The sequence below is a fragment of the Diadema antillarum genome, unplaced genomic scaffold (genome assembly GCF_040938485.1).
Source record: "Diadema antillarum isolate AM-2024a unplaced genomic scaffold, OU_Dant_1.0 scf00000204, whole genome shotgun sequence".
Taxonomy (NCBI): domain Eukaryota; kingdom Metazoa; phylum Echinodermata; class Echinoidea; order Diadematoida; family Diadematidae; genus Diadema; species Diadema antillarum.
Window position 1 is genome coordinate 742,833 of NW_027271093.1, and position 72,089 is coordinate 814,921.

General features: G+C 38.1%; 2 protein-coding genes and 1 non-coding gene across 3 annotated transcripts; 1 reads left to right on the forward strand and 2 right to left on the reverse strand.

Moving 5' to 3' along the window:
• Positions 1-6,689: 6,689 nt before the first annotated feature.
• LOC139723984 (cytosolic non-specific dipeptidase-like) lies at positions 6,690-34,881 on the reverse strand. The gene is made up of 13 exons (XM_071635183.1): positions 34,797-34,881; positions 29,956-30,079; positions 26,222-26,392; positions 24,684-24,839; positions 23,512-23,592; positions 22,700-22,773; positions 21,282-21,356; positions 19,827-19,971; positions 15,915-16,014; positions 14,726-14,897; positions 12,940-13,025; positions 10,676-10,842; positions 6,690-8,749 (listed from the first exon to the last, which is right to left on the reverse strand). Exons 1-13 carry the CDS (start codon positions 34,826-34,828, stop codon positions 8,702-8,704), a joined length of 1,431 nt encoding a protein of 476 aa, XP_071491284.1. The 5' UTR covers positions 34,829-34,881; the 3' UTR covers positions 6,690-8,701.
• Trnas-aga (transfer RNA serine (anticodon AGA)) lies at positions 16,151-16,223 on the reverse strand. The gene has a single exon. It is a non-coding gene; the product is annotated as a tRNA-Ser (tRNA).
• Positions 34,882-35,354: 473 nt separating the features above from the next.
• LOC139723978 (KICSTOR complex protein ITFG2-like) lies at positions 35,355-56,624 on the forward strand. The gene is made up of 14 exons (XM_071635177.1): positions 35,355-35,450; positions 36,645-36,740; positions 37,357-37,398; positions 39,442-39,528; positions 44,817-44,934; positions 45,342-45,430; positions 46,918-46,980; positions 47,745-47,884; positions 50,234-50,328; positions 51,330-51,383; positions 52,417-52,505; positions 53,821-53,938; positions 55,042-55,212; positions 56,544-56,624. The coding sequence occupies exons 1-14, from the start codon at positions 35,355-35,357 to the stop codon at positions 56,615-56,617; spliced, it is 1,332 nt and encodes a 443-aa protein (XP_071491278.1). The 3' UTR covers positions 56,618-56,624.
• The last annotated feature ends 15,465 nt before the right edge of the window (positions 56,625-72,089 follow it).

Below are 72,089 nucleotides of genomic sequence, written 5' to 3' on the forward strand. Positions count from 1 at the left end.
TAAGCATTGAATTCCTCTTAGAATTATATCCAGGCCCCCTACCTTCATATTTCTTCTGGTAGAGGTTCGTCATTATGTAATACACACACGCATACACACACACTGAGAACTGAAGCCCCATCGCATACAAAACCCTATCATTCCCCATATGATTTACTTTATTCTAGTATACAGGGTTAGATGCACACTGTCAGTGAAGACAAAAAAAAAAAACAATAGAAAGGTTGCTCTAACAGGTGGGATGCCTCCTAATAGGTCTGTAGTGCATCATGACGATTTGAGACATCACATGGCTAGCGGGAAAAAGATTAGTAACATTCAAAATTATTATCCATGGTTCATTTCCTTCATATGGCATGTAGGCCTATAGATATACTGTATATCAGTATATCTTGCAATGTCCTTGTAATCCTCAGATGTTTGCACTTTTAGACGGGTTGTATAGAAGTAAGCGCATGCATCTCCTTTCATTCTAATCCAGACAGGTTTGGCGTGATCCCAGATCAATTCTTCCATGACGTACTGGTGCTGGTAAAAAGAAATGATTACACAAGGAAAACAAATCAGTTGGCTTTCCAATACAATGGACTTAACTGCTCCCATAGATTCTGAAAATGAATGGATAGCAAAGAAGTTGACTGAATCCATAAGCAAGTTCAAATTAAAAGGAATGACAGAATCCCTTCATCACATTAGCACTAAGGTGTCTTGCGTCAGTTTTTACTTACTTTGATGAATTTTCTGGAAATAATTCAAGTCTTTTTTGTTGTTGTTGCTTCTTTCTTATTCATCATCATTATCAAGCAGAGTTACGACCATTACTGTATCCTTTGTCTCTTGGGTGAAGATTTTCACATCTGTAATTTACACTTTCAGCAATATTTGCAATAAATCAATTTTTCATATTTATTTTAGCTAATGGATTGGATTCGGCAGTCGGGAGTACGTAATCCCCCCCCCCCCCCAACAAACAAACAAACAAACAAACAAAAGAACTTAAAGCATCTAAAATCTGCATTTTATAGAAACTCATGTACATGCCCTTTAAGTTCATAATATTCATTGATTTGGCTCTGCAATTTTGAGTAAATGTACTTACTTGATTTCCACTTTCCACATGGGTAGTATACAGTGATGTACTATCCCCAGTTGATTTACTCTGCTGACTGCACCATTCCTCGTTCTCTGCTAGCAGAGGTAATGTCTTGCAGAATTTAAACAGTTGTCAGGACATCATCGTCACCCACTTTGGTGCCATCGGCATCCCTTTCCAAGACATCCTAATGGGCTTTACATTCAAGTTTCACCACCTGTTGAGTTATGAAGAATTTACAGGGAATAAAACTGAATTTCACTCAAAATATAGTCAGTAACCCATCGTCATTCACATGAAAGATACTTCATAACTTCGTAAAATTAAAGATACAGTGAGTTGTAATACCCGTGAGTTTAGGGACCCTGTGGAAGAACAGACATATTTTGATAACTGAACAGGCAATCCCAGGTTTCTTCTGTACGTATATGCAATGTATATGAAATAAAAACAAACAAACAAACAAACCCGCTAGACCGAGTTTACCCATAACTACGGTACCGGTAATCTGTAGAGCGTAGGAATATTGTAACGTTAACAACACTAACACGTACACGTTACAGTTAGAGCGTTCCCCGTTCCAGTAACGTTAGATTTAGAAATAGAAAACTAAAACAAACGAGCAAAATCTCTCAGAGCGTAGCCTATTTCTACGCCTACTACAGTTTTACATTAAACGAGGGCAATTTTGCAATAAATCTTGTTATTCACCGACTTAGCAGACTTAGCAGACTTACCGCTTTCATGCAGGCCGGCCAGGCTAGAACTTTATCGCTTCGACGCCATCTTAGCTAGATCCGCTCCTTCAGCTTTATGCAGTACCGTACGACAGTACAGTCAGTGCAGTCGATCGAGTCGTAAGGACAGTGTATGTAGTGGACGATACCAAGCCTCTAACGAATGCGCACACTGTAGGCCTACGCACATCACGCTGCTAGGGCAGCGCCAGCCAGCCAATCAGACAGAACCATCCGTACAGGACGTACGCGCACATCTCCTTTCCCGCCAATTGTGCATTGATTATGGTCATAATTATGCATAGCACGAGTGTGCGCTAGAAGCGCACGCACAGGGCACCATGCGTGCGTTGTGGCCGCGGCCGTCATGTCGCATGCGCTGCTGACTTGTAGAGTACGAGTAGCACAGTGTTTATGTTAAACATGTGCGGTGTTTAGAGCGTGTTTACGAGGCGTTCTAAATGTAAACGCGTCTGTTTACCCTAACAGTAGAAGTGTTTAGGCCTAACCAACAAACATTTGGGTAATGCCCTAAACCATGAACGAAATTATTAACAAAGGCAACTCCCATTTTTTTTCTAGCAGTTAAAATATAGAACTGTACATGCGAAACCAAAATATAAATTTATTACAGTTGAATTACATATCTTTAGGTTATCCTTTTTCCTTATTGATTAGGCATTTCCATGAAAGGCCTAAAACATGAATTATTTCATAGTGCATCTTGATGTCGTAACTGTTTCCACTTTCTCGTGATAAGAGGAAACTGGAAATTGCAATTTAAACACCATTTCCAACACTTCTTCATATATATGGACATAGCCAGAATAAACACTCCAACTAAACACTCCAAGCTAAACACTTTAACTCTCAATACTTTACACGTGCTATACACACCGGGTGTTTAGATGTTAAACAAAGTGTTTAGATTTTTAACACTGTGTTTAGTTCATAAACATGTCGCATGTCGCATTTTTTACAGTGTGGTCCAGGAACATAAACCTTTCAGATTCAGAAGTCAATCCTTGTTACAACTTACCTGAATGTTAAAAGTATAGGTAATCCTTGACATGTATAAACCGATAACAAAATTCTCAAGGTACCAAAAGTATTAAATCTTTATGTGATAGTTTGATAGTCACAATATATTTAAAGTTTTCGGCATCAGTAATTGAAGTTACGGGAATTTCACTCAGCAATAACAGCATTGTTATAACAAAATACAACGTCACTTGCCGGTAAAATATTTCAGCAAATCTACGAGCGTTTGTTGTTCTTCATCTGCCTGCTTCAGATCATCGGCTCGCCGTTTATTTGATCTTTCTGCTTTGATTGAAGTGAATAAATTACTTGGGAAAGTCTCTCCCGGATGATGTTTTTTTCTTTATTCAATTTGATCTTTCGAGTAATGTGAAGGATATAATTTTACATTGATACATACATAACTTTGGTCTGGAATAGCAAATTTTCTACATCATATAATGATTAGGCGGTGACTGCATACATTTCTCTGATTTCATTTTGATACCGCATGACAAAGATACCCTATATAGATACATGCATAACCTTGGGCTGGAATGGCACATTTTCTACATCAAATAATGATCAGGCGGTGAATGCATACATTTCTATGATTTCATTTTGATACCGCATGACGAATATACCCTTATTATAGATACACATAACCTTGGTCTGGAATGGCGTATTTTCTACATCAAATAATGATCAGGCGGTGAATGCATACATTTCTATGATTTCATTTTGATACCGCATGACGAAGATACCCTTTTCATGTGGCGACGTGAATGTAATTGAAACGCACATTTTTTTTTTTAATTATTGCTATTAATTAATTACTTACTACTCTCATTATATAAACTTACATTGCTCTTATCGAGAAAAGGTTTCCGAGAGGTCATGTTGTCGTTTACCCTCTCTGCGTCAGGGACTTTGGAAAGTGTGTAAATTAGTGCACTCCCGTTATAACGAACACGGTTACAAATTCCGTTTTGACAACGAAGTAAAAGTTCATGCTGTAACGTTATCCACTCTTTGTTTTTCCATCGATATACAGTTGTAGTTGATGTGTTCGGTTATGACCAAATTTTGATAATACGAAAGAAAATTGCCGGACCCGAGGTCTTCGTTGTAACGGGAGTTCACTGTAACGTTATAGGTTTATCTTTGTCAGTCGGTACTAACGGTAAATGGTGTAAAACCAAACAGAAAGGTAAATATCAGCAAAAACAAAACAAAACAAAATGAAACAAAACAAAAATCGGCAAAAAAAGCATACCAAAAACCAGAAAATTAACCAGGACTTAATTGCAAGGTACAAATTCCCGTGTCCACTACGGAAGACTCGTTTAATTTCACTCTATTCATCACAAACATCGCGCGTATAACTGCACTCATAAGGGGAAATCCACACAACACCCTCTCTCTATATATACATATCTCAAATAAGTCATTATTACAATTTGACATATCCACCAGTACTTTTGTACTTTCAAGCATACTTATGCCTGCATGTTTTTGTATCTTTTTCTTTCTTTCTTTTCTTTTTCTTTTTTTTTTTTTTACATTTTGTGCATAAACATCGCTCGTAAACACAACTCAGAACACGTGGGAATTTAGCCTGGTAAATGAAAATACATATGTACACATTTACTGGGTAATGAACAGCTGCTCTTGTGACAAATGTCTTTTTTTCAGAGACAAAACTACAGAGATGACTAGTCTTGCGTCTCAAGAAGAATGTCAGTTATTCACAATGCCATAAGCACCTCTTTGGGTTCATAAAGTTTCAGATACACACGTTTTGTACAGACGTTTTTACACATAAATCAACCAAAAAATGTTGGGATTCTAATATCATCGGTCAATTTTTTTCTTTTTTTTTCAGACGAAAAATCAAACGGTTGGTTAGTCATTTTTGTTCATTTTCCATCTGAGAAGATGGCTGGATAGCCCATTTTCAGCTATGCAAAGCTGGTCTTCCATGTGGTCCAGTTGGAAGTGAGGCGGGACCGCGTCACCGGTTAAACACCCTGCTCTTTGCGATGAATGAATGACGCGGGACCTTTTACGTAGGGCCTACACACGTTGTGACTCTCTCACACACGGGACCTCCATTGTATGTCCTATCCTACGGACAGAGTGTTTGGCTCTTGCCAGAAGGGACGGTATGATTACACACAACATTGCTCAGTCCAGACTCGGATTCGAACCCGGGTCCTTGGGATCGTAAGGCAGACGCAGCCTCAGCCAACTCACCGCCCCTGCTTCTCAAGAGAATGGCAGTCATTTATAAAGTCACAGGCACCTCTTTGGGGATAATGGATCAGATACAGACGTTTTGCTACAAAAAAATGCTGGGATTCCAGTAGTGTATCATTGGTCATTTGAATAAATGTTATGGTCAAGCTTAGGAGCCACTGTGGCTACCAAAAATTGACCACAGCAGGAGTATCCCATGAGAGCTTGCTCATAAGCATTTATAAGAAATTGGAATTCTGCTAAGAAAGAGCAAAACTGTTTAACCCTCAAAAGACTGGGGTACTTTGGTGGCTGGAAAGACGGAGGGGGGGGGGGGGCCTAAAGGGCCCCTCTTGAGATCTCGGCTGTGGATCACGCAATCACCGTGAAAATTTGCACAATGGTAGTGTGCGATGTAATCTACAAGATCACATAATTAGATTTTTCAAAATAGTCTTCTTTTATTTTATATCAATTAATTATGCTAATTTATGCAAAAATCAGATTTTTTGCTACAAATCAGTAAATAAAGTTCCAAAAGTGCAAATTTTTGGTCCAAATACTCTTTGTGGCATTCTTAGCAAATGTACCTAAAAAAAAAAATTTGGTATCAAAATTAATTTCTTATGTATTTTACTGTTTTATGAATTTCTCATGTATTTCCTTGTTTTTTTACCTTTTGTTTTAGTCTTTTTTTAGCAAAATTTTATGTCAGACATTTTTGAAGAACAATACTGCTAAAACAAATTGATTTCAGCCATTGAGAGTAAAAATAAGCATATCTATATGAACCATGTGAAAAATATCAATTTGCATTCACTTTGTACACAAAATCACATTTTGGAGCCATTTTCAGTCTGATGTGCACGTACAAAAAGTTACATAACATCAGAACCATACCCCCGGGCGTCACAAATTTGGCGTCAAAATGTGCAGGAAACTCAAAAGAAAAAAATCATAGAGCGTCGTGGTGAAAGCAATGCTCGTTGCTGAGTAATTGCACAAAATGTTGAGCCCCCCCCCCCCCCCCCCACCCAGTCTTTTTAGGGTTAAGCAGAACAGTGAAAAATTATTCCCAATTGGATTAACATCAAGGAAGTTCATTTCATAAGAAATTGTGAAGTTTTGCTAAATTCCAGGACAAAAAATTCTCCTTAAACAGTCCTGTTATTATGCGAGAAATGATATCATATTATACACTTTTACAGCAGAGAAACTGTATCCTCATCAATTTTTATTTTCATACATTACATGGAAAATTGTGAGCTCATTTGAATGTAGGGCCCACATGTATACAACTATTTATACCAACAATTCAAGAAATCTTGTGCAAATAATTTGTGAAATTCAGAATTTTGTCACTTTCATAATGTTTATATGACTTTGATCAACTGTTGTGCTTATGAAATGTTACACTTCCAAATCAGATTTAATATCTAACTGGCCCAAATACAAGTACGTGTACATGTATTTGCCTTAATGGGCCACAATTAGTCCAAACAAATGAACAAACAAACAGACAAACAAACAAGCATGCAAAACACAATCAACACTGCAGAACACATCGAAATAGAAAACAAATGAATAATGTTTATTCATATATTCCTGATAACACATGCAGTGATATTTTATCATTATAATCTTTAATAGAAATTTTGCTTTAGTGGCAAAAAGTTTTCTATTTTTCTCAAAGGCAAACATGCCTCAGAATGCACAACGCTACAAAAAGTACTTTATATTCCTCTAAATTTGCCCAAGTCAGCGCATCTAGCTGTGGAAATGTCAAAATAATCATGCCAAAGAATAAAAGTGTCTTCCACCAATTTGAATGGATAAAGAAGAAAAAATGAGCTTTAATGCACACATCTACTTCTTTCCTGATGATAGGTGGACTTGCAGCCCCTTTGAAAGTTGAATTTCATCAACATTTCTCCTTCTTCTTCTTTGTAGTCAGATGTTTGCATTTTGTATAACAGACTGAGATGAACAATCCATTTGTTTAGTACAAGAGATTATAAACCATAATGAAATGGCATGAAAATAATATCTAAACAGTCCAGCTCCAATGCCTGTATCTTTCACCCTGATAAACTAAATAATAATGTTGCACGGAAAACTCCTGACCCCTGCTAGGACCGCAGGTTTTACTTGTTGAACACATAATGGATAGAATATCAGGTAAATCGCAATCTCATCACAATGCAAAAATCCTTCCTGCTTGATTTTTTTCCTAACATTGCAAAAGTTTGCTATGAGCAGTGTGTGAAAATGGGAGGTGAAAAGAAAATTACTTTTTTTTTAATCTCAAGATTCAACTGGTTACATTAGATCTGCACATTCGGATGCCCAGAGCCATGTTCGAGTCATTGTTGCTTTGCTTGCTTTTCACTTTTAAACTGTGACTATCTGTCCTGCACAGCATGTGTGAACACTTTTGTGAGTGAATGCGGCTACTGGGGAAGCACACGTACCCCTGTCATTACCACTGGAAAAACATTTTGTCCTAAATGTCAATCATATTTTGAGAAAGTGAGTTTAAAAGAGTTAATTGAAAGATAGAATGGCTGACATTTTTGACAAGTGATACAATGGGTTTTAGCAAAAATTTTTGAAAGTGGAGTAAAAATTCAGGCCCTGAAAGTATTATCATTTAAGTCTATGGTACAAAATTCCCTTCAGTGTTATCAAGAATTTCGTTACATCCAAGTAAAAATTCCGGTTCTAGAATTTACATCACTAAAGTCTATGGAACAATATTTCCTGCAGTTTTACCAAAATTTCATTATATCGAGAGAAAACTATTCCTCCTGAGAACTCCATTTTCCCAACAGTCGCCTGTACTACATAGGTTCACCTGTTTCACGAATGCCAAGTTCACTATCTAAGATTTCGCCTCCATAAAACTTGAAACCCAATGCATCCTTGTTTGTTATACAGACATCTGCATACACCTTTTGAACAAACATGTTTGGAGTAGCAGGGCGCGGAAAAAGAAGGATCATATTACTGACTAGTAACCAAAGTGAGCATTGTACAGCATTGATTTGAATCAAATGAGTTATTTGCATAACAACAGATGGTGGTCTTGTTACAAGACACGTGTATGAATTTTACATCAGAATTTCCACAGGGGCACTGTAACAAAATCATATCATTGATTGCTAACCACATAATGTCAAGTGCTCTATAAAGAAACTGACCTATCAGAAGCCCTTAATTTTGGAATGCAACAGTTACTGAAAGGTATATTAAGTATCTGCTTATCTGCTTCTGGGTCTGGGAGTTTGCACAGTCTTGTGGATTGATTTACATACCCAAACATTAGACAGATATAACAAATTGCTTTGTAGCAAATTCAGATAATCAATCATTTCTGTCAAAAGTGATACAATGAGTGATGATTCACAAAATTTATAGCTTCTTGTGAAACAAAGAAATGTAGTCTTTCTGGAAAGCAGATGTTCTACTAAACTCATGTGTCTTTCCTTATTCCTTCTGAAAAGTTTGGAAAAACACAACATGTTAAACAAAGTGTGGGAATAATCTCATCTACCAAACATCTGGCAGCTTCAGACTCTATGCATCTCTCTTTTAATTGGTGATCTCTTCTTGTTCAGTCCAGTTTGGCAACCTCTTCAAAGTAGGCTCCCAGAAGCTTGGTCTGCGAAATGGGATGAGACAAAAATTAGGATAAGGAAAGCTGGCCTCTCAAACACAGACACTCTAAATACTGTATTAAAGACCTGTTCATAACACTGGAGAATAAAATGTGAAATTAATTTATCCTACAAACACTGTACAACCATTTGTGTAAGCAACACAACTCTTGGTATCGCCAATGCGCAGAAAACTTCTGCGCACGCTGAAGAGCCCTGTCACAGATGCACTGTGGGATTCCTAGGTGCCACTGTTGCTTCCGATTGTCTCACACGCATCACAGTGCCCATACAATTCAATGGAGTTGAATATTAGTCTGCTGTCTCCCTTGTTACCCCTTTTTTCTTGACTATAATTCAGCTTTAACCCGTTGAGGACGGACTGATTTTGCTACAACACGCATTTCCCATAGACACCTGCCCGAGTATACTCGGGACTCGTCCTAAACGGGTTAAAAGAGGTGAAAGTTTCTCAATTTTACTGATTTGTGGTCATTAAAGTCATGGTTCACTACTGCCAGGCTTCAATGTGCTGGTCACATAAGGGAAAGTGAAGAAATCTTCAACAAAAAACATGCCAGGATAAAGACAGAATGTGACGTGATTACACATGCAGCCAAAACCAGGGCAAGTTTGTCCCCTGCACTATCTCATAATAAAGCATACATTGCTCTGCGCACAGCACCTAGGTATTGGCAACACCTAGAATTGTGTCACATTACATGACTCACTTGGTACCAGGAAGCTTTTGAAGAAAACTGCCACATTATTCAGAGATGCATTTAAACAATATTTACAACTAGACATGTTGCTATAGCAACTGGTAAGCCTTCACCGTTTTGCATTATTCTTTCAAAAGTTCTACAGAAAATCCTGAAAATGTGAGACGATGGTTTCACATGATTGGCAAATAACCACAATCTGCATACACCAATTTTCATGACAAAAATTTTAAATACATTTTCAAAACATAGACAAAAACAGTGACATTTTAGCATTTTCTCTGGACTTTTTACCCTATGGCCCAAATTTTTTCCTACATAATCATTGTCCAGTATACAAATTTTATTATGTGAATACATTTATGTCGCTTCTAAGGTACATCCCTGTATGGATAAAATAGTCTGTGAAATTTCCTAATTTAGAAGAAGAACTTTTGCATTTTAACCTGACCAATGACCCTTGACCTTTCGACTTTGTGACCCAAAGCCTTCTGAAATAGAATCATTGTCAGGCAGTATGTATATGTACCAAGTATACACAGACATCTAGAGCAAATTCCAAGATATGGAGAAATAAAGTGAAATCTATGCATTTTCCAATCTATTCATTCTCACTTGACCTTTGACCTTTACAACATGGCCTAAAACTTCATCTAAAGAATCTTTACCTGGCAATACATATATACGTTTCATGAAAATGCTTCAGGCATTGTAGACATACATTGTATGAGGGCAAAATGGTGAAATTATAATATTTGACCTTGATCTATCACCTTTGACCTTCAGCATGAGTGCCCATTAGTTGATAGGCACAGCTTTGCCCACTCATAGATACATACACACAGTTTCACTTGGATACCTCAAATGGTAATTATAAATAGTATACAATGACCAAAAAAATCTATTACGAACGGACGGACGGATGGATAACCCCAATACATAATGCCTCTGGTGACACTTTGTTGTGGAGGTATAAAAGTATGTTGCATATAAAATAATAAAAATAAATAAATAAATAAAATATGTGAATATAAAAACATGCAACAGAAAACTTGTGCCCCACGCTACATCCACAACATGTTTTTTTTTTTTGAAAACTGAAGTTTCGAGAAGTTTGACCACCAGTGTGGACGGACAAGCAAACTTTGCAAAGAACTCTCAAACTTAAACTTTGCATCCTTTTACCAGTGTCAATGCTGCTTTACTTACTCCTTGCAAATAATTTGAGAGATTGAATTTCTCGTTCTGGGAGTGTGCCCCGTCATCAGCTCCGCCCACCGGAAGGAGCATCACATTCTTCCCCGTGGCCCTCTGGAGGGTCAATGTGACAGGGATGCTACCGCCCTCTCTTGTCATGTCAGGCTCAACTCCGTGAACTGTGAAAAGAGAGCAGGTAATAACATTTGCAGTGCAGACAATATGGCCCGAATTGACAAAGGTGGTAAAATCTTGTCTATGGTTTAAACCATGGACAAAGACCATGGTGCGCCACGTGTCGCATGGAATGTTTTGTTATGAAATCAGTCATTTGTGACCCGCTACAACAAAATGATCCTAAAGTCGGGCGAGGTCGATTATTTGAAAATTGCATGACACAATTCCCTAATCTTTCTGCTTTAAATTGATATATAACACGTCTTATAAAAATAATCGGCTGCGGAGATATCGATGTTTAAAAGAGAGCATGTCAAGACGTCTGGGAAATCCTTGTTTCGAGAAAAGCGCCCTAAAAGTTCTCCTTGCGACGCAATCACAATCAAGAGACATGCAAGTCAGTATTCACCTCCGGACAATAGAAGTTAAGCCCTAGCAACCCCCAAAATGCTCATTCAAACACAGCGTCGGTGGTCTCCTCACCGACCAATCAGTGACCAGGATGTCAGGAGAAGCGGCTAGGCATAGCGCAACCCGCCCGCACGCACCAGTCGACTGGGCAGTGTGCGAGCTTCACGCTTCGGTCAGCGGCAAGCAGCAAACTGACCAATGAGATCACTCTGGTCGTTGTTAGGGGCGGAGCCTATGTGTGGCGCTCAATCCAAATGTTCGAACCAGTTTCTGCTTCGTTGAAACGCCAAAAAAACATGGCCCAGAAAAACATTATTTTTTGGTCTTTTCTTTCATCATTTTGCTTCAAAATTTCGACAGATGATAGAAGACATGTCAGACTCTAATAATATGTCAAATTCAGAAAATCGTAAGTTTTGACCAATTTTGATGCTCTAACTTCAAACTCGATTTTCACGGCTTCGACCTTGCGCGACTTTAGGACCATTTTGTTGTAGCGGGTCACATTTCGTCAACGAAATGATTACACGAGATGACTGATTTCGTAACAAACTATTCCATGCAACACTTGGCGCCCCATGGTCTTTGTCCACGGTTTACACCATGGATCATTGTGTGTTCCAACAATAGCCAATGCTTTAAAAGATAGCAGTGGAAGTTTTAAATATACAGTGGAAACTCGATATAAGGAGATGATCGGGATTGAGTCGTTTTCCTCATTATAGCCGATATCTCGTTATATCAGTAGGCATAAAGAAGGCATAACATAAAGACATTAATTTGCACATGTGGGACTACCCATCATCTTATTAATTGTAGATGTTTGAATTTGTAAATCTATATAGCTTGCGATTGTGTCAAGATCGTCTGTGGATGGGTATGTGGTTATGGTATCGGTGTGTGTTGTGTGTGGCCCGTGAAAAGCTTGAATATGGTCTGCACAATGCTGTGTGTGTGTGTGTGTGACACATTCTGTATGTACATTATGACTGCGTGTGTAAGAAGATGGGGAATTCCCTACACATGTAGAAAGCCAATCACCGCATCAGATTGCCTCACACTTGCTGAACGTCGATCATAATGATGTCATGTATACGGCCGTCCGGCCCACTACATTTTCTGCATTATCAGTGCGCGCACACACACACACATACACGTACAACATGCGGTGCTAGCTGTAGAGTGAACTGAAGAAAATATGTGTGTACAAGACAGTTTTTGGCACATCATCGAGCTTTACAATCTCGGAACATGATAGCACAGGTTAAGCTTTACCCGAAGACATTTTGCTTTACCTCGCTATAACAGGTTTGATTGGCTATGTTTTTCTTTGTTTGGAAATCACAAAATTTATCTCGTTATAGCAGTTATTTCGTTCTAGCCGATCTCGCTATAAGAGTAGCATTTTACATAGACTTGTGTGGAAGGAAGTTTGGGACCGGGAAAATTTCCTCGTAATAACCAATATCTCGTTATAGCAGTGTTTGTTATACCGAGTTTTCCCTGTATATACATATGCTTAATACAAGTTAACTAAAGATGGGGATGGAAATGGAGGCTCAGAAAATGCACAAGACAGCGAATAATGAATTAAGCTACAAACCGATATAAAACAAAAGAAAGTGAACTTTTAATAGCAGTTGTCGAGACTCTCTTTATATATGGCACTGGAAACTGGGTGATCTTACCTCGCTTTGTAGCCTTGATACCAGCCTGATAATGTGGATGACTGAAATCACTCAACCAGCTCTCCCCACCATGGTACAGATATGCTCTGAAACAAACAACGATGATAACCATAATCATGATAATATTACAGATTATGATGATACTGAAGACATCATTGAAGAAACTAGCTATCAAAATGAAAACAATGTATGTATTAAATAATATCTACATTCAGTACGTTCTGTGCTTTTATGCAGACAATGAAGTGTATTAACCCTAACTAGGCCGGGCTATTTAGGTAGTTGAAAGAGCCGGGGGGGACCTCCCAGGCCCCCCCTCCAGATCTCGGCCGTCGACCGCGCGATTGCAACGAAAATTCGCACACACATTGCCTATGATGTAATCTAAAATACCTTGAAGTTAATTTTTCAAAAAATTATCATTTATGCTAAATTATGCTAATTTATGCATAATGATGCATGAAATCAGACTATTTGGTATAAATCACAAAATAAAGCGCAAAACAGGCACATTTTTTGTATAAATATTCTTTTTAGTGTCCTTAGCAAATGTAATTTAAAAAAATTGTGACATCAGAAAAAATTCTTAAGTATTTCATTGTTTTTTGAATTTCTTATGAATTTCTTTTTTTGACTTTATGTTTTCCATTGTTTTTTCGATGAAATTTGTTCGCGACATCGCTCCGAACAAGAAAATATGTTATTCATTGATTTTAATCAATAAAACAACAAAATAATCATGCTTTTATGAAATTTGCCTGTAAGCACAGTTTGCATTGAAATTGTACACGAATTCACATTTTTGAGCAATTTTTGGTCTGACATGCATGTACATATTTATGCGTAACTTCGGAACCACGTGCCCGGGCATCGCAAATTTGGTGTCAAAAGATGCGGGAGACTCGAAAGAAAAAAGTCATGAAGCGTTGCGGCGATAGCTTTTTGCGATTGCGATACATCGCGCGGAACGTCGAGGGGGGGGGCCTCGGAGGCCCCCCCCCCGGCCTAGTTAGGGTTAAAGTCTATACAGGGTGACCTCATTTTAAAGAGGTCGGGGACCATTGAATGCGGTACCTTATTGTCGATGTCCTAAAAGAGAGAGCAGTTCAAAGGGTGTGTACAGTTCTGGTTGAGGTGAGGATTTAGCTTTAAACGTTTTGCGAGATATTCAGAAACCACTCTATGAGATGTCAAAGAGCATGCAACTCTAAGGGGTATCAAAAGCTCACTTGATGAAAATCGGTTTTGAAATGGCTGAGATATCCAAAAAACAAGGTGAAACAAAGAGATCCTAATAAAAGGCATGGCCTGTTGCCTTTTATTATTATCACTTTTTTGGATATTTCAGCTATTTGAAAACCAATTTTCATCAAATAAACGTTGAATCCTTCTTAAAATTACATGCTTTTTCATATGTCATAAGATGTTTCTTATTATCTCACTTAGGAATGTTCAAAACATGAATCCCCACCTCAACCAGTACTATACAGTCCCTTTAAATACAGTAACAATGAATCCAAACTACAGAAGTCACCTTCTTAAATAGTTACCTTGTTGTAAGTGAGCCCCTTATGATGGGATTTCATTGGATATCACTAATAATAGACATTGCATACTGCCTCTTGAGCAACCACTTCAAATAAATAATCCCCCAAAAAAGAAACACGAAACCAAAGCCCACAGCAGTGACCAACAAAATGTAAATAATATTCTCTTGGTATGTTCCTGTGAATTACTCTACACTTCCATCAGGGGTGGCAAATTGTGTACACAAACTATCCCTTACTTCATGGAATTCGGCGAGCCACGTTCCTTGTGGACCTTGTTCAGGTGCGCGACGACGAGCTTTGCGACCCCGTCGGGCGTCTGGCTCGGGACGATGCGGATGGAGAACTTTCCCGTGACCTTCCGCGGGATGACCGTCTTGGCCCCACCTTCACTGAATGCTCCCTGTATGCCTGCAACAGACCGAAAGACAACAACGCCGCTGCCGATAACCATGATGTCATTTATAGAGTGATGATGATGATGATGAAACAGCATTTATATACAAGTAGTGCCATTTATCTGTAGAAACATTCAAAGGGGCCCAGCTCCCAGAAAATACCACACATCATTCACAAAGTTGCTGGAAAATATAGGTCTTCAGTTCAGACTTGAAGGTATTGAAGCTGTTGCAATTCCGAAGCTGGACTGGTAGTCAGTTCCACAGACGTAGCGCGACAGAAGAGAAGGCTCTATCTTTGCAAAGCATGTGATTTTTAAGTACAGTAAAACCAGAAACATTCACAGCATGATACTTATGCAAATTGGAGCAGATGTCCTTTTTCGTGGCATGCAATTTATACGTGAATTGCCAAAATACATTGTGCAGACAGGAACTTTCACATGCATCTTGACCCCTAACGAAATTCATGAACGTTTCAGGCATGCTAAAATTTTGGATTTCAATGTATGCTGATTTGGGGTACATGAAGCCTAATGTGACAAATCATATTGGGAGACACAAGATTGAATGCTTATGTGCACCTTTTCCCTGCACTAGCATCAAGTAATGGCCCATGCCTACTTATCTCGGCTAGGGTTGGAACCAGGTGCATGTATACAATTGAAGCTAACAACAATACAGAATTAGGTCTCTAGATAAATTTTCACTTTGTTTGCACTAGGTTCTCTAGTTGAAAGTCTCTTGGTTTTTTGGCATTAAAGACATGTAGTTAATTTATCAGGTCTGGGCATTTGGGAAGTTCTTCTGGCTTGGAGAGCTCCCAGAAATTCACTATAAACCAGCTCAAATATATGTTCCCATACACTACAATATTGATGCTGTTACAACAACATCAACAATGTATGTGCTTATATTTCTTGTAAGAAGTCATGGACAAATCTTGTGAATACTTCGAACCTATGTAGTAAAGCGTGCAAAGTCTAGCCAGCCCACTGCATATAAAAATGTCACAAGTCAAGTATCTCACCGTGAATGGACAGCGATGGATAGCGCCATCTGTGTTGGAGAATCTTCGCCTTTGTGTCATGGAGGAGGCGCTTGGCCCCAATTTGCCCTTTGTATTCATCCTGCAAACAAAACGAATCAATTAGATTCAGTTGCAACTGATTGACAAATTGCCCTACATCGATGTAAATAAGCACTAAATTGATCAGTGTTTTAGAAGTAGCCATGATAAAAGAAATCATGGATGTACATTTGTACATACTCGAGCAGGATTCGAACCTACGACCTCCTGATCTCTGGACAGGTGTCATCTCCACTAGACCACCGAGTTTCCACCCGACAGCAAGTGTTGGTTCTAATCCTTATAGCATGCAATGGGTACTGCGTAAGTATGCAAATTCATGAAATTCTTTCGTCGAGGTGTTTTTATTGCAACTGATTGACAAATTGCCCTACATCGACGTAAATAAGCACTGAATTGATCAGTATTTTAGTAGTAGCCATGATAAAAAATCATGGGCATACGTACTCGAGCTGGATTCAAACCTACGACCTCCTGATCTCCTGACAGGCACCATCTACACTAGAGCACCGAGCCTTCGCCCGACAGCAAGTGTTGGTTCTAATCCTTATAGCATGCAGCGGGTACTGTAATATTGAAATTCATGAAATTCTTCCATCGAGATGTTCTCATTGCAACTGAATGATAAATAAATAATTATGTTCTCATTGCAACTGAATGATAAATAAATAATTATTTACGTCGAAGTAGGGCAATTTGTCACTCAGTTGCAATGAAAATATCTCGACGGAAGAATATCATGAATTTGCACATATTCAATTGATGCAATTACATTAACCCTAAAAAGACTGGGCTATTTTGGTAGCTCGAAAGACTGGGGGGGGGGGCCTAAAGGGCCCCCCCTTAAGATCTCGGCCGTGGATCGCGCGATCGCCGCGGAAATTTGCACAGTGGTAGTGTGCGATGTAATCTACAAGCTCGTATATTTAAATTTTCCGAAATAGTCTTCTTTTATTTTATTTTGATTAATTATGCTAATATATGCGAGAAATCAGACTCTTTGATCTAAATCAGCAAATAAAGCTCCAGAAGTGCTCATTTTTGGTCTAATTATTCTTTGTGGCATTCTTAGCAAATGTACGTGAAAAAAAAAATTCGGTATCAAAATTAATTTCTTATTTATTTTATTGTTTCATGAATTTCTTATGTATTTCTTTGTTTTTTCGACCTTTTGTTTTTGTTGTTTTTTTAAACAAAATTTGTGGCAGACACTTTTTGAAGCATAATACTCCTAAAACAAATTAATTTTAGCCATTGAGAGTAAAAATAAGCATATTTATATGAACCATTTGAAAAAACTCAATTTGCATTGACTTTGTACACAAAATCACATTTTTGAGCCATTTTCGGCGTCACGTGCATGTACAAAAAGTTATGTAACTTCAGAACCATACCCCCGGGCGTCACAAATTTGGTGTCAAAATGTGCGGGAAACTTGAAAGAAAAAAGTCATAGAGCATCGCGGCAAGAGCGTTGCGTGTTGCAGAGTAATCGCGCGAAATGTCGAGGGGGGGGGCCTTTTAGGCCCCCCCCCCCCCAGTCTTTTTAGGGTTAAATTCACAAAAGGAGCAGGAGTAATGATAGGAAGGACTGAAGTTACTAACAATCTGGTGCATCAAACTGAAATTTCATTAGGTTCCAACATCATTCTCAAAAACATATCATCAAAGTAGTGTCCTGTCTAATTGCCAACTCTGCATCACAGACAAATCCATCCCTAGTCCAAAGACATGTCAACTCTAATTGCATCAAAACTCCAGCTAACTTTGAATATAAACTACCACTGAAAACTGCCCCAGTATGCTGGTCGAACATACTGTATAAGCTGTTATTTTCATGAGTGTTTAATTATCGCCAATTTTTGCAAATCACTGTTGGACCGCCAATTTAACAATATGAGAAAATGTCCCCATATGCTAGGGCAAAAGTGCGCTTGCAGTAGCTTCGGTGTCAATTCACATAAAAATAAAGATCTCGCAAAAAAAATGTCTGTGACCTCCACATTCCCGAAAATAACAGCTTTTACAGAAGAGCATTAACAGATAGATCACACAACAATTTTGGCTTCAGTGCTTGTGCAAATGCCACATAATAATTACAAAAGCTGTCCATTTAGTTCCGTTTTCCTTGCTGAATTTTAGCTAGCATTTGGTTCTGATCACTCCAGTCTATGTAGGGAAACACTGCTAAATGTACGAGTTGACACTGATGAAAATAGTAAAGTCAAACAAATGAAACGATGAATTTTCTTAGACATTGAATAACAAAAAGTTATAGAGTTTTATATGCTCCACAAAACAGTAATATGAATCATATTTCCATATGGTCATGATGTCAACACCATAAAATTTTCCCACAAGTTTGTTCTTAAAAATGATATGGAAAATACTCTTTGGGGCTCAATATCATTTTGTAAAGTATTAATCCAAATGCGTAATCATTACAGCACTCAGTATTACCTTTGGTAAGTCATATCATGTATATACTTGTTTTACTTTTCAAAAATAAAGTAACTTAGGATTCATAGAGAAGAGTAATTGATATTCTGACAACAGTAACATTTTCCAGGCCGTGACCTGATTTTGCTTTTTCATGACATACACCATTTTTTTTTTTCTTGTACATACAGTCCGACCCCTCTTGTCCAGACATGTCGGGACTTGTGCTCATCCAGATAAAGGATGTGGCCGGATATGGGAGACTCAATGTTTAAAAAATGCAGATAGTTTGCTCAACGAACAACCGCCTGTGCAATGCCACTGATTTACTTAAAAGTTTTCTGTTCATGTTCTTGCCTTGATTTGGGGGTAGTGACTATCATGCATGCTATTTAGATGAAAATTTGATGTGAATGTACGTCAATTATGTTAGGAATAATATGTAATTCATACGAGTTTGTGTAGGAGTTTCGTTTGAGTTTGAAATCCCCCTTTTCCCTGTAATCATCGTGGCGAGATCGCGTCCGGATAATAGAGAGATCCGGATAAAGGGAGGTCAGATAAGAGATGTCGGGCTGTACATGCAACATGGTCTAGTCATCACACAAATGTATCTTTTCTTATCCTCATGAATAGTTTGTTTTACATTGTGATTGCACAGAGCAATAAAAAGGGAACTTTCACTAGAAATTTATGAGAGTGGGTGATGATCTCCTATTTGGCAAATAAACAGGGTAGTACATTTTGGAAGCTACAATCATCAAGCAATTGCTGATTCTGCAATCTATATATATCTAAATTTCTTACATTTCTGCACTGGCAGGCGCGCAACGCGCGGGCAATACAATCCAGCTCAATCGACAAACTGGCTGCTTCTTGTAGCGACCATGGTGAAATGGCTGACAACTATCCCCATTTTCACCTGTTAAATGTGGGAGAGTTGTTGAAATAGAACAAAGGAAATGACAGCTAAGACAGACAGGAACAGATCAAGTATGGGCTTTCTGCATTTCACAATTTTTTGTAAGGAAATGAAAGCCGATGTTGACAAAGCCCTAGATCTCCTTCTCTTGCAGTACTACGCTGAATCTCAGAATCAAGACAATAAAAACTTCAGCAAGAAAATAATGCAGACTTTGGGATGCAACATAAAAGGATATGAATGAGAAATATATAAAACAAATTTATGTACAATGGCATTCTTGGCTAAAGCATGCTTGGAGCATTCAGAAGCATTAACAGTAACTTTTCCCTGGAGTCAAGACCCAAATATAGTACAGGTCCTAAATTTGCCCATCGGGTAAGCTACCATTTATGACTCTTCATTAACTCAAAGTTTTTGTTAGACCCTTGAATGGTTTGTATATTTTGTATACTATTTTCTCAGTGAAAGCCAACAACGAAACAAACTCACGAGAGAAAAGTCAATCGGATCATAGAGGGCCTCCTCCTCTTCCGTGAGGGCGTCGACCGAGTCGTAGACTCCTGGTACAAGAATCTTTCCCTTGTTGTCCACGAGACTGTTCAGTAGCGCCACCAGGTCAACCATCGCCTCGTGCCTGATGACAGAATAGTTAAATAACAAACAACTAAAACAATGCTGCTGAGAATTGTGGGGGGAAAAAAATCACAAATACAAAATCCTTTTGTGTTCAGGATCGGGGCTGTAACTGGCTGTGCTACAGTTGACTCTCGTTATAACAAAGTCCTCAAAGCCGGCAGTTTTCTTTCGTTATATCGAAATTTTGTTATAACCTAACAAATAAACGATAAACAAACATAGAGTATTTAATGTTGCTGCTTGAATTTTTACTTTGTTGTAAACATAATTTCGTTTTAACTGTGTTCGTTATAACGGGAGTGCACTGTACTCATAATAATCAGTCATCTGAGTTCATGGATCCAAACTTGACCAATTGCAAGCATCAACAGCCAACCCAATCACACACAGCAGTATACCTCCATCTACCTGGAAGGCCATGGTATTACACACATCAGGGATTCAAACGACTGCATAAGCCCTGCTCACTGCCGAACACTTTCCAGAAATTTGTGCCAAGAGGCAAAGAAGCACACTATTAGGGGATAAGATATGATAGGGTGCAGATTTCTTATGAAGTGCATTGAGAAAATTTCACATCAAATTCAGGTGACTAACATTTTGTCTCTCCAACCAAAATCAGAAGCTGGTAATTTGTTTTATATCATGCATCTCTCCCCAAAATTATTGAACATATACATAGGTTAGATTAAGATCAAGTCTAGGTCAGAAGGCCAGATGTTAAGATCAACTCATTCATTTGTATATTCATAATGAAGTGTTCAAGTACTGTTTCTTTCTTTTTGAATTAGCAAAACTTCACAAATTCATAACTTCCCAAATTTTGTCTCATTTTGACAAAACTTTCATTGTTGTGCTAATATTTCACTCTTTTTCTGTCTAAATAACTTTTAACTGGTCCAGGACTGCCTCTAACATGAGCAAAGTGCAAAAGATTTCCCTGTTGTTTTTTGTGACATGACAATTGCTCCCGCCACAATTGATCTTGTCTTATTTTCTCCAAGGACTTACAGTTAGGGTTAGTGGTGTGATAGGGTTTTAGGTTTAGTTTGATGTGAGCAATAGGATCAGGGTTACGATTATATTTGTGAGTAGAATTCAAGTTTGGCTCTAAATAGCATGCAGATATTTAATGGTAGCAATTGTCGCAGGAGCAAATGTCATGGAACCGTTGTTTTTGTGTGTGTGTGTTGTTCTGTTTTTGTTTGTATTTTTGTTTGGGGGGGGGGGAGGGTGGGGGGGAAGGATAAATGGAAGGGTTGAGGATGTTGATTGTTTGACATGGCAGAGATCGCTGAGGTAACTTACACAGATCCTCCAAACACGCCCGAGTGCAGGTCCGCCTTGGCGCACTCTACCTCGATGAAGAAGTAACAGATACCCCTAAAAATCAGATGAGTTAGAACATGTCATTAACAAATTTCAGATTGATTTGTCCGGCAAAATAAGCTTCATATTCATCACACAACCCTTTTGCTGGCAGATGTGTCCGTTTCAGAATAGAGCCACCCTAATTTCAAGGAAACTGCATACCGTATTTAATAACAAAGGAACCCACACAGTCTGTTTATATAAGGAAATACAAAATTCAAACATTTCAGAAATTTCATACCTCGGATGTCCTATCACTTCAATCTCAATTTTGATTACTGAATGAACACATGTTAATTGAAGTCTCTACTTTTTTAAACAGGTATCTGGCCTAAAATCAGCAGTCTCATATTGGAAACTTTTAATTAATTTTTCATGCTGAATGGCTCAAAAACATATATTTTGCAGTTTCTTGAATTCACTCTGTGCAATTGCTACAATGCTCATTTGTCTTCATCCAACTACCAGAAAGGAAATAATTTAATTTCCCAGCTTGAAAACTTGGGTGTTGCCTGATCCATTCGAATGTATGGCCTGCACACAAATTACAGCACACACACACACATGCTCAAATGAATACTACTAGGATATACGCATCTTGTTCCAGACAGTCATCACTGATGAAACCAACAATTAAACCCAATAATGTGCAGAGAAAATTATGAAGATGTTCTAGAAGTTACAGATTTCCTGTGCGCCAGAAGAAATGTGAAATACGCACCAGTTATTAACTCTTCATGTGCCATGTTCGCACGCCCGACTCAGTCGACGGCGTGCCAACTTCGCATATTCTGCTCAAATACGCAAATCCGCCCAAACCGATCAATAGATCGCCAAATGCCACAACAAAATGAAAGTGTTTCTCGCGATTCCGTATCTCCCATATATGGCTTGCGTTTTATGTATTTATTGACAAGCTAGCGCTGTTACCTATTCCATTTGCGTGTAAAGTTTTTGTGACTTTTTTGTGTGCAAAAGTCATGCCTTTGCAGTAATGCAGCCACTGGTCATTTGAAAGAAAAAGACTCATAGATTTGTCATACAATTTACGTCAAAGCAAACGTTTTCTCTACAACTTTACTCACCACACGTCCAACTTAGCAAAAATCTACTTAAGTTACATAGATTTGAAAACAAATCATGAAGCATGACTGCAATGATGTCTCAGAATAATGTGGCACACAAGGGGTTTCTATACCATGGCACAGAAAGCGTTAAATGAACCATGAAAATGTCTATGTTTTATTTGCCAACTATTGCGGGTTTGGTGATGCCAGCTCACATTTTTAGGCGGAGCTCCCAAATATTCAGTTTCATATGCAAACCACCATTTTCCCTTCTTTTTCTTTAATTACCTCAATCCATATGTGATGCACGGCTTTGCTGTTCCCAGCCAGTAGTTGTCAGAAATGCAGACATAATCGACATCCTGTCAAAAAGGCACACTCAACACATAAATTCCAAGAAACCACATTCCTGTTGTTTCTTGTGGTATTTGACTTCTCATCATCACAATTTTTACTATTCTTTGCTGATGTTTTCTAGGGAAAAGTACAAACAAATAATCTTTCATGTGGACCTTTGTTCTCATATCAATAAATTGCTTTATATTCAGTTGCAAAATTTTTAGAAGTCTCTTTATGGCTAGATTTATATCTGATTCTCAAATTGGCAAAACATTTTTTGGAGATTTTAACATTTTGTATTTTGATCTCAACTGGGCAATCTTCCCTTTTATGCCTTTCTGATTCTGTGCAGATTTAAAGAATCCAAAGTGTTCCTACAATTTTTTCTGTATGACAAAATATGCGGTACAAAAAAAAAAAAAGTAAAAACCTAGAATTTCAAATTTGATGATGGCCAGATGAGAATTTCTGGAGCAAAGTTACCATAAAACCTTGATGGGCTAGCGAGTGTGCTATTCCACGCCATGCTCTTCTTTGTTTTCTATGCATCAAGACAGCAATGGCCCAGTCCTGTTAAAATCTCTGAAAATCGTTTAATTTGAGAAAAGGGGGAATTCTGAAATTTATGGGCCCTCCAGTTTGAAGACACCAAGTTTTGAAGGATGATAGATATAGACATGAGAAAGAGAAAAAAGAGAGGTATTCCAAAGACAATTTTCCCTTTTAACTGCTTTATCATGCCATGGAAGAATAGGTCCTACCTTGAAGAATGTGTCCTTCTGTGCTTCGATCAGGTCGTCAAGGCCTTCTGATCCACTTTCCTCCATCCCCTCAAAGCAGAACTGAGCAGAAAGCAAATTTTGACAAGTTATTTCATAATTTTAGCGAAAAGAATGTCTCCCATTCAAATTTCACAAAGACTATATGTGACCCTGCATCACAAAACCAACAAAAAGTTGCCCGACATAGATTTTTAGTTAAGAGCAGATTCTCAAAGAGCAGACTTTAAGTTTTAAAATGATGTATAACTCAATTCAATTGGACTCTCCTAACCTCCACTGTATCCTAATATTGGAAAGAAAGCACACACTTTGGAAAGTGTGAACTGAGAAAAGAGGCTCTGAATTACTGGATCTATTCAAGTGCTTTAATCTTTACCAAGCTGTGCCAGCTGTGCGATGAATGGAACAAAATAAACGATGTAAACCACTGGAGCAACAACAATGAAGGGATTATCAGATAAGCTGAAATTGAGCATGCCTTTTTAACCCATTCTGTAGACGATTAATGCCAACTTTCAAAGCAGTAGCATCATCCTTTCCAAAATTATTAGAGTGGAAAGTAAAGAGTATGGACAGGGTCTTTAAGAAATGAAAAGGGGACTCTGTGAGACACACCTAATCACACTATTCTACCAAAAAGTGTTAGAGAAAAACTGCTAAAAACACAATTTCCTGTTTGTTTTATGATCCCAAACTTAAGTATAATGTAGAGAAGACTTGCTCTTTCAGAAAATATGAAACACTCAAGGTGGGATGGGTTGACCCATTTCACCTATTTTCAGTCCCCATACAAAATCGATGCATGTGACTTTCTGTTGATTTTGTGATGCACGGTCACATAAAAAAGAAAGTAAAAAAAAATTGGCAACATTTTTGTTGTTTTGTGATGCATGACCACAATGGAAGTCTGCTCTCATTTTGCCCTGTGTAATGTTCCAAATGTGTTTAAGAAGCCTGCCTGGACCTCTCACACCATATAGTCATTGAGTGTGTCTGAAGAGTTAAATCACAGACCACTGCGAGGCTCTACACAACATATACAGCTACATGCATGTTGTACATGACTTCTACCTCTATCAGAACATTTGAGGCTAAACCTCTGGGTCATGAAAAAAAAAAGGCAAGATGCTTGGAAGCAAGGGTAGCACTACCTTGATGTTGATGGGGATTTCCCTCTTCAGGGCTTGGTACGCCTCAATCACGTTGATCCAGCACATCACCGGTCCCTTGTCATCCGTGGAGCCGCGTCCGTAGAGCTTGCCGTCGACCTCTGTGAGCACAAACGGATCTGTGTCCCAGCCATCTTCCTGGGTTTCAATGAACAATGATAATAATAATAATAATAATGATAATAATAATAATAATAATAATAATAATAATAATAATAATAATAACAATAATAATAATAATAATAATAATAATAATAACAATAATGATAATGATAATAACAATAACAATAAAAATAATAATAATAATGCATATATTTAGTGCATTTTCCAAAAATGTACATGTTCAAATGGATTATTGATATTAATGGATCAGGTGAGTTTTTAGATGTTTTTTGAAGGTGATGAGAGATTGCTGGTTGTGGAGAGTTTTGGATCTTTTAGTTGATTCCACAGTTTGGGAGCAGCAGATGAAAATGCTTTATCACCAAGTGTGGCCAGCATCTTGGAAGTTGGGTGATTCAGTGTGATACCTGGTATCAATGATCATTACTTCAATGGACCACTATATCACTGTTTGAGTGACAAAACCTCTCATCTCAAAAACGTCTACTGTAGGAGACAAAAAAAAAAAATAGCAGCCAAAGCACTTTAACAAATGGGATCGCCTCTTCTTTGACACACCAATTACGATGGTGGTTTCATTTTCGGAAATAGACAGCTAGGACTTTGACAGGACATTAATTTATTATCTGACAATTTTTATACCAAAAATGTGATTTTCATAGACATTTGAGACACAAGGTCTTTTCACCCCACCGACACGACAATAAGGGTCCATCAATCACACAATTCCTACCAGATGGAGCCAGTAGAAAGTTGTCTATGGGACACTGGTACAGGGACAACACATGTGTATTAAAGGTTGTGGTACCTATCAAAATGCTGTAATAAGAATGATGATAACAATAATGATGATAGTAATAATAATGAGAGCTTGCAGCTGATTATCAAATTGTGCAAAATGGAGAACACTATATATCATGATTGTAGACAGGCACCCAGACTTTGTCTAGACAATTTTTATCAGCCTTCAAATGGCAAATTGACAATAAACAGCATGCTTAAAGACAAAGAAGTCCAGAAGAAAGTTCCTAAAACACAACAATTTTTTCAAGTTCTGCAATTGACATTATCTGCATTCTTCTCAGCTCTTTATTGAAAAAAAAAACAGAAAAGAAAAGAAACTCTGTATCAGCAGCACTTTGTTCAAAAAGTTCAAGATACAATGCAATAATCATACATTATGGATAGAGTATTAGAAATGACAAGCGTGGAACAAGATTGATACCCCAAACCGGGAAAGCCAGTTGATTTGTCATATGAGAGGCAGAGAAAATGAAATGTAAAGTGCACCTTCATGGAAGAAGTACAAGGGCACATTTTATATGAATAGATTTTACACTTCATATGTGTTATGTCATGCCACCAAACAAGCACGTAGATGGATCGTGAATGTATACCCGCTTGGCTGGTTGAACATCAAGATGTCCATAGATGCAGACGGTCTTCTTGGCTGGGTCGTTGCCGAGGTAACCGAGGATGACATTAGGAAGGGGTATTTTGGTGTCATCTGATAAGGTCTGTGTACCAATGTCATGCAGCTCTGCTGTTGCCCCCAGTTTTCTCAGATCCTACGTGGGAAAACAAAATATAACAACATAAACAGCAGTTGCAACTGACTGACAAATTATTTTTATCAATGTAAATAAGCACAAAATTAATTCAGTATTTTCATAGTAGCTACGATAAAGAAAAAAATGGGCATATATACTCAGATTGGACTCAAATTACCATTCTCCAGATAATAATAGTACTTGACAGTTATTTATCCACTGGACTACTGACTAGCTTTCATCCGACAGTCAGTGTTGGTTCTACATGTTTGTAATTCTTGTAGCAGTGGGTATTGCATTATATCTATTCAGTACATTAACAAATGCTTGAGTCGAGTTGTTTTTGTCGCAGATGATTGAAAAATTGCCCTACATTGACATAAATAAGCAATGGATTGATCTGTGTTTTAGTGGTAGCCATGGTAAAAAATTATGGGCGTACACACTTGGATCGGACTCAAGCCAACAATCCCACCAGACTACCAAGCTTCGTTTGATATAGGGCAATTTTTCAATCAGTTGCAACAAAAATTTGAATAAAAGCAGAGGAGCTAAATTATTATGAGACAGCATCTACATTGTATTTGGCATGAGGAACACAGGTGTTCTTGCAGATTTCTCATCAGAAATAGAACATTTACAGAACATAGTGAACAGGTAAAAAAGAAGACTTATGATGCTGTGAGACACCATCAAGTGTATGGTGTAATTTATTTCTGTGGCGGAATCATTTATCACTGTATTAGTGTAACAATGAAATCTTGTGAAACTTTGCCTGATTTACAGACATACACCTGCATGATGCTTATTTGTACACCAAACAGTCTGAAATCAAGCTTTTGCCTGAAAACTGGCATCCCTGTAATCATTATAAATATTAAGTCTTGTTGATGACTATTTAAATCTTCTGATAATCATTTTATATTTGAAGTGCTGCCATAATCTCATCTTTATAGATCACTTCACAGTTAGTAATGATTCAACCCCAAATCTTTCATCGTCAAATCAAAGCAGTTGTACAGCTACATGTATGTAGATACAATGTACCACTCACTTGTGTAATCCAACTTGCTCTATGACATCAAGCTCCCTTAAATATTTCAAAAGTTCTTTCACTGCTACATAACGAAAACATTCAGGCACTGTCCATGACATTGCTCAGAAGAAAGTTGCTATGTGTGTTGTTACAACTCGAGGAGGAGATGGAGGTAATTAACAACACACATATCATTTCCATGACACTGAACAATACTCTGAAAGTGACATCATTACCCAACAATCAGAATGTACTGCTGACAAAAGCCTGACTATACTCCTTGAGCACCATGTGTGCAAAATTTTGCTTTCTCTAGAAGATCCTCACTGCATTGGTTTCTGGGAACCCATTCATGAATTACATCAATTTGCATTTTATAATATGCATATATGGGCAAGTCCAAGATAACACGCGCGTTACGTATGGGACATTCAGAGACTTTTATGACCTGAAAAATAGTGTTAATGGCCTTTGATCATATTGAACTTTATCATGGTGATTGATATCTAGGAGAAGTATAATCATGTAAAAAATGGAGAAAAATGACCATATATTCTAGAAGATGAAATATGTGCCGTTACGTATGGGACCAGAAAAATTTTGTTTTTTTTTAAACATTTTTTTCAACCTCAAAACTCTCTGAAAGTATTTCATTCTACAACTTGTAACTCACTGTGATGAAAGTCATAACACTCAAGATTACCACAGGTAAGTTTCATGTCATTAGGCAAAAAGCTCTAATTACAGGTTCTAATTAAAGACAGACATGACGTGTTACGAATGGGACAGTTACGTATGGGACACTTTGTCCCCCATTCATTTAGTGTGTGAAGAACCATGTTTTTGGGTATTTTGCATAATTATTGAAGTAAAATCAGTTGAAACTACTCAAATACTGATCCAGATTGTCAAGGAAAGAATATTCCCCAAATATTCATCATCATAGTCATATTCAATCATATCTTTATATTTTTATGACCAACCTGAGTATGCATGCCCTTTGTCCCCCATTCGTTTATTGTGTGGAGAACCATGTTTATGGGTATTTTGCAAAATAATTTTGCAAAATACCCATAAACAAATTTTTGCATAATTATTGAGGTGGAATCAGTTGAAATTACTCAAATACTGATCCAGATTGTCAAGGGAACAACATCCCCCAAATATTTACCATCATAATCATATTCAATCATATTCTGTATTTTTTATGACCAACCTGAGTATGTATGCCCTATTTTTATCAGGATAGTTACTACTAAAAAATTGAATAGTTTAAAGTGTTTACTTCCACTGGTGAGGGGCAGTTTGCCATTTAGTTTCAATAAAAAACAACTTGACACAAGAAATATTAAGTCTAATAGATAAGCAATACCTGCTGCGTGGAATTCCAGTAATCGAGTAGATGTACAATGTATGATGTCTGTCTAGCAGTCAGGTCATTGATTTGAGTCACACCTCAGTATGTATACCCATGAATTTTGTTGTGGCTGCCATTGAAAAAAAAAAATCACTTTATTTAATTTTTTTTAATATCACAACCATTTCAAATTGGATCTCCATCAAATTAACTTTGAATTCCTCTAGTCTTAGAATTGTATGCTCTGTAGTAATACATAATATTGGTTTCCAGTCATCTCATGAAATGTTGGAAACTGAATCCCCATTTCTACAAAAACTATACCATCCCTTTAATGCTGATTTTCATTGTGTATTTTGCCATCTTTCCCTCCCCCTTTCTGAAAATTGTTCAGTCAAGTACATGTATTGTTTCAAGTGTCTATAACTCTAAAAGTAGCTACAAAGTTGGGATGCTTTCTCCAGGATAATTGACCATTTGTGTACTGAGAGACCTTCCCAGCTAGCTACATGCATTCACATGCAATATATATGAGGATGTCCCTTACGTAACGCATTTGTCCCATACGTAACATTATTTCAATGCCTAATAAAGAATATTTCTTTTACTGTTTTTTCTTTTTTCTATGGTATTTAATTTCTCTAAACAATAAATTAGAACTTTCCAAAAGGGCATTCAAATAACCTTAGCAACTTCAGAAAAAACCTAAAAAAATGACCTCATTTTGTTACGTATGGGACATCTCATGATAGGACACGAGCTAATTTGCATAATCATTTGCATAATCCCTAAATTTTCATACCAAGTTAAACTATTTGATGAACTTCTTATGTCCACATATTAATCAAATATCATTTGCTTTCCTTTGAACAAATATGAATTTTTATAAACGTCCCATACGTAACGCTGTGTTTTACATTTATGCAAATGAAGCCCTTGAAATTTGCATAAATTTACATAATATCATTTTTTCCTCCATGGAAATCAAAACTTCAACTCATTAGCTTCAAAATGATACCAAATATGTCAATATTGAACAAAGATGAAATTTTGCCTTCTGAGGGGACCTTATCTTGGACTTGCCCCTATATAAAGTTTTAAGTCTCATAATCATAGTTATTCTCAAGTGACCGTTATCTGTTCATGCGCTAATGTAGAGAAACTTCAAACTGGCTTGTATGTACTCACAGCTGCAACTGTTTCTATCATCTTGGTGATTTCTCCCCTCTTATCTGGCCATGCTGACACGCTTTGGATTGCCACAGCATCAGACAGCCTCTTGACATAATGATCCTTGTTTTCATCCACATAGCTGTTGAAAAAAAAAAACAGCAAAAAATATCAATACAAACAAACTTCTTAGATTTTTTTTTAAAGGAAATGGGATTGAGAAACTTGATGTAGATAAATATTTTCAGAACCTGGGGCCAAAGCATGGAGCAGAGGAACCCTTGATCCAGAAAACTAGAAAAGCACTCCGAGGGTGAAGACCTCCAATAAAGCAGCTCATTTCCACCACTGATCTTGTTCTTCCATAGAGATCCGTGATTTCTACCCACAGGCATATATGCATGCTGAAAATCGCCTGATTTCCCAATACTAGTATACATTTATGTAGAACTTGTTGTTACGTCATTAATGCCAGCTGTGCAGCACGCCTCGCCCCTGACCTGAAACTGGAGCACGCACTTTAGTGCGCGTATGAAAACCTCAAAAATATGCACAGCTCTTGAACTCCAAAGTTCATTGACCCTACCTGCCAAAATATAGAAAATCCTTCATAAAATCCATGAACATTCTTGGATCACGACAAAAATGTAATCATTGATCTGTTACATCTATTGCATCATTCTCAACTTTCCTTACAAGTTTCATCCAAATCCATTCACAACTTTTATTTAGAGTCATTCTACACACAGACAAACAAACATAGAAAGCAACAAACCAATGCCAATGAAAACATACAATTGTAACCTTCTCCCTTGGAGGAGGTAATAATAATGCTACATCACATGTCTTTCTCCATTTGAATCCTTAAAGTAGCAATCGACACATTCCCCACTATAGGGCCTACAGCCAGCCCAAATCCAAGGATCCAAGTAATTATCCATTTAAGTATAATTTTATATAAAGTAAATACTAAATACCAAAATATCAAGGTTCATCGACTCCAAGCTTCCGATAATATGAAGAGTGACATACGTGTTGCTCTGTATCATACTATGGAATGCTGGCTGCATGATAACCTTTGAACTGGTTTGGAACTGTGTATGAAAGTGTCACACATCATGCACTCGAGAACAAAAGACAGGAAATTTCCAACTGTAGATCTATTCCTGTTTGTACCAAACGGAAATCTGTGCCAATACAACCTGTCACATGATACATTGATTGAGGCCATCTGGAACAATTTTCTTTCAGCCCCAAGAACGAATTTCACACTGTCATTACAGGTTGCAGTATCGTCCTATATAGGGACTCCTAATGACGGTTTCCCCTACCAGTAAAATAAATCACAGCTATTAGACAAAAAAGAATCAATTAATAAAGACATTAGAACAAAATAAAAGTTGATATTTTTCACTGAAAAAATAAAATGGCGCTCTATTTGAAATAATTTGCCCAAGCCTAGTAATTATAAAACCAAACTATCAAACAGTATGCATTAAGTAAAATAAACAAGATAATTATCATTATTGAAATATTTACTTTGAACAGAATGCCTCCATAAGAGGAGGGAGCTCATAATATCTGTCTAGTCTAGTACTTGGATTAGGGCCATCATAATAATAACTGTCTGGTATCTATAGTATTAAATTGGCCTGGGGTCCACTTGAAATCATTGCCACAGATCTCCATCTCAAGTACAACTTTGTAGACTAGGTACAAAATGTTGCAGAAGCCATCCCAGTGAGGGTATGGAACAAAATCAGGACTCCCATTAGGAGTATGGTTGGGTGTTTGGACACTTCAGTAAAGCCAGTGTCACGGCTTGGAGGGGTAGGCAAGAGGTCAGGCTCCACTGTACCGACACAACAAAGTGGTCAGAATTTTCTCCATGGTGCTTGGGAACAGTACGGGGAGGGATCTCCTGACTATCAGAGATGGCAGCCATTGTGGCAGCCATGAAAGATGAGATTGGAGGGGGGGGATGATTAATGAAGTGGAACAAGGAGAGGTGAATGAAGAGAGGAAGACAAGAAATGAAGGCACACTGGATGGAACACAATAAAAAAAAAGGTGATGGCAATAACTTGGAGCAGTAATTAGGAGCCTAGATGTTTTAAGAAATCTCCAGGCCACGCAATATGGCCGCCGCGATGGAAGATGTAGGACAATTAGTGTACAAAGAGAGCACCCCATGGGGAAGGTAGAATGAAATGGCTTATTGACAATTCATGTACATTAAAAAAATACTGCACAATTAGCATGAATGAACGTTGCATTGAATGTAATCTGTTTCCCACTGATATGTGGTGAAATGTATTCATTGTAGGATGAAGTACAGTGCCTACACATGTACCTGTGTGTGACAGTAATAAAACAGATCTAATACTGTAAAACGAGGAATTTTTGCGTGCATTTTAATTTCGCGAATTTCGCGAGCGCCAAGATTCGCGAAATTAAAATGCACGCGAAAGTTCTTGTCTACACTATATGCATTGAATGCCAGTGGCAGTTTGCGAATATTTCATGCCGCAAAAAAGGCCGTCGGCTCCAATTCGCGAAAAATTCATGCCGCGAATATATCATGTTTTACAGTAGCTACAAATTTTGCATCTAAATGCAGAGTGTACTTAAAATAAACATGCCTGCCAGGTATAAGGAAGGAAAAAGAAATAATAACATGTAGAATTCAAATACTGGGTACCGTGGTATACAGAGTAGTTATTAAATACAGTATGGAGAATAGACGTGCACACGATGACCAAGGAGATTTGTACTAGACGGAAAGTAGTGTGCACACTGCACAGCCAAGAGGCAAACAACTCATATGATCGATCGTGATGATGAATGCATTGCCCTTTGAGTCAGGATCCACAGACATGAATTTGGAAATAAATTCAGCAGCCATACGCATGTCATGAAGTGATCTTATGGTTGAGGTTGCATTGATGGAGATGGAAGGATAGGAAACAAGACAGGGACAGCTGCAAGGAAGAATAGATTGAGAATCAGGGGGATATTTCACACAGAATTGAAGTCAACTTAAAATTATGAATAGCTAATAGCTAACGGGTTAGGCCATTGGTTTCTCTCTTCTCAGGTTTATCTAATGCACGTTTTCAGAATCCACTTCAAATTGTTTATCACTTCACACACACACACACAAAAACAACCTTAAAATGTCCCTTGCTTTAATTATTTTGTTAATCAATGCCTGTATGAAAAAAAGTGTTCAAATTTTCATTCTAATAATTGTAATATTACAAAAGTTAGAATATCTTTTATTATATTCCACATACTAAGAATCTTGCTATAGGATTGGTCAAGAGCTGATCACGTGATAAAGCGTAGTTTTGCCCATCACATCACCTGAGAAGAACTAGGTCACTTGATAGTACACAGTGCAACGCACTTTCCCTTCAGTGTCGTGCAGTGCGCGCAGCAAATTCATTGTTTTGTCATCTATAAAGACAGCTGTTTGTTTTGCTGATCTCTGGCAGTCCATACAGTCTTAACGCGAGATGAGTACGCGCGAAATAAAAGTGCGTTGCACTGTGGACTATCATTTAACTAGGTCACTTGATAGTACACAGTGCGACGCACTTTCACTTCAGTGCCGAGCGGTGCGCGTAACAAATTCATTGTTTTGTCATCTACGCGCACACGTAGCCTAAGCCCTAAGGATACCTAAAGACAGCTAAAACGGTTTCAGATGTGGAATAAAATGGGAATTTCTTAGACCCTTGATGTGGAATATAAAGCAAATAATCAACTTTTAGTTTCAGGCAATGAGACAAACTATCACTTCCTCGGCGATCTGAATGTGTACGCTATCTTTCCTCAGCTGCGCTCCGGAAAGATAGCTACATCCAGATCGCCTCGGAAGTGATAGTTTGTCCCATCACCTTCACCAACGTTGATTATTTGCTTATTATTGAAGTCATACACTGTCACTGGCACTGGCTGCCTACAGGGATGCCAAGTTAAAAAAAAAATTATGAGTGAGATTTTCATGACTTGGCATCTCGGCATGCGAATGTGCGCGCGAGCGAGGGTGTGGGAGGGTTCCCCCCCCCCCCCCCCCGCCCCCCTGTGGCCTCCCACGGTAGGGAGCTTTCAATTTTTAGCTCTTAATGGTGCGATCAGGTGCATACTTAAGTGACTATTTTTTACTTATTTTGAAAGACAAAAGGGAAATATACCTTCAATTGCAACTAGTATTACTTTAATCTTTTGAGCTATGCTCATCATTATGGGCCCAAAGTTGCAGACTTCGCCCGATGCATGAGAAATATGGGTGTCATGCGTGAGATTGTGAGATGGCCCCTAAATGCTTGAGTCTAACACAGAATGCGTGAGACTTGGTAGCTCTGTGCCTACCGTAATTTTTAAGTTGGTGTTATTACTGTTAAACTTTAAGATTGACTTAAAATTTTAAATTCTTATAGGTCTAGACCTAGATAATCTTAATCTTAGTGAAACATTCCCCCCCCCCCCCCCCCCGGAGTGCTGACCGATTTCAGGATAATGCCGCTGTCCTTATACTCAGTACTAACGCTACTACTACTATGTAGTTAGTAAATCAGGATGCGTAACGTTAGCATGTCGGTAGTGCATAGTGGATGTGTGATGGAATAGCATACAATTACAATATCAATATGGAGGGTGCAGTGGCACGTGTGCAAGTACGGACTTGAGAGGAGATCGTAGGCCGCAGCGGCGGGGGGCGGACCCGCTGAGTGGAGGGTGTTAGTGTGAATAGTGGTGCGTAGCGAATCGTTGTTGTCCACTTAAAAATTGTAGCTCTCGTGTATTAAACTGCCAACCTTCTACTGAAACGGGTCCATGATATCGATACTCACGCAAACAAACGGTCCAAGAATTCGTCAGCCATATTTGGTTGGGTGCAACTTATGTTAGGTTAGGTCTCAGATTTGGCAGATGTACATGTACTGGATCCGGAATCAGTTTAGCCGAGAGAGAAAGGGCGTGCGTACAGCTAGAACGTACGTCAGGTGACTCCTTTCGTGTACGTGTGTGTTTGCCTGACCGTCTGTGTCACATGTCATGCACGGGGAGTGTGCTACAGGAACGTTTATGACAAGCCACTCTATATAACAGTCTAAATGAATAAATAAATATGCGACTCTTTTTTTTTTATGAACTCATAAATAGATCTGAAATCTATATACAGTTATATCAAATATTCACTATGTGTTGTCGTTGATAGAACAATTGAAGGTCTGTACGTAGATATAAGGATATGACAAGCGGCTGTATAGTTAAATTGTATATTTCTCTTGTTGCTTATCATAGAATAGATACTGAAGTTTGGGATTTCGCGAGTCTAATTATTTGCCACATAAAATACTGGTCTCTGCGCGCGTTTGCTGGCCGGAAATTAGTGACTGGTTGTCGAAATGAGGTCGGTTGTATTTGTCGAAAAAATTGAACTAGAATTCTCGGGCAATATATTTGCCAAGGCACTGGTTCTAGGAGATGTCGATAATGATTCGGTAAGTTAGTGATAATGCCCTCCTTTCTCTTGCAACTTCTACAAGTTCCCAGCTCGGGTCGGGTACTCCATCGGCCTGCAAGTGCACTGGTGACGGGGAACCTCTCGCCTGGGGATCGGGAAACTAATTGTTACCCCGATGGGCGCGATGGTTCCTTATCTTGTGAACCAGGGCATGGCTATCCTGGGTAGCCCCAAACCCAGGGTCTGTTTTATGTCTATGTGTGCGTGCCTGACCTAGCTAGGCCTATTCATTGACCGACCTAACCGGGGCCTCCGGGCACGTCATCAACTAGACAGAAAGATCCGTCTGTCTGGAGGACTCTCTTGTATTTTGCCATTATCGCTGTCCTCCGTGTATACGGAGGGGATCCGTGAAGCCAGACGCAGTCTCCGCGGAACATTCCCCGACGGACAGATACAGACCGATCTTTCGGTCAAGTCATCAACAGGCAGCCCCCAGCCCCCCCCCCCCCCCCCCCCACACACACACACACACAAACACACACACACACCTTTTTTCTTCTTCTTCTTCTTCTTCTTCTTCTTCTTCTTCTTCTTCTTCTTCTTCTTCTTTTGCACCATACAACTAAGGAATATCCTGGTGTTAACTCAACTTTGGGCCCTCTTTTTTTTTTTTACCCTGGCCTGGATCTGGAACTTGGAAGTGCGTAATTACATAAGTGGCACTAGGAAAAAATCGATAAAAACCTTAAAGTGTGTGAGCATGGTAAGGCCAAGGGCTTTGTTTTTGCTGTGATTTTTTTTTTTTTCATGTTTGTTTCTTTTTGTTGTTGTTATTTTTTTTTTTTTTTTTTTTTTTTTTTTTTTTTTTTTTTGCTTGTTAGCTGATGAAGCCTGGATGTGGCACCAGACAGAATTAAGTCTGAAGTGCCCCCCTACTTTGGAAAATGTGGTGCTATAAAGGCCATGAGTGTGATACTGGTAGATTGTATGCATGTCTGAAATTTGTTTCATTTCTGCACCTAAAGTTGGCCTTTGTTTGTTGTTGGTTTTTTTTTTTTGGAGGGGGGGGGGGGGTTAGATGAAATGTCAAATATAAACACAAATTAATCAATGAATTCTCAATTCTCAGTATTACTATTAAATTACAAGTAAAAGCTGTGCATGTATGATCTAAAGTGTGAATCAAATATTTTGTTGTGAGTTCATTCTTTTTTTTTTTGTATTTCAGCTGCATGAACTTCTTGTGGGGAGTGTGGATGGAGACTTGTGGGTATACAAAGGAGAATGCACAACACCTTTGGCAGTGGCGTCAAACCTGGGAATGGTATGTTGTTGAGCAAAATGAATCCTCCCCCCCCCTTTTTTTTTTTTTTGGTATATTTCACAAGATCTTGAGTAACTACTTTTATGAATATTCAAAAGAGAGAAAAAAATTGATTAGCTTGTTGTTTTATTTCACTTGGAAAAATGGTAATGACCAGGTCAAAAGAAATTGTCAAAATAAACATAATCAATGATATGAAGAAGGTGGTCTGAAAATGATTGACCCATATTAATACCAAAAAAAAAACAGAAATGGCATGGGTTAAACTTTTTTATGAAAGCTAGCTCTTCTAATTCACAGAAAACTACTGCAGTAGAAGTATCGAAATATTTTTATAAAGATCATTCTGCTTTGAAGAAATTGGAAGCACCTCAGTTTGTACGGTATTGAACAACATGAATTTGTCGGTTGACTGGTATGAATACAGATACATTTATTACAGTGTACATTTTCTTCAATCTGAGATCATTCATTTCTCTTGAATCCGTGGTAAAGATGTTTCTTTCAAATCTTCTCAAGTGATATGAAATTGATTCGCAATAATTATAATACCAAAATGAGTGAGACAGATGAACAAATTAATGTTGCTTTTGTCCTGTGATATTATTTTCCTCAGATTGTATGTACAGAGATTGCAGATGTCTGCAACATCAAAAAGGTGAGCTAAAGGATGAAGAAGGGCTCAAAATTCATCTTCATGCATTTTGATTTTGCTTGCAATATATTGGAAGGCTCTACCAAGGAACTCGATCCCTGACACGATTTGCCAATTTAATGAGTTGTTTCACTCTATTTTACCATCAAAAGTATAAAGTGATTGACGAGATCATATAGTACACAACTTTAATTCCCATAATGAATATGTAACATTTTGTAGCAGCTACAAATGTACGTGCCTGGAGATTGCAATATTAAACGGTGTACCTGCGTGCGGCCTCACAGTGAAGAAGAAACAGGACCCAGATTTTAAAAATTTAAGTCAAATGCTGAAAAAGGAAAATCTCGGCTTTAAAGGGGAAAGATAATTTGAGATGGATTGTTCATGGATAGAAACATATCACATAAGGAAGCTACATTTGACAAAAGTGGCTTTTGGGATTAAGTGTCTGTTCTGTTAATAAAGGCTACCGGTAGTTGCATTTCTATTTCCTGTGTGTGGAAATGACAAAGTGGGGTGGGGATTTAAAAGTCTAGGGCAAGCGCTGTGAAGGGATTATCAGATTAACCCCAGACTTGGTACGACGTAATTTGCAGTAACCAGTTGAGGATGGGCTGATTTTGCTACAACAATGCATATCCCATGGGCACTTCCCCGAGTATACCCAGAACTCGTCCTCAATGGGTTATTAAACAATATTTTGGTTTTGGTTTTAATTTATGTCAAATTCAGACTGTGGAATTACTGAAAAACTATTTTATCAGTTCTGGAGGGCTTTGATACTTTACTCTTTCACATTTGTACGTCATTGGTGGACAATGGAGAAAACCAAATTGAGATAGTTGGGAGTGGGTGTGTAGACATAGCAGAGACTCTAACCCAAAGTACCTTCTGATCTGGAGATTCTCCCGCCTGAAACCCCTAGCAAACGGGAGACTCCAAGTTGATGTGTGCGAAGCGCGAAGTTCCCAGGGTCCTAGATGCTCTTTGGTGCTATATAAGGCTTATATTTTGCAACATACAATAGCAATAAGTAAGAAATCCTTTCAAACGGGAGACACAGAGCCAGGGCGGGAGAAATTAAATCTCAAACGGGAGAACGGGAGATTTTGCAAAAATGGGTTTTCGGCGGGAGATCTCCCGTCGAAAACGGGAGAGTTGGAGTCTCTGACATAGGTATGCAGGGATGTGAGAGTTCAGAGTTTAATCTGATTTCTGATTTTTTTTTTTTTTTTTTTTGTATTGCTCAGCTCAAAACCCACTTTTCAGACTTTTTGGCAGGTCAAATGCACTGAAATGTTCACAGGTCATTGCACTTCAGACTTTTTAGAATTTTTTTTAAAGTTTGAGATTAAAGGGATGGTACAGCATTGGTGGAAAAGAGAATTGGGCTTTTAACTTTTTGCAAGATACCAGGAAAACACTTATGAAATAGTACAGAGCATGCCATTTGAAGAGGAATTCAAAGTTTATTTGATTAAAATCGGGTTTGGAATGACTGAAACATCCAAAAACAAAGTGAATACAAAGTGATCGTGATAAATTGTGGCTCCCACACTTATTAGAATCGCTCTGTATTTCTATCTCAGCCATTTCAAAACCATGCAATTTTCATCAAATAAACATTGAATTCCTCATGGAGTTACATGCTCTTTCATATTTCATAAGAGGTTTTTCATTATCTCACCAAAAAATGTTAGAAACCTGAAATTAGGTCTCAACCAAAACTATACGATCCCTTTAAGTAAGTGGTATAGTACGGTAACCACTCTGTGGAAGTGAACTCAATTCTTGCAACCTGATAGACTGGTTTACTATTGAAAGTACCATAGATAACCTCTATGGAATTTAAAGATGTTGAAAAGCAAAAATTTAGCAGGAACTTGATTTCTACCCCCTAAATAATCCTGGAGGCTTAGACTACACTTATTGAGAAGTAATAAGGGTACCACCATGTTTTGTTGCACTTGGCACATATGTTACTTTCTGCGAACATTAATTGATTGATTGCTAACATTATTTGGTTGGTGTGATTCTTTGCAGAATGTCGCTGTGGTTTTGTGCGCCGAGGGGCTCTGTTATCTCTTCTCAGTGGATTCAAAAGCCAAGGATGAGCAGCAAGCAGCAAAGGTGATGATTGCATACAAACACCAAAAGAAAAATGCAAAAAAAAAAGATTTTGTGGTTGAGTAACAAAGAGTTTGAAAGAGGAGGTTCACAGGCTTCGAATATATTAAATCCCATCAAATTTGGATGCTCCTAACTGACTGAATGACTTGATAGGAAATCCACCTTACTAGAAGAATGGTATTTTGGGACATAGGGCTTTGAAGTCAAAGGTTTGTTGACGTTCATGATTATCATAATCAAAGGCAAAAAAAAAAAAATGTTGTATTGGCGTAACATGAGATTTTCAAATAGGGTCGGGCGGGCGGATTTTTTTTTTTTTTTTTTTTTTTTTTTTTGCTACCTGTGTTTTACGTGTAAAACTCGTATTCAACAAAACCCCATTCAATAGAGAGGGTCTGTTGCATTCAAAGTTTGTTATATCACCGGTTTAAAAGCAATAAATATTAAAAGAGAATCATATTTTGGACATGGAAAAACACCCTGGCCCCCCACTCGAACCCATTGGAGACCCCATGCGTGTTCCCGTTTTCAACGTCTATCTACGAAAGATTTGTCCCTAGAAATTTATGAAGGAGGGGGGGGGTGTTTTTTAGTCTTTTCCGTAGATAGGGGTGTCCATTGAAAATTCTTTCGTAGATGGGGGAGGGGGGGCGTCTGTTGAAAACTCTTCCGTAGATAGGGGGTCAGAGCCCCCCCCCCCCCCCCCCAAAAAAAAAAAAAAAAAAAAGTTCGGACTGATCTCCAGAAGATTTTCCCTAGAAATTTATGAAAGGGGGGGGGGGGTATTTTGTCCGTTTCTGTAGATAGGGGGGTCATTTTCTGATTGTTTTCCCTAGATGGGGGGGTCTTTTGAAAATAGGGAACAAGTATAGGCATCCACCCAGAATAGGGGGGTGGGGAGGGGGGTGAAATTCGCGAAGGAGGTTTTGGTTTAAGCCATTGGGTGGTTTAAATTTGAGATACGTTCATTGGACCACTTTTGAAATATGCGCTAAATCGGATAGAGCGTTCTGTACTGGCGCGACCGGCACTTCTTCGCCTCCATTGTATTCATAGTACCAAACCATATGTGACCGTGCACCTCAAAACGAACATAAAGTCGCACACACTGATTTTGCTCGAGGACTGAAAATAAGTGAAATGGGTCAACCTTGCCGAACTTGACTTTTTCATATTTTCTGAAAGAGTGGGTCTTCTTTTACATTATGCTAAAATTTGGTATCATAAAACGGGCAGGAAAGTGTGTTTTTTTTAGCAGTTTATCTCGAAACATTTTTGGTAGAATAGCGTGATTAGGTGTGTCTTTAGAATCCCTTTTTATGCCTCCGCCACGAAGTGGTGCCGGAGGCATTATGTTTTCGGGTTGTCCGTCCGTCCGTCCGTCCGTCCGTCCGTCCTTCCGTCCGTCCGTCCGTCCGTCTTTCCGTCCGTCCGTAATGAATTTTGTGGACAAGGTAACTATCAAAACCTGTTGAGGTATCCTAATGAAACTTGGCATGTATGTATATTAGGGGGTGAAGTTGTGCCTATCAACTTTTGGGTGCACGTGCTCAAGGTCAAAGGTCAAAAGGTCAAGGTCAAATACATAAAATTTCACTATTTCCACCATATCTATGCAATGCCTGAAGATATTTTCTTGAAACTTAGTGTATACATGTATTACCCAATTTACATTCTCTGGTGAAAGTTAGGGTCATGAGGTCAAAGGTCAAAGGTCAAAAGGTCGAGTAAAAGTATTAAAACTTCTCTTTTTTCTCTGTAAATTGGAAAATTGTTCAAGGTATCTTCATGGAACATAGTATATACATGTACTGACTGGCAGTGATTATCTAGAGAATGTAGGGTTCATGGGGTCAAAGGTCAAGTGCAACACTTCAAAATTTTACTATTTCCCTCATGTTCATGCAATGCCAGCAGGATTATTTTTTTTTTTTACACTTGGTGTATGCATGTATAACCTAATAGAAATTCTCTGGAGAATTTTTTTTTCTTTTTTCTTTTCTTTTTTTTGCCTCAAAGGTCAAAAGGTCAAAGATCAAGTGAAAGTGCTGAACTAACTTTTTCCTCCATATCTCGGAAGTGGCTCAATTTATCTTGAAACTTACTGCATATTTATGCATGTTCTAATTGAACGTGATTATCTTATGAATTTTAGGGTCAAAGGCCAGATGAACATGGTAACAATTTACTATTCAGTACAGAAATTGCACTTTTTCTCTATACCGGTACCATGAAAATTACTGAATGCATAAATGTATGAATGGGTCAAAGTCAAGTTAAAGTCCTTAAATCCCCAAATACATGCTCTCCTATTCATCCAATTAAACCAAGGTCAAGGAAGGTGAACATTCAACACATTTGTGACAAACTTGTCATTTCAATATTTTGCCAGTTTTGTGAAAATGTAATCACACATTGTCCACATGTACTATCTAGACCTATTAGGAGAATCATGCATTATGGCGGAGGCATACCAGTCGCCATAGCGACATTTCTAGTTCATTTCTGAAAAACCTTGTCCACACTCTTCACTTTCAACTCTAATAACTTTTGAAAGGATAGTGCTACTGCTTTGAAAGTTGGCATTAATTATGGACAGAATGTGTTAATAAGGCATGCTTAATTTCAGTTTAATCTGATAATCCCTTCATTGTTGTTACTCTGGTGGTTTACTTCCTGTTTTTTGTCCCATTCATCACACAGCCAGCACAATTTGGTAAAGATTAAGCGCTTGAATAGACACTGTACTTCAGAGCCTCTTTTCTCAGTTCACACTCTTCCTGAGTTTGTGCTTTCTTTCCAATATTTAGATAGGTTAAGAGAGTCCATTTGATTTGAGTTATACATCATTTTAAAGCTTAAAGTCTGCTCTTTCAGAATATGGTCATAACTAAAAATTCATGTCTGGTGACTTTTTGTTTGTTTTGAGGTGCAGGGTCACATATACCGGTACCCCATATCCAAAAGAATGGCACTCTGGTCGGACAGCAGGACATCTTTGAACGGACCTGTTTCCGCCTTCCCCACTTTAACAACTGTCACGACATACCGGTCAGAATACGAACGAACAAATTCCTGGGCTAAATCACCCAGCGCCACAGACATATCGATTCTCCAAATAATGTTAAATAAAATCTTCAAACCGGACTTGCTGGTCGCCGACACGCTGTACTGCGCGGCTATTTTCCGACACCAGCTGTTGTTGTTTTTGATAATTCGCAAACCCGTATCGCGCCCTCTCTCGGAAAAAACGATGTATTTCCTTCTTTTTTTTTTTGTGAAAAGTTCAGGGTTGGGGATTTTTTTAGGGTCGGGCGGGTTACGCCAATACAACAATTTTTTTTTTTTTGGGGGGGGGGCCTAATGTTGCTGCATGCTGTGCTGGAAAAAAAAAATCAAAGGGTTAACAGTGCATACTGTACTTGTGCGGAATTGTGTTCTAAACTTCAGATTTGGATGGAAAGAGGATCATCTATAAAAAAAAAAACTGCAGAAAATTTAAAGTCAACTTGTTGATTGAATGCAAACATTTTTGTCCCCGCCGAACGAGTTCGAGCAGGGGACTATGAAACGGGCTCCGTACGTGTGTGTGTCCGTGTGTGTGTGCGTCCGTATGTGATCAAAATGTTCAATTTGCTACTTCTCTGTCATTTATGAGCCAATTTTGATTCTGTTTGCTTTATATGATAGCACTACATGAGAGCTTTGAAACTTCTACTCAGAATTTCAGTTGTGACCTTTGACCTTGACCCTTGACCCATATTGTACATTTTGCTACAAAATGCTACTCCTTCGCCATTTCTAACCCGATTTCGATTCCGTTTGCTTTATGTGAAGGCACTAGGTGAGGGCTTCAAAACTTCTACACAGAATTTTGACCTTTGACTTCTTTGACCTTTGACCTTGATTTTTGACCTATATTGTACATTTTGCTACAAAATGCTACTCCTTCGCCATTTCTAAACCGATTTCGATTCCGTTTGCTTTATGTGATGGCACTAGGCGAGGGCTTCAAAACTTCTACACAGAATTTTGACCTTTGACTTCTTTGACCTTTGACCTTGATTTTTGACCTGTATTGTACATTTTGCTACAAAATGCTACTCCTTCGCCATTTCTAACCCGATTTCGATTCCGTTTGCTTTATGTGATGGCACTAGGTGAGGGCTTCAAAACTTCTACACAGAATTTTGACCTTTGACTTCTTTGACCTTAGACCTTGATTTTTGACCTATATTGTACATTGGCTACAAAATGCTACTCCTTCGCCATTTCTAACCCGATTTCGATTCCGTTTGCTTTATGTGATGGCACTAGTTGAGGGCTTCAAAACTTCTACACAGAATTTTGACCTTCGACTTCTTTGACCTTTGACCTTGATTCTTTACCTATATCGTACATTTTGCTACAAAATGCTACTTCCGGCGGGGACATATATTACGCACTGCGTAATTTCTACTTTTCCTTGTTTGTTTTTGTTTTTTAGACCTCCATATATAATATCTACAGTCAAGAGATGTGTAAGTTTTGTGATGTGTGGTCACACATTGTACTGGCTGGCTTTACTTTTATGTTGCTTGATCAAAAGCAGCAAAGGGATAATACTTCCTCTTATGACAATTTTTAGTAGTACACACTTCTTGAAAAAGAGTATAGCACCTGAATCCAAGTTAGCCTTCATTTCTGCCATTTGCTTCACCCCAAAATCTCCCCCACCTCCATGCTCTTTTTGTGTTCTTCGGTCTAGAGTTAAATCCACTTGTAATGGTGAGGCAGGGTAAATTGCCCGATTATGGTTTTGAGAAACGTGATCCCGCTGGAAGTAAAAACGTGATCCCGCTGGAAGTAAAATGGGGTCTGAATTCTACTATATTGTATCATCTGCCTGAAACTCACCAATAGAAATGTAAGCTTGTGACAAAAGGTGCTTCAGTGTTGTTTAACAGGTTATTTGGCTTGTCACGACATTTTGACAAAGACCAGGAAGGTGTAAAGTATATCAACATCCAAATTGCAAGGTTTCTGTACAAAACTGAAAGGATAGAGTGTCAGAATAGAGATGACATCATCACATATAATACTTGGATGTATATCCTTTATAGTCGCCACATTGTACGTAGTTCTTACAAGCCGTCTTCACCTGTGTAGAGTAACAAGGCAAAAGTGTTGAAGAGTGTTTTTTTCAAGGACATTCTCTCTCTCTCTCTCTCTTTCTCTCTTTTAAAAAAAAAAATGTTGTCATGATGTTTTGCTTGTCATATCTTCTACAGTCAGAGGTTGCCCAGGAGCAGAGTGAAAAGGATTTTGAAAATGAGCAGGTGAAACCTGCAAAACCTACCACGCTGACGCCTTTCCACACACAGCATTTGCCGGCGAATGCACGAGTCCTTCTGGTTGCCGACATTGGTTAGTGATTGATTCTTACAATTAGATGTTTTCAGTGCAGAAACTCTTCTTAATTCAACAATGTGGTGCAACTTGTCATGGATGTGACTTGGATATTGTTTTTGGTCACCGTGATTTATTTCCATCATGATATTTCCAAGGAAGCATTTCGCTGACATGTAATACCCCACTTCTTGACCAGTGGGTCAAGGCCCACTGGTGGGCCTCAAAGCTCTCACAGGTGGACCTGTCGGCCAAAAATAAAACTGAAAAGATCAATCTTTGATTTAACTTGGCCTCAAAAGAAGGCTGTAGGAGCCAATGTGGGCTGTGCTTTGGAAAATGTTGAGAAGCTACGGGGGGCTTATGGTGTAGTGTATATCTGTTTGCTGTTGTTTACTATGCATCCAATCTTTTCTTTGTCATAGACAATGATGGCAAGCTGGAACTCGTGATTGGCTACACAGACAGGGTGGTCCAAGCCTACCGGTGGGAAGAGAAGCAATCCACGACTGAAGTGAGTACCTGGCATGTGAGGGCGCTGTTCTCTGATAGTTCTAGAGGCTGAAGACTAAAGATGTACCAGAGATATTATTGGCATTCAATCCTCTGCGAGAATGCTTAAGGACCTCTGCAAGATTCCATACCATTTAATAGCATGAATCATTGCTGCACTCCTATGAACTAAATTTGATACGGACTTGTTGAACATGCTTGATTTTTTGAATGAATTTTGTTTTCTTTGACAAATACAGTCAACCTCACCAAAGTTGACATTGCATAAGTCCATGAAATTTGCTCAGTCAAAGAAAATTCTGCTTCAGATGGATACAATGTATTAATTCAACTGTATCTCAGTCTAACTTGATGTACATTAAAGTTGAGGATTTTCCCTGGTCATTTTCTAGTAGACTTCTGTTGACTGGCATCTTGCATCTGAATCAAATATAAAAATGAAGAGAAGTTATACCCAAACAAGTGCATTTCAACAATCATTGACATGGTAAGGGTAGACCAGTAAATCTTGGAGTATTGGCTGTAGGAGAAGGGACACAAGGACCACAGCAACCTCTTACAATCTGCCAATCATTTCTTTTTTCCGGTGGATCTGAGTCATGTCAAAATTTCTTCACATTATTTTCTCCACACACACATACAAAATCAAAACAGTATCATTGTCTCCAACAGTTTCCCTCCTACTAACTGATGCAGAGTCACTCTACCTTGTCTGGTGAAAGAGAGGGGGAAAAAATTATGGCAAGAGTGATGAACTATTGAATGCCATTAAAGGACAAGTTCACCTTCATAAACATGTGGGTTGAGTGAGTGCGGTAATATTTGTAGAACACATTAGTGAAAGTTTGAGGAAAATCGGACAATCCGTTCAAAAGTTATGAATATTTGAAGTTTCTGCTCAGTCATGGCTGGATGAGAAGACTACTATAGCTTGTGATGTCACATGAGTACAACGTTATAAAGAAAGTATAAAGAAAATTCAACATATTTTCTCTTTTCTCGCATAACAAAGGAACACTCGACTTCCTTCTTTCAGAAGGCAAGGGGAATAATATTACCCTTAACTTACGTCAGTAACAAGTCGAAGAAATGTGCACTTTAATAAAAAGATAAAGTTTTGTGAAATTCTCTTTTTATTTTCCTTATATCATTGTACGCAAATGACATTACAAGCTATAGTAGTCTTCTCTTTCAGCCGTGACTGAGCAGAACCTTCAAAAATTCATAACTTTTTAACAGATTGTCCGATTTTCCTCAAACTCTCACTGATGTGTTCTACTAATATTGCTGCATTCATTCAATCCACACGTATACGAAGGTGGACTTGTCCTTTAATGCATGCCTTTGATGAGGGAGTATTGTCACAGACATTAGTTGCACAGTAAGAAATTTGTCTGAAGTGCCATGATTTCACACACCAGAGTTTGCAACATAATTGACTCCTTTTTATATATCTATATATATTCTGTCTCTGTTTTCACATATCAGGATCCTTTGACCCCCGGTGAAGGAAGTTTTGTTCTCCTCCAAAAGTGGCACCTCAGCGGCCAGGTGAGAGGCAAATGACAAAAGTTTCATGCAATGCTTACATCAATCATGAAGCTTGCGATGACGCATGTTCAGTTTTAGGAACTTTAGATCCCACTTGGAAGACAAACTAGAAAGCTGGAAGCTGCCTCTCTTGTACAGTCACAGTTGTCAGTCAGACTTTTCAGTTTGCCATTAGAACTCTCCAAATGCCCTAGCCTACAGTAGGGTCTAATTCTTCATCTGATTTTATGTAACGTTGTATTGATTTGAAGTTCTTTCTTGCTTGGGTGACATTGATTTAGTTGCTTTCTTCATCGCATGATGGTACAACAAGTGAGTTGGGATTTGGGGCCATTTTTTAACAGTAGGTGTACATGCAAAATTCAATCTTTTTCTGTGATTGTACATCAACAATGTATTCTAGTTATTCCCCCCCCCCCCCCCTTCCATAAAAAAAGAAAAACCAAAACAAACAAAGAAAAAAAAAAAAACAAGTTTACAGTGAATGCCAAATACTGGAAGTGATTATAATGGGTCCAGAGATAATCCACTTACCTTGATAGGTATCTGCCCTTCCTGCATCATTCTGGCATGCACACCTTTGGTATTGGAAACGGCAGTATGGAACAACCATTTGGGCTGTTCATACTTGCACTGCGCTAGGAGTTTGTCTGCATTGTCAGTTAGTTTAATAGCCAGTATGAAAGGGGCTTTCAAGTCAAATCAACACATCAATACCTGAGGCTTGCATAACTTATTCTCTCCCCTTATCTCAACTTCCACAGGTGGGATCACTCTCTCTCAGCCGCCATCTGGATGGGGCACCCAAACTGGTAGTCTCCCAGCCAGGCTGCAACTATGCTGAGCTGAGATGTGCATGGCTGGTGTCTGGGGGAGAAGACTATTATGCAGCCACCCCTGGAGGGTATGTTGATGAGTGCAAGAACAAAAGAGACGTCATATATGTATACTCTTAGGGTATAAATGTTGAGTGTTAACCACCTACCATACATTGTACTTTAAGAATGGACATTTAGTATTATCCCGTTGAGGACGATTCCCAGGTATACTCACGCAAGGGTCTATGCATGGGAAATACATGTTTTAGCAAAATCAAACCGTCCTTAATGGAGTAAGGAACTAGTTTTATTGTGCAATGGTTTGAAATGTACGTGACACTTTTTTGAAATGTGATATCCCACTGCTCTAAGAGCTGTAATTTTGCATATATTTTTGCAAATGAGGTGGTCACATTACATTTTCATGAGATCTGTTATCTCTATTTTGACTTTGAGACTATTGTGTAGTGCACTAATGCCTGTTTCTTTATGATATTTTCATGAGCAGTTAATTTGTGGCCCAATTGTGATTTGCAAAATATGCAAAAGATAAACCAGATATGTTTCATTGCCATGACCTTTTGAGACTGGACTTTGTGAAGAATCTATTTGTATCTCTTTTCTTTTTGCTGGGGGATAAGGGTATTAGTTAACCTGTCATATACAGTATACAAAGTGTTCATACTTGTATTCTATTTTTTAGCTCGTCCTAGCCAAAATAATTGTTCAAGTGATATATTGCGATTGCTCACCATCCTGCATCTATTTTGCATAAACTTATTCATATATCATCTTCTTCTTGACTGCTGGTGGCTGGACTTTGACCAGACTTGCAATGGGTAGAGATGGTTTAATATAGTTTTGTAAAAATGGTAGTGGTGCCTTCATTGGGGCCCCTACGGTGGGGCAAAATTAGGAGAATGTTGCCCAAGGGACCTGCTGCTATCCCCGATGGTCAAATTTTTCGAAAAAGTTAGCCTCAGGTGTTCAGTATAACCAGAAAGGAGAATTGCAATGCTTCAGTTAAAGCACTGGACCGCCAAGTGTCTTGTTTTATTTCCCAAAACTACTTTTTATGCCTCCACCAACGAAGTGGCCAGAGGCATTATGTTTTCGGGTCGTCCGTCCGTCCGTCCGTCCGTCTGTACGTCCGTCCCGTTTTGTTTTTGTCGATATCTCAAGAACCGTGAAGTGGTTTTGCATCAAACTTGGTATGAGGGTATATCCTGGGGGGATGATACTTTGTTTCGATTTTAGGGTCACGGGGTCGAAGGTCAAAGGTCACAGGTTAGTTTGTAAACAAAAGGTTGAAATTTCATGTTTTTCTCCATATTTCGCAAATGGTTCAAGGTATCTTCATGGAACTTAGTATATATGCATGTACCGATGGGCAGTGATTATCTAGGGAAGTTGGGGTCATGGGTCAAAGGTCAAGGTCAACTCCTCAAAATATCACTACTTTCCTTATATTTATGCAATGCCTGAAGGATTTTTTTTTTAAACTTGATGTATGCATGTATAACCCAATATATCTTCTGTGGGAGGTTTCTTGCCACAAGGTCAATGGTCAAAAGGTCAAAGGTCAAGTGAAAGTGCTAAATTGCACTTCTTCCTCCATATCTCAAAAGTAACTCAAGCTATTATCGTGAAACTTACATATTTATGCAATGCTCTACCTAACAGTGATTCTCTTTGGAACTGTGAGGTCAAAGGTCAAAGGCCAAGTTTAGATAATACTATTTTACCATTTGATACATGTATAACCCAATATATTTTCTGTGGGAGGTTTCTTGCCACAAGGTCGATGGTCAAAAGGTCAAAGGTCAAGTGAAAGTGCTAAATTGCACTTCTTCCTCCATATCTCAAAAGTAACTCAAGGTATTACATATTTATGCATGTTCTACCTAACAGTGATTCTCTTTGGAACTGTGAGGTCAAAGGTCAAAGGCCAGGTTTAGATAATACTATTTTACCATTTGATACTGAAATTATACTTTTTCTCAATACCTTGAAAATTACTCAATGCATAAACTTATAAAAGGGTCAAAAGTCAAGTAAAAATCATCAGTTCCCCAAATACCTGCACTCTGACGTTTTAATCATTCATCCAATTGAACCTAGTTCTAGGAAAGTGAACATTCAGTACATTTATGGCAAACCTGTCATTTTAATATTTTGCCAATTGTGTGAAACTGTCATCACACATTGTCAAGACATTGTACTATAGACCTATTAGGAGAACCATGCATTATTGCGGAGGCATACACCAGTCGCCGTAGCGACATATCTAGTTTCTTTCTTTTTCTTTCTAATTTTTATTACAATTACCATTTTGTGTGCTTAATGTCACACTTTTTCTTTCACCTGGATATCACTGTTTTACTCATGATCTGTGTTGTTTTTTTCGTGTCTCTCATTTCGTCCCTGGTGTAAAGTGAGGAGAATGTCTACGTAACCATGCACCCAATAACAAACAGACGTGCACGGAACAAGAATGTGTCGACGGAGATAGTTGCGGGACTGTCCAAAGGTACGTCTCTCTGGCAAGATGCTGCACTTCGTCCATAGATTTCTGTTGTTGGCCTGATTCTTGTCACTTGCAATTCCCTTCTTCGAGCTCAGCTTGGCAGATATCATAGCAACCAGCATAGCAACAGTGAGGACTGTTATCCAATGATGTGGCACAGCTACTGATCGTCGAAGTTATCAATTTAGGGGCAGTGTGATGATTTGTTTTGACAGCAATTTATGTCTCAGAATTCCCAACTGACACAATATTAAAAGATTGGTATAGTAGCCACATTTTAGAATAATTATTTTTATGGTCTATTACCCCTTTAAGGCAGCCAAAGTATTCAGAGGCCTGGGAACAGTGACAGCATGAAAATCTTTTTTTAAGACCAGCCGTATAATGACTTATAGAATATGCAATAGATCGCACTCCAGACGAAAATGGAATAATCTTTAGCAGAATAGCTGTCGTAATTCTCTCTGTTCCATGTTCACATCATTTGTAGTTGAGTGAGCATTTCTGAATATTGAGAAGACTGTCTCAAAAGAGAAAACGATCCTATTTGAACTTAAACCCTGTTGCGAAATGACATTATCACAGAAAAAAAAAAAATGATGTTGCATTGTTCCAAAAGTTTGGTAGTCCAGTGCTTTTGATAACACTTTAAATTTAAAAAACTACAGATGTCTAATATTCTGATGGTTACATAGACAATGATAATTTTTATTTTTATAAACAGCTTTAGCAATGAAACATCAAGCTCAAGTGATGCTAGATTCAGGACAAATCTAATTGTTTGATATTTTTGTTCGTATGGGAGAGCTATCATGTGAAATTGAACTTAAGTCCTGAAATCAGTTGGACTTTTGTCTAGTGAAGCATATGTATACGTGTTACAGTTTACACTTGAAAAGGAAAATGACCAATAGTTGCCAAGTTTCTAGTTGTATGTTAAAAATTGTGATTTGCTCTAAACTCTTGATGTTTTGTCTTTGACTCTAAATTAGGTGAAAAGGAAGGAGGGGGAGAGACAGAAACAGAGCCGGATAGGTTTGCAATGTGTACTCTGGATGGTAAGAAACATTGCATGTGTGTGAATGTGCTAAATCTGTGAAGACCAGAAGCATTTGCTGTATGAAACTTTTGAGTATTGTGGCAAAAGGCCTCTTTCCCCGGCATAAAAGTTTTGCGTATTGCCACGTTCATTCAATGCATTGTGTGGGGAAAAAAAACCAAAACAAAAAAAAAAAAAACACTCTGTGCATTATACTTTCACAGACTTTGGCTCCTTGCGAAAATTCGTGAAAATCTTTATGCACGCGATGATTTCTGGTTTTACAGTAAACTCATAAGGTACAGTGTATTTCGTATGGTATTTCCATAGATTGCATATTGTTTGTTTGCTTTTTTTGTGCTATCCCAGATTTTGATGTGAGCAGAGGACTGTGGGAATTGAGGGTGGGGAGGATGAGACATTTTTAAAACTGAATAAAACTTCCTTTGAGAGAGGGCAGAGGAGGGAAGATATAGAGGGGGAATTTAAGGAGGGGTTAGGTTTGTGTTTTCTTTGCATTTTTGTTGATACCTTTTGTTCAATGTTTTGTCTCGATAAATGACATCTAGATTGATAGTATGCTTGCATGTTGAGCACTGTACAAAGGGGATTTGGTGCATTATATTAAGTTGTATGATATATTATCATTATTATTATTATCATCATCATCATCAATATTATCATTTTTTATTGTTATCTCTTATTATTATTATTATTATTTTTATCATTATTATCATTATTAGAATGTATTATTGTTATCTCTATTATTATAATTATTATTATTATTATCATTATTTTTATTATTATTTTTACTACCAATATAAGTAATATTGTTATTATTATCATTGTTATTATTTTTATCAGCATCATCGTCTTTGTTATCAAAAGATTCTCTTGAATTACTTAATTCTTTTCTGTATTACAGCAGACATAAAAAGTGATTTATTTTCCATTGTGAACATTCAAATTGATAAGGAAAAAGGCTTATCTATTTCTCTGTGATTACATCTTGTAAATGTGAGGTTGTGCTTTACAAACTGTTCACATTTTAGGAACTCTCATGCTGATTGAAAAGGACAAGAGCCTGTGGTCACTCCTTGTTGACCATCAGCTGTTTGCACTCACCAAGTTGGACATCATGGTAAGCTGAAACTCCAACTCACTGATAGCTCTGACACTCAGAGCATGTTTCTAGCATTCTTCTTTGTTCAGAATATCTCACACTGTATATTACATGTGGTATATTTCATGAGTTGCTTGTTATATCATGCATAGGGAGCAGATTGAGAAAATGTTGCCTCCATTCACACAAATGGGCTGTTTATTATATTTAAGGAGAGAATTTGCTACTTTACTTATTTCTCTTTCCTTCACTGTGGCTGGCCATCTTGAATTCAGCCATTTAAGAAATTGTCTTTCAAGTCCCAAATCACAAAAATAATTGTTCTCACAAAATGGTGTACGCAGTAGTTACAAATCTGAATTTGTGATTTGGTAATTCACTGGAATCATTGAGTGGGTACCTCCACATTTTTTTTTTTCACAGAATGTATAAATATGCTTGTATGAATAATGCCTCACTTTGTAATGACTACTGACGTGTACATTTTATTATCAAAAATACTTACTACCTGTGTATCATTCCTTAAAGGGATGAGTACAGTATTGGAGGAGATGAAAATTGGGCTCTAACTTTTTTTGTGAGATACCAAGAAAACACTTATGAAATAGTACAGAGCATACCGTTTTAAAGGGACTGTACAGTAGTGGTTAAGGTGGGGATTCAAGTTTTTAACATTCTGAAGTGAGATAATGAAAAGCCTCTTATAAAATATGAAAGAGCACGTAATTTTAAGAAGGATTCAACGTTTATTTGATGAAAATTGGTTTTCAAATGGCTGAGATATCCAAAGAAGTGCTAATAATACAAGGCGACATGCCACAACTTTATTAGGATCTCTTTGTTTCACCTTGTTTTTGGATATCTCAGCCATTTCAAAACCGATTTTCATCGAATAAACTTATGATACTCCTTAGAACTGCATGCTCCTTGACATCTCATAGAGTGGTTTCTGAATATCTCGCAAAACGTTAAAAGCTAAATCCTCACCTAGACCAGAACTGTACACACCCTTTAAGAGGAATTCAAAGTTTATTTGATGAAAATCGGGTTTGGAATAGCTGAAACATCCAAAAACAAGTAAAACAAAACGATCGTAATAAAATGTGGGTCCCACACTTTATTAGGATCACTCTGCTTTTGATATCTCAGCCATTTCAAAATCAATTTTTGTCGAATAAACGTTAAAATCCTCATGGAATTACATGCTCTTTTATATATCATAAGAGGTTTCTCACAATCTCACCAAAAAGTGATCACTTGAATTGAATTGAATTATTCTAATGTCAATTTTTCTCTCGTGTGAAACCTCTGTTTTGTTTGGTTGTATTGACAGTGTGACGGCTGGGATGAGGTGGTGGCCTGCGCATGGGACGGTCAGACGTACATCATTGACCACACCCAGCAGTCTGTCCGCTTCCATCTCAAGGAGAGTGTGTGTGCCTTCACGGCAGGTGAGTGCTGCCAAAAGTTTTGAGACGATTTCTGAACCCGTTGAGGATGGGCTGATTTTGCTGCAACATGCATTTCCCATAGACACCTGCCCAAGTGTACTCGGGACTCATCTTCAACAGGTTGACTCATCTTCAACAGGTTAACTCTTCTTGTGATGCATTATTCTGAAACTGCCATGCATAATAAATGCTGTTGAGGAACATTTTAAATAGCATTTCTGTTTTTCACAGTCATATAAACTTTTGATCGAAAGTATTCATTCCAAAAATGCAGCACAGGAATTAAGTTGTAGAGAAATGTCCGAGCTTTGCTTTGATTGCCAATTTTATTACAAAGCTGACAATGGCTGTGATGCTTTTAATGTACAGTGGCATTGCTGTTTGTCAATCGGTTATGGGTAGTTGTGCATTTGAGCAAAATATGCTTATTTGGGAAACCATCGTCTAATTCTGTTGCTCAAGACACAAAGACTTAACCCATTAAAGATTTCCTCCTTACACAATTGTGATCAAGGGGAAGTAAGACAGTTTTCACCTCTTGACAGTCGAAGATCTGCTCCTAGCATCCTCCGCGATGTTCATTCAAGCTTAGCACCAGTGGTCTATGCACAACCAATCAGTAACCAGGATGCCACGTTCTGATCAATATTAAAGATCACTCCCTCATTGCTATGGGTGGAGTCTGTCTGTGGCGCTAAATCCAAATCTTCGGACACATTTCTCTTCTGTTGAAAGTCTGAAAATTATGGCCCAGAAAAAAATTCTTATTTCTTGCTTTTCCTTTGATCATTTAGTGTAAAAATTTTGGCAGATGATAGGCAATACATTAAACTATAAAATTATGCCAAAAACAGAAATTTGATGGCTTTGAACGATTTTGAGGATTTGTCTTCAAACTCAATTTTCTGCCTCGGCCGTCAGCGACTTTCGGATCCTTTTGTCATGGCGGGTCACATTTATTGTTCCAGTCACTCAATCAACATCTACTTTTTGGTTTCATTCTCCTTTGATGAGAGATCACAATATCTTATTTTGAGGGATTTGTTCCGCTGTCGTTTTGTATTGTCATCACCATTCCATCTTTCCTATACGATTTTATGAAGGCCTGTACAGTACCAATGGAATCAACACACCGTGCTTAGTGTACGCTACATTCCACAACAAAATCTACATATTTTGGAATGTTCAGCTACCGCGAATTCCGTCCGCAAATCTCGTCAACGTCGCATCACTAAATGAAGAGCTGCAACAGAGGCTGTCTGAGCTGGGTGTAGGTGAGTGAGCAGATAATGTCTCAAGAGTTTCAGAATTTTTGTCCATAGTTTGTTGACAGATGCTTCCAACAACTGTCTAGCAGGGCTCAGAGCTCAACAGTGAAATGCTAAATAAACATGACTCGTGTTTATTTCAGTTTAATCCTATATTAGACTCTAGAACGTGTACTCAGCTGAATTTAGGGTGTTTTTTTTTTTTTTGTAAATGAATGCACTCACATGGGGAAGAATTTGAACTCTTTTGTTTTTAGCCTTTAATAGAGGGGTCGTGTCTAATTTTGTTTGAGACCTAATTGTGGGTTTCTAACATTTTTTTTTTTTTTTTCGGTGAGAAAATGAGAAACCTCCTACAAAACATGAAAGAGTATGCAATTCCATAAGGGACTCCCTTTTTAGTTGATGAAAATTGGTTTTGAAATGGCTGAGATATCAAAAACAGAGCAATCCTAATAAACAGTGGGACCTACCTTTTATTAGCATGAGTTTGTTTTTGGATGTCTTAGTTAACTCCTTTTACAATGAAGTCCTTGGGACCAGCAGTCCAATCAATTTGTTTTTTTGTTTTGCTTTTTTTTTTGTTTTGTTTTTTTTTTCTTTTTTTATAACCAAACAAATACACAATAAAAGATGCAGAGCTGATGATATTGGGGCCTGATTTTTTATGTCATTGTTACTGGTATTTTTTTTTTTTGTAATTCGATAGTAACTAACTGTGATCATTATGGGAGTTCGCTGTATCTGTGAATTTCAAATATTGGTGGCTCAAATTAAAGAAACTCTCAATTAATTTTGATTAATTAGACAAATTTGCCTAACGATGCTACCAAAAGATAACCTTTTTGGAGATTTTGTGGCCTTACATGAAGTCTGGGAGCCTTAGAGCAGACTATTGTTGATGAAACTGTTTGGATATTATCTTTTCAACACATGGGAAAGATTTCTTATGATTCATTGTGACATCACAGACCACTACACCCATTTAGCTATTACATGATGAAATTTCACCAAATTCGAAGTCATCCATCCAAGAATAGATGAGACTTTAACATATCTACAATTCTTGATCTGCTATTTACTTCTGAAGCCCTGTTGTGTCTGCAATAAACTGTAACCGCTTGTCAATTTAAAAAAAAAATAAAATAAAGAAAAAATAACCATTGATGTATAAAAGAGCTGCTGTACACCAGTGTCTTCTTTTTTCTTTCTTTCTTTCTTTTTTGTCCTTTGGCCAGTTTTTTGTTGAAAAGAGATTTGAAAAGAAATGCAATGATATGGTGCTGCACAGCTGATATTTTTCTTTTCGTTTCAACCTGTTTTTTTCCTCTGCCTAGACACAGAAGCTGAGAAGAGGGAGCTGTTTCGACGCTTGATATACGGCGGTAAAAGAGAGCCTGCCGTATCCTGAGTTGGACAGAGCAGATAAAAACATCTCCACAAATGTACTGTATCTGCTGAATATTTCATGAGGTTTCATTGTGGCGAATTTCGCGAGTTAGATGCTATTCGGGCATGCAAAAACATGGGAAATGCTAACTCTGATCCCAACATGAATGTCATGTGCACGCATACATTTCTCCATTCAGTACTGTGCTCGACAATCACAAAAATCACTTCTCGCAAAATTGTTGGGAAGTCCCGATTTGCGAGAAAGATTTGACTCGCTATGGTGTATACAGTAACCAAGGGAGTGTGTTACCTTACTATATCATGCTCATGTTAGCTATCCTCTGCTTGGGGGCGGAGTACATGCATGTATAATATCACCAAGTGTGCAGATTACGAGGCATGCAGTAATTCTTTATGGCTATTGAGTTTGACTTGTAAAGTGGCTAAGCATTGCTTCAGGACGAGCATTCCAAAGTGCTTGTTTGTATCCAAGTGAATAAAAAAAAGTTTGTGAGAATCACTGATTGGATGAATTTTACTGGTGGATTACAATATGAGGAATAGAGAAGATCAATTATGCACATACACACACACATACAAATGTACACGCAAACACCCAGCTTCATCTAGGATATACTGTGGTTGAAATTAAATCACTATCACTATAAATGCTGAAACTCTGTACTCAGTTTAACTAATTTATAGGTGTTCAAATGTTAAATGCTGAAAATCATCCGGAAAATCTTGGGAACTTAGCCAGGCCAAATGAAAGTGACAGGACACACATAATGGTTTTGTTACCACCAGAACTGCGTATTGACAATTTATTCCTGATTCTACAGTGGGTAAACATGACAATCTACAATGAAGCACTTACTTCCCATACCGGTAATTTGCCTTCCACATAATTAAATCTTCCACACAACATCTTGGGTCAGGCATGCCTTCATCCTTCTTCTGAGATTCAATCCCATCTCTCAGGCTGCCTTCAAGCCCAGTCCCCCAGCCCAAAACTAATACTGTGTTCACAGTGGCCATGCAACTACACAGAGAGTGCTGGACTTGTCTGTGACTCAACATGCAGCATGTATTTCAATGTGAACACTCGCACACTGTCTTTGTAATTTGAGGCAGTGTGGTCACGCATTGCATCAACAACATCTACAACTAATTTTCCTGCCGACCACAAAATCATATCCCTTGAGAGCAAATGGAAAGCTTGAATCATGGGAAAGCCAGGTTTCAGATAGACCTGCCGAGAATTTTTGCATATGGGATTATCTAAGAGTAACCTCAAAGTAGAATTATCATACTCCTTGACAACATTATTGAATTGGTATTGAGTAAGATATTCAGAAGATGGACTTTGCAATTGGTTTTCTTTGTCAAAATCATATTCATCCTTGTGGCGATGAATTAAAACTGAAACACGATTATCGAAGAAAATATCATTTTGATTGATGTGTGATTACTTTTTGCCAAGGAAGGTCCTACCGAATCAAAAAAAAGTTATCATTAATTGAATGGAATGCTGTGCCTATTGAAATGTGTATCAAAGGGCGAACGTGATGTCGTTTGCTCGAGTCCATTCATGAAGGCACTTTGTAGAGGGCAGTAGAGAACAATTTGACTGTGGAGATTGTTGCAATATTCCAGATACATGTTATATTGTGTTGTTTCTTAAGCCCTTTCATACTGAATTCTGAAATCCTCATAGACGTAATACACAGCTCACCAGGTGCCCGTAATGAACAGGTTGACATAACATCTACAAAAAGAAAAAATGACCTCCCATAAAATACATGCAAACTTGATTAGTATAGACAAAAAGAACCAAGTTTTTCACCAGTCATATGTCCCACTATACACAGATACATGTACACAACAGTGCTGTAATGTCCTACATACAAGTCATTAATGGAAGAATCTTTTAAAATGAATTAAAAAGAAAATGTCTGAGTATATATTTGAAAACAAAAATATAACATACACAAAGAAAATAGTTTATCATCAGTTCTATGTCCCACTATACACAGATACATGTACACAACAGTGCTATAATGTTCATGAGTCGAGTGTAGGCTTTCTCATCCCACATTCAAGTCTTTAATGGAAGAAGCTTTTCAAGTGAATTAAAAAGAAAATGTCTCAGTATATTTGAAAACAAGATATATCATACACAAAGAAAATAGTTTATCATCAGTTATATGTCCCACTTTACACAGATACACAACAGTGCTGCAATGTTCATGAGTCAAATGAAAGCTGTCCGCATCCCACATTCAAGTCATCAATGGAAGAAGCTTTTAAACATTACGCCTTTCCCGTCAACAAGAGGGTCGAAACCCTCCCGTTGACACCGGTGAAGTCTTGGCCTTTCCTGGGGGCGGGCGCCTTTACCTTACCAACCCACAAACAATGTATATCTAACCTAGCAGACAGGAAGCACATCACAAAGACATAGAAGTAGAAAGAAGGAGTGAAGGACCAGCTATGGGCACCTTCCAGAGGGTTGCCTTTAACCCTATTTTAACTGGAGGGGGGGTCAAATTGACTCCCCCCCCTTCGACATTTCACGCCAAGATTTCGCAACGCGCAAAGATTTTGCCGCGTTGTTTCATGAATTTTTCATTGAAGTCTCCCACATATTTTGAGATCTAATGTAGATAAGCTTGAAAAAGTGCCTGCAACAAATTTTGGCAAAAAAACAACAGGAGACAAAAGGTCAAAAAAACAATAAAAATACATAAGAAATTGACAGAACAAAAAAAAAACAAAAGAAACTGATTTTGATTGAGCTATTTTTTTACAAGAAAATTGTTTGATGTGTCTTGAGGAGCTCTGACACAAAAATGTAGCAATCCTTCAATCTTTTAGATGGAGTTATTGGTGAAAATATGATATCATGCGTAAATTTGCATAATTAATTTATTAAAAAATATAATATCGAATTTTTTTCTACTATATGACTATGTAATCTTGTAGCTGACATCCAGCTCTATGTGCAGGCAAAATTTTGCGGCGATCGCGTGATCGGTGGCTGAGATCTGAAGGGGGGGGGTCAAACTGACCCCCCCCCCCCCCCCCCCCAGTATAAACTTGGTCTCAAATAGCCCAGTTAAAATAGGGTTAAATGTTCACCCTTTTTACTCTCTTGCTACAGTGCAGTGTTTATTTTTAAAAAAAGAAAAGAAAAAAGGTAATCCAGCTTTAGAGGGCTATTATTTCATAATTATCAGCTATGGAGAGCACAATGTTAGTTGTGAGGAAAGAAGAATTCTTCCTCTTTCCATTGATACCTAATCATGTTGACAAATGTCATGCATGACTGAGCACATGAACTTTAAAGACAACTATGATAGATTGCAATTTTTCCAAGTTTGCTTGTTATTGTGAAGGAACAATGCATGTTTCACTGCATGGATGAGATCTGTCCATGAGAGTGGCCAAATAGGCCAGCCTGTACGAATGCAGATTTGCATTTCTATAGCCAACAATTATAAAATAGTAGCCCTCCAAAGTTGGGTTACCTTTGTTTTATATGCACTATAAGGCAATGTCTGTTCTATCATTTCCATGATTGCATTTTGTGGACATAAGATCGTCTTGCAACATTTGGACGCCAAAAGTCTTTTTCAGTCTTCAGGCCATAGAGCCAAATTTATGACTACTTTTTTTTTTTTAGTACGACTGACCATGTTTTCAAAATGATGGAGGTTTATTCTTCAAAAGCACTCCCCTCTGTGTGGGGTACAGGACATTCAAGATATACCAAGGCATAGAGTATGCCTCTCCCATTTGTATTTCCACTGTGCAGATTGAATAGCCTTCCCTCAAAAGAAGGATCTTCTTTTGCCCAATCAATCAATTCTCTTTCAGTGTGCTCACCCACACCAATGTAATAAAAGGTGTGCCATTTGAAGTACTGATGTTTGATCTTGTCCCAATCACGTCTCTTGGGTTCTGTGGTACATAGATAGGGTCTCATTTTTTTTTGTATATCCAATAGATATTTTTGCTGCACTGCTTTTTCTCAAAGCATGCTTCATTTTACTCTGCATTTCTGAATATTTTTGACATTTTGTCATTTCTGTCAATTGAGGAAACAATGTACTTTTTGAATCTTCTAGGCTTTGATATAATTCTGGATGTTTCTGTTTTAGCTCTTGTAAGTTGAGGCATGGTTGATAAAAGACAACACATAGAAAGCCCTTTCTTTTATTGTTATCTGATTTGTTTTTGGAAACGTTCCCATTTCCGATATACTGGGTATTGTCTTTGAAGTGCTCCAAGAGCAACTTTTCAGTGATTTTGGTGTTTTTGTGATACTTCATATATAATATATATGTTGGTTTATAGCACCCTTTTTTAGACCAGAATTGGTCAAGAAGGGATGATTCTTCTGTGATGTCATTTAATGATATTACATGGTATACACAAAACACTGAGGTTTCATCTATACTTGTTAACGTGTATATTACTATCTCTGCTAGATCCTCCTTAATGCCATCAGGTAGCTCTATGCGTCGTATATGGTATTCATTCACCGACATGGCTGGTGGTAGCGGTATCTCTCTGACGTTCATATTCAGATCTAGATTAAGAGATAGATATGATTAAAGGTATTGTTTACCTTTGGGAGCAGTGATTTAAAAATGTTTGAGGTATCACATTTAATGCATATGTGTAGGTCAGCTGTACATATCACAAAACATCCTACCAGTTAAAAATTTTGCACAAAACCCTAAAATATAAGGAAATGTCACTATATTTTTCAATAGACCATAACTGTAGACGGTTTAGTCTAGCAACATTTTTATTATACTTATTGCTCACATTTTGTACGTACACAAATATGATTTTTACATGGTAGTTTCTATCCCTAACTCACATTTTAGAACTATATTTTCAAACACTTCAGCTGGGTTTTTTGTTTCATCTGCAAATAGTAAATTATGCCTTTAACTGCACTCTTGTTGGCAAACTTTTTTGTGAAACAAATATCGTAGAAAAGGAACAAAGTATCCCTTTGATAAGCCTTCAGCATATATTTTATTAGACTGCCTTTGATAATGATAGAAGGTTTAAGAGTTTCTAGTAGAATCATATTGTTTCAGGAAATATGTACATCAAACACTGTTGAATTCACCTGATGAGACAAAAGCAATTATCTTCTTTAAAGACAAGTGACTTCCGTTTCAAGTGAGTCAATTTCCTTACCAAGTAATGCGAGGGCTTGAGTCACGATAAAGCGATGTACGTCAGGATGTATGAGGTCCAGATACCCAAGCAAGTAGGTGCACAGAAATTCAGAAAGGCCAGATACCCAAGCAAGTAGGTGCACAGAAATTCAGAAAGGCTGGAGATAGGCCTACAGTGTACAATGAAAGCAGCAAGTAGAATTAATGTGCCATACCGTTAGTGGCAAAGTTGCTCTTGTCTTCATTATTTCTGCCAATTTTCAAACAGCATTCCTGAAGTGAAATCCTGTGCAATTGTGTAGATTTTTGAGATTCAATGCAACCTATAGTATCCTTTTCAACTCTATGCCAATGCATGTACACTTGTAGGTTAATGGAGAAAGTACAGACAGTAATTGACTTTGCTAAATTTACCCCCGATTGCATAATTGAGGCTCTCTGTTCTCAGTGCAATGATCAGACAAGGGAAATTGGGATGGTTGCTTGATAAAGTGGAGTCCTCTCAGTTCCTGGATATACAAACAAGCAAGTTCAGTAATTACTTTATTTTGAAGGCAATAATGACTTATTATTACAAGATGACAAAAATGGTTCAGGGTTAAAGGTACTTTTTACCAATGGGAACAGTGATATGAATAAATGTTCTAGATATCACAATAGATGCATATGTGTATGTCAGTTGTATCACAAACCATCCTACCATGGAAGAATATTGCTAATGCTATGAAGCCTAAAATATAAGGAGATATTACTATTTTCTCAGTGAAACATAACTGTAGATGGTATAGTCTAGAAACATTTTCATTACAACTATTGTTCAAATTTTGTATATTCAACAATTCTTCACATTAATCATACTGATTCAAAATGTTATGTTGGTTGCTTTTATTTGGAACTCATATTTGGGAACTATTTCGAAGCACTAAAGCTGGGTTTTCTTTTCATCTGCAAATGGTAAATTATGGTAAATTATGTCAGTACAAAGATGTCAGGGGGGAAGTTATCAACCAAGGGTTAGAATGTCATGGGTAATACCACTGATACAACTGTTGGGTGTAACAAGGCAAGTGCCATAATGTGTCTCGCCCATTCGCGTACAAGAAATTGTACGCGAATGGGATATAACAGATTTGTTTAAAAAGAGATATAACAGAAAAAAGGAGATATAAAAGGGTAAAAATTTATGGCAAAAAAGAAATGCACCATAAAAACTTAACATTGGACACTTGCCTGTGACCTTTGACCTTGTGGTGACAATCCACCCCCAAGGGACATCTACCATCTAAGCTTGGTCACAAACGGACCTATGGATCAAAAGTTATGACCCATAATAGAAACATGCCATAAATAGTTAACATTGGGCTCTAAAAGTTTGTTGACCCATGCTTGTGACCATTGACCTTGTGGTGACCATCCACTCCTAAAGGAACATCAACCATCCAAGTTTAGTCACAAACAGACCTATGGATCAAAAGTTATGACCCATAAAAGAAACGTGCCATAAAAATTTAACATTGGGCTCTAAAAGTTTGTTGACCCCTGCTTGTGACCTTTGACCTTGTGATCATCCACTCCCCAAGGGACATCTACCATCCAAGTTTAGTCACAAACGGACCTATGGATCAAAAGTTATGACCCATAAAAATTTAACATTGGGCTCTAAAAGTTTGTTGACCCCTGCTTGTGACCTTTGACCTTGTGGTGATCATCCACTCCCCAAGGGACATCTACCATCCAAGTTTAGTCACAAACGGACCTATGGATCAAAAGTTATGACCCATAATAGAAACGCGCCATAAAAACTTGACATTGGGCTCTAAAAGTTTGTTGACTCATGCTCGTGACCATTGACCTTGTGGTGACCATCCACTCCCCAAGGAACATCTACCATCCAAGTTTAGTCACAAATGGAGTTTTGGATCAAAAGTTATGACCCATAATAGAAATGCACCATAAAAACTTAACATTGGGCCCTAAAGTTCATTGACCCCTGCCTGTGAGCTTTGACCTTGAGGTGACCTTCATACATGGTAAAATGTGATACTTTGTATGACCCCTCTTCCCTCGAAGTTTGATTGCAATTGAAGCCCAGAGTAACGAGTTATATTGAAGTTTTTGTAGCGTTACGGACAGACGACGGACAGACAGATGCTACAGGCGATCCCTTAGTCTCCCCTCACCTCCGGTGGGCTCGACAAAAATGTACAATATACGATGTAACCCCTGACATTTTTCTCCGAGACATTTTGCGATATTTTTCTGTGACATTTTTACCACAGACATTATTACTCAGTACAGCTCTAACAGCTAGCAGTAGGGCCCACTGTAAGCAAGAGAACAAAATATAGCCTGACTCATTATACGAGGAATTCCATGTGGGGTGCCATGGACTTCCATCTCTTACGATCAAGGTCTAGTCTTTACCAGTGGCGTTTAGCTTTGTTATCGAATAAACAAAAGAAAGTAAAGAAACTACTACAGTATTGCAGTATTAAAGGGCGTTTTATGGAGCTGAAACAGATGTTTACAGCCAAAAAATTATCTCAATTTTTTTTTCCATACTGCGCACTAAAGCCTTGCGCACTGTACATAGCATTCAGTAATACACAGTCTTGCAGCGTAAACAATAGAATGGAGTTGGGCCATTACACTTACCATTTGTGCTGTGAAAGCAGGTTCTTCACCCAAAGCAAAATACTTCAGAAGATGTATGGTGATAGTAGGCCTACAGATGCCTGTAATTCTGCAAGATAAAAGTCAGATTGACTAATTGATTTAAATCTATTTTCACATTGTGTTCACAAGCATAATTGAGTTACAGTGATTATTACAATTATTACTCTACAATAATATTTTGTCAATTTTTATGTACTGCACAAAAATAATCAAAACAATACTAATAACATCACTTGAAATAAATGGCAGAAGTCATAAGAACCAAAGTGGAGGATCCTAAATCAAATCCACAGTGTGTATTAGTCAGTTCCCCGAAAAACAGGTAAGAAATCAAATCACATCATCATTAGACACATTATAGGGCCTACAAATAAACGGAGTATGATTATACTCACAGTCTGGAATGATATTTTAAAAAATCCACAACAATGATTAAAAATGAAGCTCCTCATAGAGCTGAAACATAATTACAGCCAAAACCGTTTGACTTGTGTGAGTGCTTTGAAACTGATCCGTTTTCTGCAATGAGTGACTTACGGGTCCTGCAAAGTACTTGCGTTGGAGTTGCCTTGTGGAGGGTAAGCACTATTTGGGCACCCGTCCCGCTTCATCAAGGATATTCATCAGGCAGTAAGATACTGTAACGCTGGATACGTGCCATAGAATGTAAAAACGTATCGCCGGGAAATATAAAAATCTCGAAAAATTCCATCAACGGGGAATGTTAAAACATCTCGCCGGGAGATGGAAAAATGTTCAGTTTTGACGGGAAATGTAAAAACGCTGCCGGGAAATGTAAAAATCACGTATTTCCACGGTATTACGGATACATGTAGATGATGAATATTCAAGATGAAGCGGGACGGGTGCCCAAATAGTGCTTATAGTCTGGGTGCCAGAGGCTGAACCTTGTTTTACCGTCCACCCAATGTTTTTTTTATGATTTTACACTATTTCGGGGGTGCTGAATCCGAATCTGAATGATGCAACTCTTGCATCCTTGAGGATTTTGAGATATTCAAGATGGCCGCCAAAATGGCCGCCCGAACTGGAAATTCCCACATATTTCCTTCTAAATGGTGAGATATTGAAAACAATTCATGGTTTTACCCTATTTCGAGGGTGCTGAATCCGAATCTGTATGATGCAACTCTTGCATCCTTGAGGGTTTTGAGATATTCAAGATGGCCGCCAAAATGGCCGCCAAAACCGAAAATTCCCACGTATTTCCTTCTAAATGGTGTGAAATTGAAAACAGTTGATAATTCTATCCTATTTGGAAGGTGCTGAATCTGAATATGGATGATGCAACTCATGCATCCATGAAGTTTTTGAGATATTCAAGATGGCCGCCAGAATGGCCGTGCCAATTAAAACCGGAAATTCCCATGTATTTCCTTCTAAATGGTGAGAAATTGAAAACAATTGATGGTTTTACCCTATTTCGAGGGTGCTGAATCCGAAACTGGATGATGCAACTCTTGCATCCATGAAGTTTTTGAGATATTCAAGATGGCCGCCAAAATGGCCGCCAATTAAAACCGGAAATTCCCACGTATTTCCTTCTAAATGGTGAGATATGGAAAACAATCGATGGTTTTACCCTATTTCGAGGGTGCTGAATCAGAATCTGGATGATGCAACTCTTGCTTCCTTGAGGATTTTGAGATATTCAATATGGCCGCCAAAATGGCCGCCAAAACCGAAAATTCCCTCGTATTTCCCTCTAAATGGTGAGAAATTGAAAACAATTGATGGTTTTGCCCTATTTCGAGGGTGCTGAATGAGAATCTGGATGATGCAACTCCTGCATTGTTGAAGATTATGAGATATTCAATATGGCCGCCAGAATGGCCACCCAAAACGGAAGTTCCCATATATCGAAAGCCATTGGTGGTTTTTATCTTATTTTGAGTGTGCTGAATCCGAAGCTCAGGATACAACTCTTGCATCCTTAAGGGTTTTAGATGATAAAGATGGTCGCCAAAAATGACCGCCAAAAACGGAAATTCATATGTAGACCCCCTATTTCCTTCTAAATGGTGTAAAATATAAAACAGTTGGTGGTTTTACACTATTTTGAGTTTGCTGAATTGAAGCTCCAGGATACAGCTCTTGCTTCCTTGAGGGTTTTGAGATAATAAAGATGGCCGCCAGAATGGCCCCTAAATGGCCGTTAAAAACGAAATTTTCCATGTAAGCCCTCTGTTACCTTCTAAATGGTGTAAAATTGAAAACAATTGGCGGTTTTACTCTATTTCGAGGGTGCTGAGTCCGAACCTGGTTGATGCAACTTTCGTATTCTTTTTAAGGGTTTTTGAGATGTCCAAGATGACCGCCAATATAACTGTCCAAAAATTGGAAATTTTAGACCCTATTCAGCACCCTCGAAACTTGGTTGTTGAAATTCATCCATTCTTTAGGGTTTTTAGACGACCAAGATGACAGCAAAGTAAGTGGCAGAATTCCAATGTTAATATATTTTTTCTTAATGGTAAAAGTTTTAAAATAAATTGATGGTCTTACCCTATTACGAGGGTGCTGAAGGTCTTTGAAGGTTTTGGGACATCTAAAATGTCCTGTATGAACGGAAACTCCTTAACATTTTCTTATACTTAAATTATTACCTTCCATGTTGTCGTTTGTTTTTTTACTCAATTTTTTTTTTGCGTTACCTGTGATATGACCGTTCTCCGTGTGTGTTTGTAATATATTATATATACGTATACATATTATACATATACACATATATAATGTTACATCATAATTGAAAAAAAAATTGAAGCATAACTATAAAAATGTCCCACTCGTGTCTTCAACAATGTCATCAAGACCATCAATATAAACCAAATAACCAATTTGAGTGTTCATGGATGAAGAGATTAAAACTGCTCATGGATTAAGACAGGTAATATTGGGTAATTTCAGTACACTTCTCTACATCACTATCACAATATGATATGTTTTCCATATCTCACCATTAAGAAGGAAATACGTGGGAAATTCCGGTTTTATTTGGCGGCCATTTTGGCGGCCATCTTGAATATCTCAAAAACTTCATGGATGCAAGAGTTGCATCATCCAGATTCGGATTCAGCGCCCTCGAAATAGGGCAAAACCATCAATTGTTTTCCATATCTCACCATTTAGAAGGAAATACGTGGGAATTCCCGTTTTTAATTGGCGGCCATTTTGGCGGCCATCTTGAATATCTCAAAAACTTCACGGATGCAAGAGTTGCATCATCCAGTTTCGGATTCAGCATCCTCGAAATAGGGTAAAACCATCAATTATTTTCAATTTCTCACCATTTAGAAGGAAATACATAGGAATTTCTGGTTTTAATTGGTGCGGCCATTTTGGCGGCCATCTTGAATATCTCAAAAACTTCATGGATGCATGAGTTGCATCATCCATATTCGGATTCAGCACCTTCCAAATAGGATAGAATTATCAATTGTTTTCAATTTCACACCATTTAGAAGGAAATACGTGGGAATTTTCGATTTTGGCGGCCATTTTAGCGGCCATCTTGAATATCTCAAAACCCTCAAGGATGCAAGAGTTGCATCATCCAGATTCGGATTCAGCACCCTCGAAATAGGGTAAAACTGTCAATTGTTTTCAATCTATCACCATTTAGAAGGAAATACGTGGGAATTTCCAGTTCGGGCGGCCATTTTGGCGGCCATCTTGAATATCTTAAAACCGTCAAGGATGCAAGCGTTGCATCATCCAGATTCGGATTCAGCACCCCTGAAATAGGTTAAAACCATCAAAAAATAATGGGTGGACGGTAAAACAAGGTTAGGCCCAAAAAGTCGCTTTGGCACCCAGACTATTACCGTGAGGTGCTGCCTGTAAGGGCCTCCTACTGGACTAGCCTTAGGCAAGGCCTCGTAGCTGAAGAAAGAGACTAACTGCGAGAGAACGGGTGAACGCGAGGCCTATTGAATCCAGGCCCGTAGCCAGGGGGGGGGGGGTGCGTCGGGTGCGTACGCACCCCCCCCCCCCCCCCCCAATTCTGAAAGGTCTACTTTTTCATAATAACGGTTTTTAGCAATTCTCAAGATAACAATCCAAATAAATATAAAGACACATTATATGCTACGTAATGTGGAAGAGTACGTTTAACAATGTTAAAAATAATTGTACGAAACCCTTTTGTTGTATGAACCATCGGATCATCCCCACGCACACAAACACAAATGTTATGTATCAATTTGTGCGAGCTATTACTATATTGGCACTGCATGCCATGGCCCTTGGCGCGTGTGACCGGTGTTTTTTTTTTTTTTTTTTTTCCACTGGCCGCCCGAGTACGTGCGATTCGTGGATGACATTGAGGTTGACACTTGCATTTTTTTCACAGGAACAGAGGTAAGTGGATGAAAATCTAATAGCCTCAAGTTTACATATACGATAAAAATTAAAGAAATTTCCTCGAAATTACTATAATCGAAAACCTGAGACATTTTATATCTACGTCTCACAAAGATATAGTAGGAAAAGCCTGAATATTGCAAGAGCTCCGGAGTAAAAACAGTCAGTGAAAAACCTTATGTATGATAGCATTGTGAGAACGTTAGACTGCATTGTGACGCATCGTTATTTAATTTACATTCTTTATTGATATATTTTCATAAATATCTCAGGTAATGAGTCGGATTGGATTACAATTCTCACTTACAGCTTTGTAGAAGTCTGAGTCAACAGTATCACACAGTACTTCAAGACGTATTATAGTACAAACGATTTCTTGAGCCTGCACCGTTTCAGGCTCTGTTCTCGATACGGCGGTAGAAACTCATTCTTTTTTGTTGTTTATTTTATCATTATTTACTAATCTCTTTTCTAACTTATAGGTAGCGGATTTCTTTGCAGGCCAAATTCGGAAATGTAGTGTTGATTATTACTTATACATTTTCTCATGTTGTGACAGTTCTATTGGTTCTCATTTTAAAGTGAGCCAAAACCTAAGAACATTTTCACTATAATTTCCAAAGAGTATTATGCAGGCACGCAAACTCATTTTAGTTGTATTTCATTTAAATGTAATGGGTAAGAGGGTATGAGAGAGAATGGAAAGTGCTGAGCTATGAAGTAAAATGGTAAAGTAAAAAGTTTTTCAGATAGTATTACAAAAGAAACTCATTCTTTTTTGTTTGTTTATTTTATCATTATTTACTTATCTCTCTTCTAACTTAAAGGTAGTGGATCTCTTTGCAGCCCAAATTCGAAAATGCCTAGAGACAGCTAGTAACCAAATATGCTACTATAATTTAATAAATAAGAAATAACCATTCCAGTATGTATCTTAGTGTGCACAGTAAGACAGATAAAATCAAATAGGAAAACATCTGAGCACTAAGCCTGAGGTCTGAATTTGCACTCAACTTCTTCCGATGGCTAACGGATGTTTAATTTTTGAATTTCACTGACCTCCAAATTTCACAAAGAAAACCTTGTTAGCATGATGGTTAATATGACATTTGACTGATATTGGAGATGTTTGCGAATCGGATCTACTACCTTTAATATTATTAAATCTAAAATGATTATTTGAAAGTTCGGAAATGCTGGAAATATCCTACCAGAAGGAGGCAAAATATAAATGGTTCACATTTACAATTCATTTTGTTTTAAAAATTTTCTTATTTATTTTCGTTTTTGACAAACTCGCATACCAACGGCTGATATACTGTATAGTCATTTTGTTTTAAAAATTTTCTTATTTATTTTCGTTTTTGACAAACTCGCATACCAACGGCTGATATACTGTATAGTAAAGTGAATGTTTCATCTTCCAAACAGCATCCAATGGGATGGAAAACTCCAACTGAAAGGTGGACACCGTGACCATACTCGCTAAAGAAAACGCGTAATAGCGGTCGTTTTTTCTCACGGATTAGATGGAAAGTGTGATGTACGAGCGTATATAATCAAAGGGTATCAAAAAGGCCGAAATTTGGGAAAATTGTATATTGTTCAATCATGATGAAGTACTTCTTTAGGGTGCAGGAAACATTTAAGGAATTCTTGTTTTTAAGGCCCGAAAAAATCATATGATCATTACTCGTGTAGGGGCCATTTTGAAAGTCCATGTATGAGCATGGTGTCCACCTTTTAATTGTCGCTACCCCTCCCGGGACAGTATCAAAGGACCGTTTTGTTAATTAACGCAATCCCCCTTCCTTTAAAGATCCTGGCTTCAGGCCTGCTAACGGGGGTATACAATAGAAAAAAAAGTTAAAACAACACCAGGAAAATCACTATTCTCAATTATGCGGCGCGCTACGCGCGCAGAGTCTCGAACACAATTAGACTTTGCAACTTCCTGGCAAAATGAGTTTTTACTATTTCCTAGATGAAATACCGTAACGCGATTGCATGCAACAGACAAAAATACAAATTTCCTCGAGACTTTAAAACGTCATTAAAACAGTCAAAATTCACAATTTGCGGCGCGCTTCGCGCGCAAATTCTTATACAACTTTTGTAGTTCGGTCGTCCAAAGAATATATATACATATATAATTGTGTGTGTGTGTGTGTGTGTGTGTGTGTCATCATTGGTATTGGTACCGAAGGTCCGTTTTTTTAGTGACCGCACCCCCCCCCCCCCCCCTTGAAAAATCCTGGCTACGGGCCTGGAATCCTGACATAAATTTCTTAACTTGAGCCTTGTTTCTCGCCGATTCTCCGACCAAAAAGGGTAGCAGCCAATCAGCGACCGCATTGCTCACCACGCCGTCGCATCTAATGAATACACATCAGTATGCATGTCGGCGGCTCGCTCATCCGTAGCTGCCTGCATTGCCAGCGCACAGCGTTGACACGTCCTCATTAGCATACTGTAACAGTTGTGATCTGACTCATGAATAAATGAATAATTCATATTCGCCTTCATCGGGAGGCTGTAGGGAACAGTCAGTCCGCAGCACGTATGCTAATGAGCCGATCCGGCAAGATTTATTCAGCACTCTCGTTGACGATCTTTGCGTTCGAAAGGTGTCTCGTCGTGCGAGATTTTGCGAGACTTTTATAGGGCTATGGTTTTCACAGTGTAGCGACTTGTACATACATTCGTCATGGCTACAAGTCACGGTAAATTGTTCTCCAGACTTTGATCTTTACTTTGATACTAAATTTGCGTATAAAATCGGATCTTATCATGACTATATAATCAGTTGAATTTGCGTAAATTTTACCTGCTTTTCACGGAAGATTTTGTCGTCTAAAGTTCTTTTTTGGTTCCTGACCGGATTAAGAAACTGTTGTTTCTGATTTTGGCTTTTTTTTTGTAGAGAGGAAACTTAGATGCTCATCATATATTGGAGTCAATGAGACGCAAGAATGATTTATACTAGTTTTTCCGTTTTTAAATGTCTGTAAAATTCACTCCTAAGCCGGAAGTATGCTCCACACAAAGTGTACAGTGGCGCGAAAGAGCTCTCTCATTGGACAGTGCTTGCATTCAGCGCTTGAACTACACGCGTGCCAAGAAACCGCAAGTGGCATGAAACCGTTATGTAGCAGCGTAATGACGTAATGCAAGCGCTGAATGCAAGCGCTGTCCAATGAGAGAGCTTACTCTTGAGATTGCACGGTTTCA

Coding starts and splice junctions, on each gene's coding strand:
- LOC139723984 (XM_071635183.1), bottom strand. CDS start 34,828: ATGGCTGACGAATTCTTGGACCGTTTGTTTGC. Junction 30,080..34,796: donor TTCTTGGACCGTTTGTTTGC/GTGAGTATCGAT, acceptor TTTTTTCAACAG/CTATGTGGATGAAAACAAGG. Junction 13,026..14,725: donor GGCTCGCCGAATTCCATGAA/GTAAGGGATAGT, acceptor TGTTTGTTTCAG/AGCATATCTGTACCATGGTG.
- LOC139723978 (XM_071635177.1), top strand. CDS start 35,355: ATGAGGTCGGTTGTATTTGTCGAAAAAATTGAACTAGAATTCTCGGGC. Junction 44,935..45,341: donor CCTTCTGGTTGCCGACATTG/GTTAGTGATTGA, acceptor TCTTTGTCATAG/ACAATGATGGCAAGCTGGAA. Junction 47,885..50,233: donor TATGCAGCCACCCCTGGAGG/GTATGTTGATGA, acceptor CCTGGTGTAAAG/TGAGGAGAATGTCTACGTAA.